Below are 72,089 nucleotides of genomic sequence, written 5' to 3' on the forward strand. Positions count from 1 at the left end.
CCATTATCTTACAATTATTTGAGGCATTTAATTTACATTTCTGATTTCCTACAGAAATTCCGTAGTGCTCAGTGAGAGCAGCAATATGCTGTATGCTGCTGTAACTCTTCTATATGTGTAAGTAGGAGTTTGTGATGGTTGAGACAGTGGTTGTGCTTGAAGAGAAGACTTCTGTCGTAGGCTCGTGGTGGTGGCTATAGGCAAAAATTCTGTTTTAACATATGTAGGAGGTGCAGAGGATAGAGGAGTCAATTTTGGATAAAGGGGCAGTAGCAGACACACGCTTGTGAAAACTTGCACATTTAGATAGGCTGCATCCTCTACTTTGAGCAGCCCACTGCATAAGCTACACCAGCTGGGTCATTATATATATATATATATATATATATATATATATATATGCCTTAAAACTGATTGTGTAGACCAAACTGTAAGGCCTAGAGAGCTGAAACTTTGAGGGAAGGTAATACCCCAGAGTACTATAGCGTCGCAAAGTTTTGGCCTGATTGGCCAGATGGTGGCGCTATAGTGAGCATGTTTAGAAAAATGCCCATAACTTTTGAACCATTTGTCACAGCATCAATTGTTTTATATCTATGGAATCCTTGGGACCAGACGACGGAAACTTATATCCGATTTCATTTCCACCTATAAAAATTTTCCGCCATCTTGGATTTTTTGTAAAACATACTTTTGCAAACTAGTCCTAAGTTTTTCATCCAATCGGGACCAAACCAGTGCTAAACGAATCAGTAGAGACTCATTATCAAAAGTTTGAACTTTGGACTTGAGGTAGTTACGGTATGCGAAAACACAGGAAGTAGGCATGGTCACTTTTATGTAAAAAGATATGGATATATAAAAATGGATATAACTCTTGAAAGAAATGAGAAATATTCACCAAATTTGGCATTCTTATGTTTGAGGACAATCTGTGGTTGCTCAGAAAAGGTGGTGCAGTTTTGTAACTTGCTGGCGCTATAATACTGAAAACACATGAAATTGGCTATAACGATGCAACCGTTGATCCGATTTACTTCAAGATACAGTGATTTGGGTCAGCTGCCATCACCCTCTATGAGCACATTCATGTATGTTGAAAAACATGGCCACCATCATCCAATCAAATTTCAGTCACTATTAGACCACGTTACCAATGGCTGATCGGAACAAAACTTGGTGGACTTATTTGACTCTTGGTCAAGAGGTTTTTTGCCAAGTTCTTAAAAAAATTGGCCAATACGTGGCGCTTTCACGATTTTTGTCAGTGTTAACGGTTGTATATAATGCAGTGTTTTGAACAAACAACTAATATATATCAAATAATAGGTATTCTCATTCTAAACATATTTGCCTCAAGAAACATTGGTGTCTGTCAAACCATTCTGTAAATATTTCAGATATTATTTTTCAAACTAGTCATAGGTTTTTCGATCAAGTGAAATAAAACTATTGCAGCACAATAGTTTTGACATCTTAAATCAATAGTAATCAAAAAAACAGTAGAAGTTTTAATTTACAAGGGAAAAAGTGGACGTGGCCACTTTTACTTAAATGGCTATAACTCTTGAAGGGAATGAGAAATTTTCACCAAACTTGGTAAACGTATGTAGGGTCCCAGTCTGAGGGAAGCTGGAAATGGTAATAAATGGAAATAAAAATATAAATGGTGTTAAAATAATTGTATATCATTCAATGTTTCAGATATGCACATATTCTTTGTATCATACATTAGATCTCCTCATTTTGAACAACTTTGCTTCTAGGACCACTGCTGTCACTCAAATCGTTCGTTAAATATTTGAGATTATTTCAGAAACCTAGTTTTGCGAAGTACTCCTAGGTTTTTTGCTCAACTGTAATAATCCTATCGTAGAATAATTCTTTGGACTACTTAGATTTTTTGATTTAACCTCGTAAAGGCACATCAAAAAGTTTGAAGTCGGTGTGGCCACTTTTACTCAAATGGCTATCACTCTTGAACAGAATGAGATATTGTCATCAAACATGGGGTACATATGTATGAGCTCCATCTGAGGACAGACGTTTAAAAAATGACTGAGTGTGACCAGTTGTTGGTCACCAACTGAACAACATATGAAATTGGCAGTAAATGTGCAGCCATTGGTCCAATAGACTTGATAAATAAATCTTGCAAGAATCGTCCTTGTCCAAAGTTCAATCAGCATATATGAGGACAATGAAAAACATGGCTGCCATTGGTCGAGCAATGTTCAGCAGCTATTAGACAAGCTTAATGAAGGCCGATATTTCTTAAAATTATCTTGGTTTTTCTTTAATTTATGTGCTTATAGGATTGCACAATGTTAATTAATATCTTTTATCATCTTTAAGGGCCCTAATCGGCTTGAACCCTGATAATTGCTGTTTGCTGCTATATTTGTTATTTAGATCTACTATGCAATGAACAGTTTATTAATATTTTTAATATAGCCACCAGTGAGGAAAAGCAAGGGTCCAAGTTTATTGTTCCACCACACGAGATCCACACAGTTGAGACATCCCAATAGTGATCTAAAAACCCAGAAATGAGGCTCCCCTATTTATACAGTTCTTCTTTCTCAGTTCCCACCCCTGGTTGTTTTTCCCAACACCAATATCCCTGCGTTTTGGGTTATTTCCAAACCCATTATGTCAACAGAAGTGTGTTTTCTTTCTCCCATTATCTCCCACTATCTCCTATTTCTGTGAATTCTGATAACCCTTATGTTTGCATTTTGGGTGGTTTCCAATCCCCTTATGTTTGCCCTATCTTTGTTTCTATTTTTCAAAAAACTGACTTCTGCTTTTCATGTCATTACTGAGCTGACTTTCACTGAGAGAGGATCTTGGCCGCACTGCTCCTTTTCTTTACCTAATCATGGGTAAGTATTATTTTAGTCTCATTCTACCTAATGTGTGTTTGTCCTGCCATTTTACTCCTGACTATGCATTCTAGGTGTGTGTGTCTGTGTGTGTGTAGATCATAGTACTGTTTTCAGGTAATCCAGTCCCTAGCTCCATTTTCTTTCTCACCCCTATGTTTGTGTGTGTGTTTGTGCTTCTTTTGTTTACTGAATCATTCACCGGACCAGTTCTTCTCTGTGTCTTTCTACAGCTGAACATCAACTCCTTTTTCCCCCGCCTTTGAGGATTTGGGCTTTGAAATAAATACTCACTATCAGCTTACACACCTCTCTGCGGATTTGGCCCTATTGGTTGAGATTCTCCGCACTCCCTCTGACCTTTCTGGCTTTCCACCTCCCGGAGATACAGGATCAGTCCAGCTAAGGTGTATGCGGATGCTTCCACTCAAACTGATCCCTGCCTTGCTATCTCACCTGACAACTCATCTGACCAATACGCTGATGACGACATGACCTATTGTGATCCTGACTCTGACCTCTCTCCTCCCTTCTCCCCTAGTAGCCCAGGCTACACTCCTCCTTACACTTCAGCACATTCTGGTTCTTCCCCTGGTCACACGCCGTATTATCAGCCCTTTTCTCCCACTGATTACTCTCCCACCAGTCCAGTTTACCCTCAATAAAATCAATTATTTTCCTCATACATTGTTTTCCTGTGTTTTATTTTTCATCTGATTTCCATACAACAAAAGGCATGCTAATGTAAGTAAAAATAAGTAAAGTAAAAGAGAAAATGATGCCAAGGCATTTTGTGTGGATGCTGTAAGAGGGTGAATTCTTCAGAGCCCAAGAGCACCTTCTTTAACCTGACAGCCCAGAAGAGCATTACCTATCCATACACACTCTGAGTGGTTGACCACTGAAAAACACACACACACACACACACACACACAATCATCATCATTCTCATCATCATCACCAAGACAATGTAAAAATATTAGTGTTAAATTTGGTAATGTGCTGGTTAGTCATTGTTTTTCATCAGAAAACTGCTTAATCAAAATGTGGAATTTTCTGAGCAGGAAAAAGTCAGTCGTGTTGTTTAATATGTTTCATTCTACAGTTCACTGACTGATTGCAGAAATGTAGAGTTTACCTTTCTGTGTGCGGATCCATGCCACTGCTTTCATGGCCAAAAACTGCCACTCAACCTGTGCATCGATCTTAAAGCCATGTAACCAAATCAGAGCCAGAAGTGTAGCCCAGACATCTGGCTTCACCTGCACACAAAACCCAACAGGAAACTTACATACATACAGTGCTGTGAAAAAGTACTAGCTCCCATCCTGATTTCTTGGGTTTTTGTGTATATCTCATACTGAATTGTTTCAGAAATTAAAACAAAATCTAAGACAAAATAACTTGAGTAAACACATAATACAGTTTTTAAATGAAAATGTTATTTATTGAAGCAAAAAAAAGTTATCCAATACCAACTGTAACTGTGTGAAAATGTATTTGCCTCCATAGTTATTAATTCCCCAAATCTATGAAACTGCATTCATAATGGGGTTCAGCTGGACTAGACACAACCAGACCTGATTACTGCAAACCCTGTTCAAACAAATCAACACTTATACAGAACTTTTTCAAGAGCATGAAGTTGGTTAAAGAAATTCCAAAAATAATGAGGATGAAGGTGATTGAAATACATCAGACTGGGAAGGGTTACAACACTATTTCAAAGGCTTTGGGACTCCAAAGAACCACAGTGAGGGACATTATCTCCAAATGGAAAAACGGCACAGCAGTGAACCTTCCCAGAAGTGGCAGACTTTAAAAAAATTCCTCCAAGAGCACAGCAACAACTCATCCAGCAAGTCACAAATTGCATCAATTAAGGATACTGTTCATGACTCCACTATCAGAAAGACACTGGGCAAAAATGGCATCCATGGAAGAGTGGCGAGGTGAAAACCACTGCTAACCCAGAAGAACTTTAAGGCTCCTCTGAATTTTGCCAAAACACACCTTAATGATCCTCAAACCTTTTGGGAGAATGTTCTGTGGACTGATGAATTGAAAGTGGAACTGTTTGAAGACAGCGGGCCCGTTACATCTGGTGTAAACCAAACACAGAATTCCACAAAAGGAACATCATACCTACGGTCAAGCATGGTGGTGGAAGTGTGATGGTGTGGGGATGCTTTGCTGCTTCAGGGTTTGGACAACTTCTAATAATTGAGGGAAACATGAATTATGCTCTCTAACAGAAAATCCTAGAGGAGAATGTCTGGTCTTCAGTCTGTAAGTTGAAACTCATGCACAACTGGATTATGCAGCAATACAATGATCCAAAGCATAGGAGTAAGTCCTAGTCCTAGAAGTAAGTTACACAGTGATCTCCAGTTATCAGAAGCGTTTGATTGCAGTTATTGCTGCTAAAGGTGGCACAATCAGATTTTAATTTGTAATTATTTTTTCACATTGTTGATAGGTGTTGCTGATTTTTCTTCAATAAAATATAATAAATAAATAAATAAGGACAGTATTGTGTGTTTACTACGGCTGGCTTTGTTTTATGTTGCATTTTGTTTGAAGATCTAAAAATAGTTAGTATAAGATACACAGAAAAACAGAAGAAATCAGGATGGGGCAAATACTTTTTCACAGCACTGCACCAATGATGGATGAACCCATGTCTATGTTCAGTGGATAGAAAATTAATAGAGTGGAGGAAGATTGGGTAATCTAAAAGTTATAGTCTTATAGTCCCTTCTGAAAGTATTGGAACAGCAAGGTCAATATTCATTTTTGCTATACACTGAAAACATTTGGGTTTAGCTCAAAAGATGAATATGAGGAGATAGATCAGAATGTCAAGTTTTATTTCTTCATATTTGCATCTAAACGTGTTAAACATGGCACCTTTGGTGGCAGACCACCCAATTTTTAGTGTGAAAAATTGTTAATGTGAAAGCTGTCATGCAGACCAGGAAGCGCACCATGGTACCAGACCTGAAACTACCTGTAGGAGGTGGTCTCAGTTCGGTTGTACTGGAACTGTGAAACTTGTACTCGGGTCCCCACTTGATCAGGACGTAACGTAACCTGCTTATGTTTTAGCCGATGATTATATCATTAGTTTCCACAACACATGTGTACCATGAGTGGCAGGGGAACATTGTGGGACACAGAAGAGGTCCACTGCTATGCACAATATCTACTGCACATAGCAGCACCAAAATAATTTTAAGAGTCATGTTAGATTTCCAATTAGATTGGATGCATTTCTCTGTAAATTGTCAGACAGAATGTTTCTGTAGACTTCTGAACTCATTCTGCTGCTACCACCACAAGTTGACTGTTGACCGATGAGCTCATATGTTTTGGATCATGAGCAGCTCCATTCGTTCTCCACACTTTGACCTTTCCTTCACTTGGGTAGAGGTTATTCTTGGTTCCAGAACTTTTGTTTCTCATGTCTGTATTTCTTTGTGAATTCCAATCTGGCTCTCTCATTCTTACTGCTGATGAGTGGTTTGCATATTGTGGTATGACATCTATATTTGTGCTCTCAAAGGTGGATTATGATACCTTCACCCCTGTCCTGTGGAGGTTGTTGGTGATGTCACTAACTGTTGTTTTTTGGTTTTTCTTCCTAGCTCTCACAAGGTTTCTGTCACCCACTGCTGCTGTTTTCCTTGGCCAAGCTGTTCGATGCTTGTGCAATGACTAAATCACTTTTCCCTTGTTTCTCAGCTTCAAAATGGCTTGTTTTTCTCTCATAGACAGCTCTCATACTGGTTTATCCTTTCTAACAACAAATGCAGTCTTCACAGTTGTTACACATTGATTGTGTAAACAATCAATCTAACAGGGCACATCTGAGCAACAAAAAAAGAAAATTATTTCTGTGTACAGCAAAAACAAAAGAATTGGCATTGCTGTTCCAATACTTTCAGAGGGGACTTTATATTGGAATCCAACTAACAAAAGTGCCAGGAGTAAGAAGAAAAGTTTGCTGTTAAAATACAAAAGAATATTTACTTGTAATCTAAAGCACCATTTCACATCCTGAAATGGGTTTTTTTTGGTTGGCGGTGGGGGGGTGTTTGGGGGGTGTAATGACTAGTAATGAATAAGGCTTTAAGGGTAAATTTCCAACAAGGCTACACGTTACACAGACATATTTAGTGTGTATTAACCTGTGCAGGAATCTGCTCGATCAGCTCTTTTTCTGTCCTCCCAAACACCTCTGCAAGTGTAGACTCCATTTCCCAGCAACCCAAAGCCTTCTGGAGGGAGATGAGCTGCAACAACGGATCCTTTGGAGACTCAAGGGTGTCTACAGAGACATCAGTATAGATATACAAACATATAGATCTTATTACGAACTAAGTACTAGTAATAAAAAAGAGAAAGGTTCATTAAAACACAAACATGCATACAGTATATGAGAGAGGTTTCAGAGTTACTGCTGAACCTTACCTGGTTTCATGTGAAAAACTCCATCACCTTAAATAAAGAAAATGTTTAACTTTACCAAAAAAACATTTAAGTATTGAATGAAACATTTAGAATATAAAGCACATCTGTTTTACAAAAGGCACCATCATCCTACCATCATGACATTATCCTGATCATGTTTGAAATCACTGTACAGTAGCACTGCAATATCCACAGAATAAGTGAGAGTATAACTTAATACTAATTTTCCACACTGTACTGTGTATCTACTTTTAATGAAAAGAACATTTAGAACAGAGTTACTGGTATAGACTACTGCAAGGAAACTGTCTATATGAAGCTAAAACAATAGAAAACAGAACACTATATCAGTTATATTATTTTATACCACAGAGCTGATGAATTCTTAACTGTCTGTAAGAGTAGCTCTGACAGTAGTTGTTGCTGTAATTAAAATGGTGGTACTCTTTCTAATTCATTAATGTTTCTACATTAACAACTCATTCACAATGGCTTATATGGTGGACGGATTGACAAGACTTAGGTTTCGGCGCTTTGTGAAGGTCAGTTTTACAACATTGGAAGTCTTCAGGACAGAGGGCTTTGTGCTTTCTGATTCATCAATAACATGACAAGCTGCATTTTTTGTTGTTGTATTAACTTGGAGGGACAGAAAAAAGAGAATTGTGAGAGAACAACTCTTTAACTGCTATAACAGAGGTAATCTGATACGATCACAGTAATATATGTATATTCAATATTACAATACAATATTAACATAACTAAATGCTAAAAACGCATATAGTTTGGCTCAATAATAAATGAAAAATTGTAATTGTTGTGGTAAATGAGGAATAAACCACTGAGGCATGTTCTTATCGGACAATAATTACTTCGGGGTGGTAATTGGCCCTACATGTTGCATTAGACCTCATCATTGTTTATTTTTGTATAACAGGACACATTGTTGTATTCCATTCCTTGCCTAATTTGAACAGTTACTTCACTGCAGTGAGAAGGTAACAGCTCATCAACTGAACTTGATTAAACATTCACACTTCCTATAATCTGCTTATTATATTCAACTTCACTAGCAAAGTCAGAGAAAAACACATTGTGTACACTTACACTCTACCACTGGATGAAATCCACCAAGACAGTGAAGATAAAATAAATAGAAGAAAAAAATAGGAAGGAAAAAAAGGTAAAACATTAGTTTCATATTCAACAATAAACTTAAAAGTTTATATTGTTGCAGCCCTACATACAGTTTCTTGTAGGGTCTATATTTTTTAAAAAAAAAATTAATAATACTCTTCTTTTTGCTTTACTTTTGTAGATCTGTATGGTGTATGAATTACAAACTATTATATTCAGTAACTTACTAGCTTGAACTGGAGCACATGCAGACATCACTGTACAGAAGCAAATAAACAAAACAAAGAAACAACAAAAAACATCAGCATTCTTCCTCATTAATCATGCACTCTGAATATAATATGTGCATCACTGATTACATTTAAATGGACAGCGATAATCTAATTATTGACCTTATTCTGAATAAGACAATATTGTGATTAAGGTGTTTACATGAGTTGCTTTTAGAATATTCCTTTCATATTCCCGTTTTACGTTATAGAACACAGATCAATTAACAGCACACATCATTACATCACCACGCCACGCCGTCCGACATTCCCTCCAGAATTTCACATATCAACATACAGTTCGTCTTTGTTATGGTACCGTATACAATTTTGTGTATTTTTATTTTTAAATTTTACGAAGCTTCAAGTGCAGTTAATTATTAGTCATGCTATACATGCAAATAGACGACTGCTTGAAGCCTTGGGATGCGTCCCAAACCGCGTACTTACCTACATGTATTTCACCTACTATATAGCAGGTAAGTACACGGTTTCAGACGCAGATGTGCTCTCTTGTTTACCGTCAAACGGTTGAGCACTGCCGTATGTGTACGTGTCCTGTCGTAATACGCGGTGAAAACTCCCACACGACGTTAATAGTGTGATTAAGGTGTGTACATGTCTGTAATGTGACTAAAACAGGAATACTCCACATGTCTTAATTTGAAATACTGTATTGTGGGCGTGTACAAACAAAATGAACTGCCGTAAAACTCTCACAATAGTGTGATTAAGGTGGGTACATATCTATAATTCACTATGATAACGTGACTAAAATAGCAATACTCCACATGTCTTAATTCGATTTGTGTTTACTTCGAGTATGACTGAGTATGAGTATGACGCATTTTAAAACTGTGCGTTCCTAATGGTTTTATACTTCACAACAAACCAAGCACGTTTTATATATTGTATAATAACACTGCTGTATTAATTAACATTAACAAACCATGAACCTCAGCATTAATAAAATCATAAGAAATGTTAAGAAATTAATTGACATTTGTTTGACATTTATTTAAATGTTAATGAAATACAAGTGCACTGGCAAATGTTTATTTAATCTATGAATAAAAATTTCATCTAAACATCACTTCTATTTTTTTAACTTCACTAAAAGTCAGAGCAAAAGATGTCTTACAGGCTTACTTATTACTACAGGATGAAATCCCAAAACTGTGAAGATAGTGGATACAGTAACACACTACTTTAAGATTTCCATAGCTAGCATTATCTACTGCATTAATTAATATTAACAATCCATGAACTTCAGCATTTACACTCACTTTCAGTAACCACTTTAATGTGGTCAGGATTGTGGTGGATTCAAAGCCTACCCTGAGAACACTGGGTGTGAGGTAGGAATACACCCTGGATTGGATGGCAGTCCATTGAACATTATTAAATCATAAATAATATTAACAAAATAGGTTAACTGCCATTTGTTTAAATGTTAATGAAATACACCTTCATTGACTCAGCTTTCTTCTATCCATGTCTCAAAATAATCCCTCATCAATTAGCAAAAGTTACATTACTGCATGTTCCTGAATGTTGCTAACATTCAGAAATCTTCTCCTCAGGTATAAATACTGGAATCTGATATTCAGCCTAAATTCTGAATTATCCCAAGAACTCCAAACAGGCTACGCATTAATGGGATAAAGATATCTGGGTTAATTCAGATATTAATTATATGGTTTAACATTTTAAATACATATAAAGAATGTATTTCATTTATGGAAATATACACTTTAAACCCCTCATGTGTATTTTATTCGTCTGGGTTAGCATAGCAACGGTCTAGGAACATCCTATCAACCACCATGAACATACTGGCAGAGTTTTGACTCCTTAAACTAGACTTTGGCCTTTTAACCTGTTCATGCTTTCAACCATTTAACATGCTTAACTGTTAAATCAATTATCATTTTTAAACCAATGACACAATACCCTGTAATATTGTTTAACCCATCAATTTTATATTGTCACATCACCCAGCCCAATGACATTTTTATTTTATTGCACACTTCTGCATATGCATCAAGCCTAAATCTTTAACTCTAATCTTCCACTGGTTACTAGATAAAAAATGTGTAATCTAAAGTAACATGAAGCTTTTGTACGCTCAAATCCAGGTCATATCATGTATATGATACAAAGCACCACATCATCTTTACCCAACTATACAAACTGTAAACACAAGTCTCAACACATTTCATGAAGGAAATACAACACAATAATAGTCTCATGTTCCATAAGTATTTACAAACTCTTGTGTTCCATTACTTATGGTTAATGCCCATTGAACATGCCGTATACACTTAACATACAAAAAACAAAAACAGGAGGTTAGATTCCTTATGTGCTCTGTATGGTGTGTTTATGCTTAAAAGCACTAAAACCATGTATGCTAATCACAATAATCCTCATATTATTAGATGACAGGTTGAGTAAAAGTGAAAAGAATACTGACTAGGGGTAGGAATTCTCCTCTTCACCAGTGGTCCTTTCACAGCTTGTCTGCTGCCCTTATGGACAGCTATGAAGGCTGTGTGAGAGCTGCTCACTCCAGACTGCTTACTCAGTTCCACCACTCTGGCCTTCAGAGCCTCTTTATCAGCTCCATCATTCTGCTCGTCCCTTTCCAGAGAGCGGATCAGAGAGCGAGCACCCAGCCTGTGGATGGCCAGTCTGCACACACACACACACACACAGCTGAGTAATAATTAAACGTTTTACTATTCTGTCTTGTTGTAATTAGTTAGGATTTACACAATAAACTTGACTACGTGTCTTCCATCATCTGAAGTGTTTCTGTTTCAGATTTATCAGTTTCCAATCGTCTACGTGAAGTTCAACAACATATTTAAGTTAATATCACAAATCCACATGTCTTAACTACATATTGCTCTTTTCATTTCCAGATAACCTTGAATGACTCAAATCCTCCTTAAACTGCTAGCTGGTTCCACTTATCGCGAAAACTGCCAGAGACTTTGTTTCTATAAGATATAGTAGCTCTGACTAATTTTGAGTGCTGTAACCAAGCTGATATGACTGTGTATGAAAGCTAAAGCCACCCAAGCTAGGGTTTATTATAAGATTACATCAGAAATGAGACAATCAAAAAGAGAAAAATGCTTCCTTTAAACATTACAGAAAACATGTAGCAGTTACCCGCTCTCCTCAGCCGGCTTCAGGGAGAAGTGGACGGTGTTCGTTACCTCTTGATCTCCTAGGCAGTACCGCACTGATATTTTCCCCTTAGTGTCTGGGTTCTGACATTCCTAGGGACAGAGAAAGAGAACGGTGATAAGTAGAGCTGGGCATTTTCTGGTAAAGAAAATGACTCACAATTTAAACAATTAGTTTTTTAAAATGTATTAAATTATGCATGAATAATGGAAACTTCATGGCCTGATGAAGATAAAAATGAAGAGAAAGCATGCAAATCAATTTCCATTCAGTATTATCAGATTCAGAATCTGAAAAAAAAAGTTTTCGTATAAAACAGTGTGATAAACGTCTCACCTCTCCTTTCAACTGGGCATAAATCAGTGCTCTTTGACCATGGAAAAGTGAATTAATCGGGGGGCTCAGACGGGTGAAAGATAAACCAGTCCAATCCTCAGTGATATCAGTCACTGCTGGTTGCAAAGCATAGCGAAGAGACTGCATTACCTAGCATTGGGAATTAACGACAAAGAATATTCATGGAAATTTCAAATTTATCTCTCAAGGACAGGTATAATTATTTGATGTACATGCTGTAAATGAACCACCAAATCATTTCAATCAAATTGTGATTACTAAAGTGAGAAAAGATTCATTAGTTGATGCCACTAGGCTAAGGTATAAATTTCTGTTATTTCTATTTGTTTCTTTGTTGCTGTTTGAGAAGAACCCGGTCTTACTTTGGCCTGCATGCGCTCTTTTCCTGAGACGAACTGGGCGTGGCCAGAGCTGTTCTCAGCCAATCCTGTGATGAGTGCAGAACTTGCACCTTCACCAATCCCAAATGAGAAGCATCTGTTTAAACAAAGAGGTGGATTATAAATCCTTTATGAGCGTTCTACATATAGAAAATTATCAGAAAAAAACTCATTATAAAACACGCTAAGTCCGGAATAAATAACAATTGGGCATACTGCCTCATCCATAAATGTTAAATAAACCTTTTATATTACAGAAAGCATCACCATAGAAACTGTTACACGGTTTACTTTGTTAAACAATTTTTTTCTCTTTTAAAATACATTTATTGTTAGGGTTGAATAATATTTGCTTCTGCTACACAAGTCCCTGTGAGTAAGTTACTCTAGAAAAGATCAACTCCACTCTCACATGCACATACATACACACATACAAGTGGGGAGAGGAAAACAGATACCAGGCACTACTAACAATCACAACACTGCATAACTGTGCTAAAATTAGGTGTTAAAAATTAACACCTTCTGAGTAATTGGAATGAAGAAATCAACAGTGTTGTGGTATGATACATTTTCCTTTTTTATATGGGAATCTGGTCCACTTTAGGGGATTATTGTTTACAATTCTGAAACTGTCATGATAATTCTCCCAAAGTAATCAACTATTTGTACCTCTCAGTTAGCTGAATGCATTAGGAATAATTTAAATGCTTTAAATATTTATACTTCTAGTTCTAGCTACTCAATTTTTCCGAAAATAAACTGTATACATCATGAATGTTTTAAGAGAATGTTTTAATGCTTTAAAGAGCACATGCCTGTGCACATCAGCATTGCTCTTCACGCAGTGAAGAACATCTTTGGTGTTTTCTACTTCACCATCTGTAAATATGAACAGCTGGAAAGAGAGAACAGAAATTGAACATCCAGGGTGAAAAAAATACTACAGATGAGCAACAGTTGTTTACTTTTTTCCTTCAATAATTCTAATCCTTACATTTTTAGCAAGATTCGTTTGTCCCAATCTGAGGGAACTCTACAACAGTGCTTCTGATACTTAATTAAGAACTCTTAATTATCCAATGAACCTTTAAATAACCCTCAAAACACCTTTTTTTTCTACAAGAATGTGAAAAAAGAGTACCCTTCAGATTTCTCACTGTGAAGCATGGGACTTTGGAGAGAGCGGTGATCTACTGGCCTTGACTAGAAATATAAATCTAAACAGGACATGTTAAACGGGTAAATATACATATTCTGCTCAACTGCAGGTTTGGATGTAGAATAATTTTACCTGTCTTGGGTGGTTGGGGATACAAGGCTGTTTGTAAATGTGCTCCAGAGGTTGCAGAATTTCCGTGCCCCCCATGTCTGCTTGCATCTCATTTACTTTCTTCACAGCCTGCTCCATAGTGTCCTGACTGTACTGCACACTTTTCCTAAAGCCAGGGAATCATACAACACAATTGAGACACAGCACATCTAACCATCCCTCGATCACTCTCACACACTCACTTTCAGTAATCACTTGATTCAGGTCAGCTATCCCAAAAATACTGGGCATGAGGTGGGAACACACCCTGGATGGAACACCAATCCTACACAGATCGACATGCACACATTCATTCACACATTCTAGGGGCTTTATTTTAGCCAATCCAGCAACTGGCATGTTTTTGGGAGGTTGGAGTAAACCAGAGAACCCAGAGAAAACCCACATGGACATGACATGAAGCTCAAAATATGGCCCTGTAAGAAGCAATGCTACTAGTTGCTACCACCCAGACCTGTATCATTTCATTTCATCCATGTTTGTGTCTGAATAATGAACTGAGTGACAGAACTACTCCATATTCACTGGTTCATGTTCGGGTTACTCACGGGAAGAAGGATTCATAGTGAGAGCCAAAGCCATAGATGTTGAAGTAACAGTCCATGGGGAGACTCTTCAGCAGCAGGAGCAGAGTGTCCTAAACACATCATTATTCACATAGTCAATATTATTATTCTTTTTAGTATTATCATTCGTTTTTTAATTCAAGCTTAATTCATATGAAAAGAAAAAAAATCTTTAAATTTTTACAAGGCAAAAAGCTGTTATGATGAAAAAAAGAAAAAAATATCTACAGAACAGTTAAGTGTTGAGTCTTACCCTGGCACACTCGATGCGTTCTTGTGCACCTTGTCCATTATGCATGGCGCAGCTCATACTGCCAGATCTGTCCATAACAAACACAAACTCGCCACACGACGACACGGAGGACATCACTGACTCAGGAAACTCTGGATAGAAACTGACCATGACCACAGGGTCTCCCAGGAGAGTCCCTAAAAAGAAAGATAAATGAACAGAAGTGTAATGAAAAGAAGGCAAGAAAAGAAATAAGACACTTCCATTTTGTTAAATTTGTGATATTCAAACTATATTACAAACATTAAATTAACACCCGCAACCAATATTAGCTTATCGTTTGTTCTTGTTTTTAATAGTAATTTTCAAAAGGTGCACAATGATTAGTTTGTTTGTTTTTTTAAATAAGTGTTTTATTTGAAAAAAAAAAAATATTTGTGACATTCTGAAAAACATGGTTTTCTTTGTTTAACTGATATTGCGTTTGAAACGCTGTATTTTGGGAAGGTTTCATTTTATTAAACAGAAATATTGTACCTGGCTGTGCTGCAGGAGATCCAGCTTCCACTATAGCAGTGAGCTGATGAGGATTCTGATAATATAGATACAGCTCGACATCTCTGTCAAACATATGACCTGTACGAAGGCTTACCTAAACACACACACACACATAATACAATGTGTTCTGATAAGAATATCCATTTAAATAGAATCCTATTAAAGATTACATGCAGGTGAGTGGCTGTGTATGGCAAAATAAATAAATACAAATTTTAATTTAAAAAATGTAAAGAAAATTCTGCTTAAAAATTCTGTTACTTTATATTTCATGGACTTAAATTGGAGAAAAAGTAAAAGTACTAAGCAAGACCCATTTGGTGTGTATGATATATATCAGTGTGTAAGACTGTGAGGGACATTTCAAAAGCCTCATCTTGCGTTTCTTGAAGGTGTTCCTGGTGGATTTAGGTCCCAAAGCCAGCCTCTTTTCAGTTTTGATTTCTTGACTGATTTGTTTCCTGATTTTGATGATATTAATTGGAATCCATTCTTCCATCTACCTGTGCAATGTTTCATGTGCAACTGGCTGGCACACAATTTTAAAGCATAATAGATCCATTCTCATGAGTAACAGTTGGCAAACTGTTCTTTCCACCAAATGCTGCTCCTTTTCTACTTTGGTGATTGTGGTGATGATTTTATGCATTGTGCTGCTGCCACATGATTGAATGATTAGATAACTGCATGAATGAGCAGATTTACAGGTGTTCCTATTAAATTAGATGGTGTGCAAGGCCAATTCTATTTTTTTCCCAAAATACATTGAAGACATTTGGGTTTGAGATCAAAAGAGGTATATGAAACAACAGATCAGAAGTTCATATTTACATCTAGACATGTTAAACAACTTAGAATATGGCAGCTGTTGTTTGAAGCCACCCATTTTGTCAAGTTATTAAAAATTTGGAACATGCAACTGACAGGTGTTTAATGCAGCCCAGGTGTGCCAAGTCAAATTGATTGCTCAAAGAATTAATAGCCCTGAATGTCTACTCTTGGTTTGACCCCTAGGTTTCATGTTCACTGGTTTTCACATAAAACCAACATGAAGACCAGAGAGTTGTCTATGGGAGAAAAGCAAGCCATTCTGAAGTACAGAAAAGAGGGAAAATTTTTGGAGCCATTGCACAAACACTGGGCATAGCCAATACAACAATTTGGAATGTCCTGAAAAAAAAAGAAACCACTGGTGTACTAACAACCAGACATAGAACAGGTCGGCCAAGGAAAACAACATCAGTTGATGATAGATTCAAAGAAGACTTTGAAAACAGAAATATAGAGGTCATACCACAAGATGAAAACCACTCATCAGCAGTAAAAATCAGAAAGCCAGATTGGAATTCGCAAAGAAATACAGAGAAAGTTCTGGAACCAAATTCAAACTCTACCAAAGTGATGGAAAGACCAAAGTGTGATGAAAGAATGGATCTGCTCATGATCTAAAACATACAAGCTCATCTGTGAAACATGGTGGAGCTAGTGTTATAGCTTGGGGTTGCACAGTTGCTTCTGGAACAGACTCACTAATCTTTATTGATGATGTAACTCATGATGGTAGCAGCAGAATTAATGCAGAAGATTATAGAAACATTCTGTCTGCTAATTTACAGAGAAATGCATACAATCTAATTGGAAGGAACTTCATCATGAAGCAAGACCATGACCCCAAACACACTGCCAACACAACAAAGGACTTAATCGGGGGGAAAAACTGGAAGGTTCTAGACTGGCAAAGTCAATCACCAGACCTTAACTCAATTGAGCAGCATCTCACCTCTTGAAGGGGAGACTGAAGGGAGTCCCCCCTCCCCCCAAAACAAACAACAACTGAAAGACCCTGTGGTACAAGCCTGCTGTTCCAATACTTTCAGAGTAGATTGTATACATATACACAGATACAACAGTAGATCCTGTAAGTTGTGAGGTGGGGCCTCCATGGGTAGACTTGTTTGTCCAGCACATCCCACAGATGCTCGACTGGATTGGGATTTGGTGAATTTGGAAGCCAAGTCACCACATCGAACACTTTGTCATGTTCCTCAAACCATTCCTGAACAATTTCTGCAGTGTGGCAGGGCACACTATCCTGCTGAAAGAGTCCACTACCATAAGGGAATACCGTTGCCATGAGTGTAATTGGTCTGCAACAATGTTTAGGTAGGTGGTACGTGTCAAAGTAACATCCACATGCCAGGACCCAAGCTTTCCCAGCAGAACATTGCCCAGAGCATCACACTGCCTCTGCCGGCTTGCCTTCTTCCCATAGTGCATCCTGGTGCCATCTGTTCCCCAGGTAAGCAATGCGCACGTACCCGGTCATCCACATGATTTATCACACCAGTTATGATTTATCACACTAGATGTTATGGCCAGATGACTGGTTTGGACCATGGGAGCACCCCGCAAGCCTTGCCAAAAATGTTTCTAAACAATTGTATGCTAGTCATGAAAAAGTGATATGATAGATGCCTGTACTTGCTTGCCTAATACACCCAATGCTAAATCACTGAATCAGTAAAGCTGAAATTGATCTGGTTCAGTTAATCATTACACCTCTAAGATGCACAGCTCCATATTACCTCATATCTCTGTCTCTCACACACTCACCTTTGCCTTTGTGTGGTCTGTGTTGAGGAACATCAGGGGCTCTAGAGGACAATTGGACTCCACTTTAGTGATGGGGTTTGGAGAGCTCACGTGTGCAGTAAATGAGAGAGAGTAAGGAATACCAGAGGAACTTGATATTATCTCTGACACTATATCACCACCTGAACCTGAAAATAAAACGGTAAACAGATTATAGGATTCATTTACCTGATGGATTATCCATTTAGCTGAGTGCATGCCTGACCAGCAGGATTACTTACATTGAGATGTAACAGTGAAGTGTGTCAGATATTTTTCAATATCTGACACACCTCACTTTAGTTTAGTATGTGACAGTATGGTGTGTGGTGGTGGATGTGTGTGTTTAGTACCGGCTGGTGTGTAGCGGGGGTTGAGCACTGCAGGCAGGCAGAATTGCAGTGAATGGTCAGCCTGTACACTCAGCTCAGTGATATAGATGAGGGTGACGGCGGCGCTCTGGCCTGACGGCAGAGAGCCTACACTCATCTTGAACACGTCCACAGACTCCTCACTCTCCTCCAGCAGAAAGGCCTGTTGACCTGAACTCACTGCATCATCATACTGCTCCCGCGCCTGACACACAGGCAAGATACATGTGTTAATGTTACATTCCCTCAGTGTGAAACATGCGGATTACCTACAATCTACAATCCATGCTGCACTGACATTCCTGTTAACTAGTCTACAGAATACTGCAGGTAAGATCATTAGTTTATCATTTTCAGGAAAGCACAGCTTCACTCACCTCCTGTTTCTCCTGCACCTCAGCCACTATCTCCTGGTCTGCAATCTTGGCGCTGAAATGGCAGAGAGCAGCTCCTGAAGGCATGGGGAAGACAAACACAGCCTCCAGCGGGTGCACTTCCTCATTTATATACTGCAGGGTGGAGGTCACCGTCGCTACATGCCCCTGAACCTGCAGATCCACCTCGATGTGCTTCAGTGGAACTGAGTCAAAAACATACAAAGATGGCAGGAGTTATGGTTTATATCATATTTGGAGTTTTTTCCTGTAAAGTTTACAATGCCTATCAACATGTATGCAGTGCACCTGCACCATCATATCATCATCAAAATACAGAAGGGTGCCCTGTATAGATGACAACGTTTTTAAATGTTTAAATGAAGACATTAACAACAACAAAAAAAATCAGCCAACAGAACAAAACTCTCTGGATAAAATCAGTGATTATTTCCCCACTGATGTTAGCATGGTCATTGAAGTGAAGGAGCAACCTGGCTCCTAAGTCAAATGTGACTTTTACCCAAGGTGATGAGACAAAGACTCATGATGATCAAGATCATCAAAATGATAATCAGCATTTCCTATTGTAAACTGACCTTTTTACAATAAATAAATAAATAAATAAATAAATAGTCAATAATGATAATGATGACATTAATGATTTCCATAAGTAGGTTATAGGCAGGGAGTCTTTACATGGCAAGTATCTACTTTTTTTTCTCCTTCTGGGGAACTTTATAATGCTAGATCGTTACTTCTGTTTGAGATTTATGCAAAAGAGACATGTAAAAGATAAATGCCTGTAGTTTTCAGAACAGAAGAACAGTAATTGTCAGTATTTGACCATGTGAAGGATTTTCCACACTAATTAAAATTTATTTGGCTTTGTGCTTGTGTCCACATGGTATCATTTTCATTTATCCAGGTTTTTAAAATGCATTTAACCACAACAGATTGTTTTGCAGCTAGAGAGCCCCAGAGCTGCCTTTACGTAGCATTTTTAAAATTTTGACCCCTATGACAAAATGAGGAAAGTGACAAGACTTAAATTTAACAACACAAAATTCACTGAAGGTGAAAGATGCACATTTGCCTCTGTTTGTGGTTACTTTCACCCAGCGTCTACTATATGCTGGTAACCTTTGACCTTTGAATTCACAGGCATCTGCCTTCCAATAATCTAATACGCAAACAAGAAGGTGCACTGTGGTCTCTGCTCTGTAAGAAAAATACAGGATGAGGTGAAATTTACGTTAACTACACAAAGAGCAGCAGAAATCTTTCATTATGTAGGCTATTGTATATTTCTCTTTCCTACTTTGGTTGGATGAGTTATTTGATGTTTTCCTTTCATGCCACTAATAACAGTGTAACGTTTGTACACTGATGCCCAGACCTATAAAGTCAGGTAACCAACAGTAAACATCTCTGTTTACTATTATGTGCGATATCTGACATGGAGTAGGACTGCAGAGTGGTCATGCACTAATATTGATTTTGTGTCTGCAATGCACTGTAAAAGTCTGCAGATTGCAGTTAAATATCAGTTCAACCAATATGTTTTATCATTTACAGACATACAGTCCTCTCCAAAAGGATTGGAAGTGCAAGGCTAATTTTTCTTTGTGCTATACATTGAATACATTTGGGTTTGAGATTAAAAGATGGATATGACTCGATAGGTTAGAATTTCAAGTATCACAAGAGGACTGTGAACCCTTCACCCCTGCCCTGTGGTGGTTGTTGATTACATCATCGATTGTGGTTTTGAGTTTATCTTTCACAGCTTGTGCAATTCTGTCATCAACTGCTGTTGTTTTCCCTTGGCCGACCAGTTTTGTTTCTGGTCAAAAAAAGGTGTCATTTTCTAAGTTGTTTAAACACGTCTAAATATCGGGAAATATTTAAACCAAATGTCTCATGGTCGCTGTACAGGAACATGTGGTTTTATGCACATAACAAATGACTAATGGCATTGGGTCTCATCCAGTAAATGAATGAGTGGAAAAGACTCCCACCGTGCTGTTTCAGTGCCTTTTTTGGTCAAACATTATCTTGACTGATTTGAAAATTAAGACAATTGAAGTCAGAGCAATAGAGAACTTGGAGCCAGACTATGAGAGCCAATATTGGTTTTAGACAATTTCCCTTCTTCATACTGATAGCAAGTACATTGAGGGTTATTTCTTGAAGTGCAAATTACAATGGCACATTAAGCTAAGTCTAAAGGAGGCCAGAAAATCTTTATGAATTATGCATTAAATAGTAAACTGTTATGAAATTTAGTTCGTGTTAGCTGCCTTGGTTTATCAACATACTGGAAACACTGCAAAGAACACCCTGCTGAGGGTCTATTACAACAATTCAGAGCTTCAGGTGCATGTTGGAAAGTGTCAGTACGTTTACATGGACAACAATAATCCGATATTAACCCGATTAAGACGATACTCTGATTAAGAAGCTACCATGTAAACAGCGATTATTGATGACCTTAATCCGATTAAAGTCATACTCGAAGTAAACAAAAATCGAATTAAGACATGGAGTATTCCTGTTCTAATCGCATTATAGAAGTACATCACAGACATGTACACACCTTAATCACACTATTAACATCGTGTGGGAGTTTTCACTGCATTTTGCGATAGGACACATACACACATGGCAGAGCTCAACCGTTTGACGGCAAACAAGAGAGCATGGCTTCAAGCAGTCGTCTATTTGCACGTATAGCATGACAAATAATGAACTGCACTTGAAGCTTTCGTAAAAACTAAAAACGAAACACCCAAAACTGATACGGTACCATAACGAAGACAAACTGTATGTCGATACGTGAAATTCTGGAGGGAATGTCGGACGATGTGGCGTGGGGACGTAATGACGTGTGACGTTAATCGATCTATGTTCTAAAACATATAAAACAGGAACATGAAAGGAATATTCTAAAAGCAACTCATATAAACAACTTAATCACAATATTGTCTTACTCAGAATAATGTCAATAATTAGATTACTGCTGTCCATGTAAACGTAGTCATTTTCAGAATTGACGACTGCTTGAAGCCATGAGCTGCGTCTGAAACCGCATACTTACCTACTATATAGTAATTGAAATACATGTATTTCGCCTACTATATAATAGGGAAGTATGCTGTTATTTATTTTAATCACAATAGAACATAGAAAACATATCAGATGTTTAAACTGAGGAAATGTACCATTTTAAGGGAAAAAATAAGGTAATTTTGAATGGAAACAACACATCTAAAAAAAATTGTTGGAACGAGACCATGTGTACCACCGTGTAGCATCCCGTCTTCTTTTAACAACAGACCGTATACGTCTGGGAAATGAGGAGACCAGTTGCTGGAGTTTTGAGAGACGAAGGTTGTCCTATTCGAGTCTGATACAGGATTCTAGTTGCTCAACACTCCTGGGTCTTCTTTGTTGTATCTTTTGTTCCATGATGCGCCAAATGTTTTCAATTGTTGAACAGTCCGGACTATCAAAACTCTAAAAGGTGTGTGTTATAGCTGACACCTAGATGAACACTTTACAGTTGGTTTTGTGACTGCAAGTCATTCTCTTCAAATGCTATTGAGCTTTAAATGATGTTTTTTTGGTGTGTACGAGTCCATTTGGTAGTGAAATATATGGAATATTTACACATTTGATAGTTTATTTTATTAAATATCAAAAATCTAAAAGGTGTGCGTCATAGCCGACACCTTCGTGAATACATTACAGTTGGTTTTGTGACTGTAAGTCAGGGGTGTCCAATCTTATCCGCAAAGGGCCTGTGTGGGTGCAGGTTTTCATTCCAACCAACAGGAGTCACACCTGATTCTACCTGTTTAATCAGTTGATCCTGGTCTTCAATAGACTCAGGCGTGGCTTCTGATTGATTGGAATGAACACCTGCACCCACACCGGTCCTTTCGGGATAAGATTGGACACGCCCGCTAAGTCATTCCCTTCAACTGCTATTGAAGTTAGAAACGTGTATACCAATGTCGGATGTAATTTTAGTCCCTTAATTTCTGCGAATATCGACTTTCCAACGTCAAGCCAACTTTACTCCAGTGTTAGGTCATCCTTCGGGGTGTTTACATGTAGCATATCCAACCAATAACATGTGCGTTAATGTGTGAAGGAGGATTTTGCAACACAAACACTTGTGTCTGCTGCAGCTGAAGGTACCAAAAGCAAGCAGGAAGTTTACAAGGAATATAAGCTTCCATATTATTAATACAGAAACCTATATTAACATTTTGCTCTGCTGAATGACGCAGTGCTTCCGGGATAGTTTCCGGATCCACCTCAGTGCTGTCGGGATAAAGCTGTTACTGAAAGTGTGTGTGAGTGAGAGTGAGAGAGAGAGAGAGAGAGAGAGATGTTTAATAAAATAAAATAAAATTAAAAAAACAACACACACCCCCCTCTAAATCCTACCTGGCTCATTCTTGTTTGTCAGCAGGCCACAGTTCATTTTGTCCTCCTTTTGTAGGTAATCCTAAAACACTGTTGATGTGAAATCCTGGAAATAAAACTGTAATTACACATTGAGTATCTGACACACATGAAGAACGGATAAACACAACTGGAATAAAGTTGATTTGGCGTTGGATGTTCGATATTCGTGTGGAATAAAGTTGGTTTGACATTCGATATTCAGATATGCGGAAATTAAGGGACCGTCTCTAAAGTTACATACGACATTGTTAAACGCGTTTCTAACTTCAATAACATTTAAAGGGAATGACTTGCAGTCATATAACCAACTGTAAAATGTTCATCTTAGTGTCAGCTATAATGCACACCTCTTAGATTTTTGATATTTAACAAAATAAACTATTAAATCATATATAAATATTGCTATGTATTTTATTACTGCATGGGCTCATACACAAATATACCATCATTTAAAGCTCAATAGCATTTGAAGGGAATGATGTACAGTCACACACCCAACTGTAAAGTGTTCATCTAGGTGTCAGGTATGATGAACACCTTTTAGATTTTTGATATTTATTAAAATAAGCTATTAAACCACATTTAAATTAGATATGAATTTCACTACAGAATGGGCCCATATGCAAAATATACCATAATTTAAAGCTCAATAGGATTTGAAGGGAATGAAGTACAGTCAGGAAACCAACTGGAAAGTGTTCCTCTAGGTGTCACCTATAATGCACACCTTTTAGATTTCTGATATTTATTAAAATAAGCTATTAAATCATATGTAAATATTGCCATGTATTTCACTACTGCATGGGGTCATACACAAAATATACCATAATTTAAAGCTCAATAGCATTTGAAGGGAATGACTTATAGTCACAAATACACACAGACACACACACACACACACGCATATATATATATATATATATATATACACACACACACACACACACACACACACACACACATATATATATATATATATATATATATATATAAGCAACCGTACACCCTGTATATATATATATATATATATATATATATATATATATATATATATATATATATATATAAGAAACCGTACACCCTGTATATATATATATATATATATATATATATATATATATATATATATATATATATATATATATATACACTCATACAGCATGTTATAAGATTGCACAATGTTAATTAATATCTTTTAACATCTTTAAGGGTCCTAAACGGCTTGAACCCTGATAATGGCTGCTTGCTGCTATATTTGTTATTTAGATCTATTATGCTATGAACAGTTTATTAATATTCTTAATGTAGCCACTAAAACAACAACAATTATTGCTTTTGTTGTTATGAACTTTTATTAAAAACTTTAATCCTTAGCAAGCAACAACTGGATTAAGCCTGTGACTCACTGACCTTGTTGGATTTTTGGGCCAAACACTACATACTACACACAATTAAATGCATGTTAAAATAAAACCTGAACTCAAGAAAAGATTTTACAAACAAATAAAATGTCACTTTTTTCTATTTTAATTTAACTCTTTGCACTTGACAACCAAATGTGTGCAAAGTTTTACTTTATCCCTACAGGATAGTCAAGTTTCCAGTATTTTATGGCCATGCAAGTAATTCCACTGACAACATCATCTTATATGTAAAGGCATGCTAATATAAGTAAAAATAAGTAAAAGAGAAATTATGCCAAGGTTTTTGTGTGGATGTTGTAAGAGGGTGAAGTCTTCAGAGCCCAAGAGCATCTTCTTTAACCTGACAGCCCAGTAGAGCATTACCTATCCGTACACACTCTGACTGGTTGACCACTGAAACACACGCACACAATCATCATCATTCTCATCATCATCACCAAGACAATGTAAAAATATTAGTGTTAAACTTGGTAATGTGCTTATTAGGCATTCTTTTAAATCAGAAAACTGCTTAATCAAGAATTTTCTGAGCAGGAAAAAGTCAGTTGTGTTGTTTAATATGTTTCATTCTAGAGTTCACTGACTGATTGCAGAAATGTAGAGTTTACCTTTCTGAGTGCGGATCCATGCCACTGCTTTCATGGCCAAAAACTGCCACTCAACCTGTACATCGATCTTAAAGCCATGTAACCAAATCAGAGCCAGAAGTGTAGCCCAGACATCTGGCTTCACCTGCACACAAAACCAAACAGGAAACTTACATACTGTACATACCAATGATGGATAAATTCAACTATATATAAGAATGATCTTAAACTATCACTCCTATACTTACTAGATGCTTTTACTTAAAGTAATTAATGCAGAATACAAGAGTATAACTAGAGCAGTTGAGGCTTTGGGGCCTTGTTCAAGGCCATATGGCAGTCCGAGGACTATATTATTATATGTGTATTTCTACATAAGTGTATTTCTACGTAAGTGTATTTCTACATAAGACTACTTATGTACATTGTCTTATGTGTATATGCCTTAAAATATACAGTAGGGTTAAAAAGAAACAAAAATATTTAACAAAAGTGCTAGGTGTATGAGTAACAGGTTGGTGTCAGACTACTGAAAAGCATTTATGGAACATCCAACCTGGACACTTCCCCTCCAGACTGCCAGAGGGCACCCTTCCCTGAATTTTTAACCGCTTCTTCAGTTACACTACTCATTTGGACTATTTAAAAATCCATCCATCCATCTTCTATACCGCTTATCCTTTTCAGGGTCACGGGGAACCTGGAGCCTATCCCAGGAAGCATCGGGCACAAGGCGGGGTACACTCTGGACAGGGTGCCAATCCATCGCAGGGCACAATCACATACACACGGTCCCTACAGACACTTTGGACATGCCAATCAGCCTACCATGCATGTCTTTGGACTGGGGGAGGAAGCCGGAATACCCAGAGAAAACCCCCGCAAAACTCGCACACGCAGGGCCACGATGGGAATTCGATGGGAATCGAACCCCCGACCCTGGAGGTGTGAGGCAAACATGCTAACCACTAATCCACCGTGCTCCCTTAAAAACCACATGAACTTGTCTATTGTTGAAGCTTTATGGTTTGTCGGTTATCTGTGTGATTACATTGAGCCATGTTTATTTTGTCTATTTGCCTTGTCTTGTTTTTGCATTTGCCTAGGCCTTTTGCCTTGATGTTTCTTCCCCCCTGATATCTGGTATTTTAACCCTCCACTCTTCTTTGACCACATTTTGGATATTGTCTTGGATTTGTTTATCTCTTGAATGATCTTTTGGTAATGACTCAGACTGATTTTCTTGTCAATAAACTTCATGCATATGGATCCTTACTCTGCCTCTGTAAGCCCCTTGTAACAAATTATTTGTTATTAAATTATTAAAGTACCATTTCTACAAGTACCATATTCTACAAGTTACATTTTGAGAGCTCTATAAGACTCTGAGTTACATTCCTAAGTATTAGATTTTTAAAAAATAGTAATAATTTAGGCTTTTTGGGTAAAATTGCATCGGGGTCACACATGTTATATAGACATATTTAGTGTGTATTAACCTGTGCAGGAATCTGCTCGAGCAGCTCTTTTTCTGTCCTCCCGAACACCTGTGCCAGCACGGACTCCATTTCCCAGCAACCCAAAGCCTTCTGGAGGGAGACGAGTTGCAACAACGGGTCCTTTGGAGACTCAGAAATTTCTACAGAGATGTAAATATAGATGTACAAACATATGTAGATCTTACTAATTAGTAATTTAGTTTAAATTTCATCAGTAACTTGTATTAAAAATGAGAAGTTCATTAAACCACAAAAAAAAAAAAAAAAAATATATATATATATATATATATATATATATATATATATATATATATAAAAATCCATTATAATGTCTGAACATTACCTGGGATAATGTCAATATCTTCATAACCTAAAGCAATGAAAATTGTTTTACCACAAGCATATGAGAATTGAGTTAAGCATTTACACTGTAGCACTTCATTAACTCCAAGTATTTTTCAAGTATCACTTAAATAATTTTCCACTACCCAAGTGGACACATTGCAGATAATATTTTTAATGAATTATTAGTTTAATGATACAGTCCTGTCTATGACATTCTGAGCAGGATACCAGAGTTTTTCCACTCCAATCTTGGCAAATTATGTTTTTATGGGCCTCGCTTTGTGCACAGGCCCCTTAGCTCCAGCGATGGGAAATCTTAATGTTGCAGCATACAAAGGCATTTTAAAGAACTGTGTGTTTCCGACTTTGTGGCTACAGTTTGGAGGAGGAATACATTTGGGTGTGATAGTCAGGTGTCCACATATTTTTGGCCATATAGTGTATATTCAATAATCAATTCAATTGGCTATAAAAATAGTATCTTGGAGAGGCAGAGTCTCTCAGAAGTGAAGATGGGCAGAAGTTCACCAATCTGCAAAACAATTTGCAAATCATTGCATTGTGTTTTTATTTACATTTTACACAGCGTCCCAACTTTTTGGGAATTGGGGTTGTATTTCCAATCTTCCTCTGTCCAGTTTCGGTGAGCCTGTGCCCACTGTAGCCTCAATTTCCTGTTCTTGGCTGACAGGAGTGGAACTTCAGCATTAATACATTTAGTTTAACCAAGTAAGTTAATTGACTCTTTTAATTAAATTATTTAAATGTTAATGAAGTATAATGTCCATTGACTAATGTTTATTCAATCCATGTCTCCAATCCACACCAATTGGTAAAAGTTACATTATTGCATGTTCCTAAATGTTGATAAATTGACATTCAAATTTAGTATTAAGCCTTGATTCTGAATTTTGGCATTAACAGGTTAATTAATGTGTTGATGTCAGCTAAGGAAAACTTAATGTAAATCATTACAGAGATACTGTATATTTACATTTATGTTGAACAAGTAATTATATATTTTTTTAAATCAATACAGTTGGAAAGTTACTGGCTCTGAGCATGTACTCTACAAAAGTAATTTAAATAAGCCTTTATCATTTGATAAGTAAACAATTCCAGGCCTCTCGATCTCGATCAAACACCATATTATATCATAAATTATTGCTTTGGTAGTCCAACATCTGAATAAAAAATACTGGAGACCTCTTTTAAAGCCCCAACAGTAGGTGCATATTACAGATGAAAGGAAGTACACAATGATTTTTAAGAAGTATTTAGTCTAGCATTCACTTACAGAAACTAGGAAGACTCATTGGTGCAGCCACCTGACTCGTCTCTATACAGAGGCAAACAAAAACAGGATGTTAAATGATTCATGTGCTTTTTATAATGTACATATACAGAAAAGCTTCATTTTTGTAATAATCTTATTTGAAGATTTGTTTGTGTAGAAATATTTTCAAGTATTTTGAAACTCGTGTTTGTATTTAGGAACTAAACAGAATCAAACAAGGAGGTAATATTCTCAATGAGCTCAGTGAAAGTACAGCAAACCAGCTACGAGCTTCATGTAGAATTTTTTTTGTTAAGTTTTTAATTTATTATGAAAAATGTACATTCTGTATTTCCAATTATAAACAAGTATTGAAACAGTACAAACATTTAACTTACACATAATGTCAGAGCACAAACAGTTATGTACACTTACCCAGGTCTGCTACATGCCGAATTCCTCCACATTTTAGACAAGGTTTTTTAAAAGAAAAAGAAAATATGTTAGTAAATATTTAGAAGAGGTACGCAGGTATGGATGGAGGAGTTTATATTCTCAATGAGCTCAGTGAAAGTACAGCAAACCAGCTACGAGCTTCCTGTAGCACTTTTTTTTATTAAGTTTTTAATTTATTATACATGTTTGCATATTTTTCATGACTAAACAATGAAAAGCATGACATATCATATCTTTTATTTTACACTGAGACATAGACAGTGGCTTTCCAACATACAAGGATATGCAATACAATTAGTCTCATAAATTTGAGGGTACAGTTTTAAAATAATGATTAATATAAGTATTAACAAACTCCTGTGTTCAGTTACTTACGGGTACACATCCTTGCAAGTGGTCTCTTGCTCGCCACTATACCTATGCAGGCAAAACAGGAGGGTAGATACTTTATTGGAGCTGTTTGCTGTTTATGAATAAAAGCTCTAAAACCATGATGATGCTTTCATAAAAGCAGTAAAACCATGAATTCTCTCTCTCTCTGTGTGTGTACAGTGTTGGTGAGATTGGAAAAAGACTACTTGACATATTTCCAATCTTCCTCTGTCCAGTTTGGGTGAGCCTGTGCCCACTGTAGCCTCAATTTCCTGTTCTTGCTGACATGAGTGGAACCTCATGTTCTGCTGTTGTAGTCCATCCATCTAAAGGTTTGACTTATGTATTTTGAGATCTGTTTATTTTAGATACAGTAGTATTCTTGTCAACTTGAACCAGTCTGGACATTCTCCCTAATCAATAAAGTATGAACTGTCACTCACAGGATGGTTTTTGTTTATCTTTGCAACATAGCAACAAAGCAGCACAACTGGCACCAACAACCATGCCACGGTCAATGTCATTGAGACACATTTTCCTCATTCTGATGTTTAGTGTGAAAAGTAACAGAAGCTCTTTAAATGCATCTGTATGATTTCATGCATTGTGCTGCTGCCACGTGATTGGCTGATTGGATAATTTGCATGAATGAGCAGATGTACAGGTGTTTGTAATAAATTGGTTAGTGAATGTATATATACAGTGAGATTGATAAATGTTTAAACATAGAAAACAGTTTTTGTTATATTAGCTGTCTACCACAGCATACAGGTGCATCTAAAAAAAAAATTTTAAAAAAATTAGAATATTGTGGAAAAGTAAAAATTTTTCCGTAATTTAATTAAAAAAAGTGGAAATTTCATATATTCTAGATTCATTACACATAAAGAGAAGCATGAAGTTCTTTAAAATCTCCTTGTAGACGTTGCATCTCGCTGCATCTCGCTGTCTCTCGACTTGAGAAAACACAGTGGACCAACACCAGCAGATGACATGGCACCGCAAATCATCACTGACTGTGGAAACTTCACACTGGACTTCAAGCAACTTGGATTCTGTGCCTCTCCACTCTTCCTCCAGACTCTGGGACCTTGATTTCCAAATGAAATGCAAAATTTACTTTTATCTTCCCCGTCATTGTGGTTGTATGTACTGGACCAGACTGAGAGATTAAAGGATCAGGAAACCTTTGCAGGTGTTTTGAGATAATGATCTGATTAGAGCTCTTCTCAGGTTGACATTTCTGTATTATAAATTCTTTATTTTAATATTTTGAGATGCTGGATTTTTGGTTTCCGTGAGCTGTAAGCCATAATAATCAACATTAAAACAAAAAAGGCTTGAAATATTTCACTTTATGTGTAATGAACCTAGAATATATAAAAGTTCCACTTTTTGAATTAAATTACGGATAAAAATGAACCTTTCCACAATATTAAACTTTTTTGAGATGCACCTGTATTAGAGTTTAAATTTAATATGAATATGAGCTCAAAGTGCAGAATTACAACTTTTAATTTATTAAAGAATGACACATTGCACATTTGAATGGTTTATAGTTAGATTTTACATTGTGGCACATCCAAGAGACAAGTTAGTTCCTGCCATTTTACCAAGAAATGAGAGGTTGAGAGTGCTTACAACAGACTCCTTCCATAAGTGTTAAATAAATGTCTGATAACTAATCTCCACCACATCAAGGATTATAATTTTATTAAACAACCTGTTTTTGAATCCATTTATTCTTAGTCTTAGACTATGTGGAGCATCCACTGTACAAGTCCCAGCACAAAAGCTGTTACTATAGTAACAATTACTATTCAAACCAGTCCATTAAAATATAAACCTATCGTTCATGTTATAGCCAGAACTACCCGTGCTTTTATATAAAAGTAATGCACATGTTCTAACCAATCACATTTGAGCATTCAGCAGTGCTGTGGCATAAAATATATACATACTGTATTTCCAATTAGAAACAAATATTGAAACATTACAAACATTTAACTTACACATAATGTCAGAGCACAAACAGTTATGTACACTTACCCTTGTTTGCTACATGCCGAATTCCACCACATTTTAGAGAAAGTTTTTTTTTAAAAGAAACAAGAAAATATGTTAATAAATATTTAGAAAAGGTACACAGGTATGGATGGAGGAGGTTATATTCTCAATGAGCTCAGTGAAAGTACAGCAAACCAGCTATGAGCTTCCTGTAGCACTTTTTTTTAATTAAGTTTTTAATTTATTATACATGATTGCATATTTTTCATGACTAAACAATGAAAAGAATGACATATCATTTATTTTATTTTACTCTGAGACCTAGACAGTGGCTTTCCAACATACAAGGATATGCAATACAATTAGTCTCATGACTAATTGTCATTCATGAAACTAGCTGTATTGCATATCCTTGTATGTTTTAAATTTGAGGGTACAGTTTTACAATGATGAATAATATAAGTACTAACAAACTCCTGTGTTCAGTTACTTACGGATACATGTCTTTATACGTGCAATCTTGCTCATCCCTATACAGGCAAAAACAGGAGGTTAGATACTTTATCGGCGTTGTATGCTGTTTATGCATAAAACACTAAAAGCAAGATGATGTTATTCATCACTCACTCACTCACTCACTGTGTGTGTACAGTTATGGTGAGATTGGAAAAAAGACCAGGTGACATATGAGATGTGTTGCAGTTATCAAAATTAAAATTACCTTATTTTTTCCTTAAGACGGTACATTTGCTCAGTTTAAACATTTGCTATGTTTTCCATGTTCTATTGTAAATAACATATGAGTTTATGAGATTGGCAAATCATTGCATTCGTTTTTTTATTTACATTTTACACAGCTTCCCAACTTTTTTGGAATTGGGGTTGTATTTCCAATCTTCCTCTGTCCAGTTTTGGTGAGCCTGTGCCCACTGTAGCCTCAATTTCCTGTTCTTGGCTGACAGGAGTGGAACCTCATTTGGTCGTCTACTACTGTAGTCCATCCATCTAAAGGTTTGACTTGTTACGTATTTTGAGATGCTTTTCTGTGCACCATGGTGGTAACAAGTGTTTATTTTAGATACAGTAGTATTCTTATCAACTTGAACCAGTCTGGACATTCTCCCTAATCAACAAAGTATGAACCGTCACTCACAGGATGGGGTTTTTTGTTTGTTTTTCGCAACATTCTGTGTAAATTTAAAATACTGTTTTGTGTGAAAATCTCAGGAGAACAGCAGATTCTGAAATACTCAAAGCAGCACAACTGGCACCAACAGCCATGCCACGGTCAAAGTCACTGAGACACATTTTTGTCATTCTGATGCTTAGTGTGAAAATCAACAGGAGCCCTGACCAAGTATTGAGTGCATAAATTAACATAATTTTCATCAGGTCCACATTTCTGTATTATAAATTCTTTATTCTAATATTTTGAGATACTGGATTTTTGATTTCCATGAGCTGTAAGCTGTAGTCTTCAAGATTAAAACAAAGAAAGGCTTGAAATATTTCACTTTATGTGTAATGAACCTAGAATGTATGAAAGTTCCACTTGTTGAATTAAATTACGGATTAAAATGAACCTTTCCACGGTATTAAACTTTTTTGAGATGCATCTGTATTAGAGTTTAAATTTAATATGAATATGAGCTCAAAGTGCAGACTTACAACATTTAATTTATTAAAGAATGACACATTGCACATTTGAATGGTTTATAGTTAGATTTTACATTGTGGCACATCCAAGAGACAAGTTAGTTCCTGCCATTTTACCAAGAAATGAGAGACTGAGAGTGCTTACAACAGACACCTTCCATAAATGTTAAATAAATGTCTCATAACAAAAATCTCCATCACATCAAGGATTATAATTTTGTTAAACAACCTGTTTTTAAATCCATTTATTATTAGTCTTAGATTATGTGGAGCATCCGCTGTACAAGTCCCAGCATAAAAGCTGTTACTATAGTAACAATTACTATTAGAACCAGTGCATTAAACCTATCGCTCATGTTATAGCTAGAACTACCCGTGCTGTTATAGAAAAATAATGCACACCTTCTAACCAATCAGATTTGAGCATTGTGGTATAAAAAAAATGATATACTGTATTTCCAATTATAAACAAGTATTGAAACAGTACAAACATTTAACTTACACATAATGTCAGAGCATAATCAGTTATGTACACTTACCCTTGCTTACTACATGCCGAATTCCACCACATTTTAGACAAAGTTTTTGAAAAGAAAAAGAAAATATGTTAGTAAATATTTAGAACAGGTATGCAGATATGGATAAAACATTAAAGTTCCCTTAACTAACATTAATTACTACATTAGTTAATATTATTGCAATGGTTAATACTGAGAAATTATAAACTTCAGCATTAATACATTTAGTTTAACCAAGTAAGTTAATTGACTTTTTAATTAAAATTATTTAAATGTTAATGAAGTACATGTCCATTAATTAATGTTTATTCAATCCATGTCTCCAATCCACACCAATTAGCAAAAGTTACATTAGTGCATGTTCCTAAATGTTGATAAATTGAAGTTAAAATTTAGTATTAAGCCTTGATTCTGAATTTTGGCACTTAATAACTTAAAAATGAAGATGTTGGTTCATATTTGTCATATGGGATTCATTTTTCTCATTGGTGGTTTGAAGAACAGTTAATTAGTGATATTGACACAAAGCTGCTTTGTGACAATGTCCATTGTTAAAAGTGCTATACAAGTATAATTTTATTTAATTGAATTAATGTAGGTGTTGACTGTTTGGCTTATTTGATTTATTATTTTAGACAAATCAATCCATAAGTTATTTTGTTAATGATTGTTGTGGTGTAAGGCTAAAGATTAGTGTTTCTCAGGTTAATTAATGTGTTTATGTCAGCTCATGAAAACTTAATGTAAATTATTACAGAGATACTGTATGTTTACATTTATGTTGAAATTATGTATTATTTTTCTTTAAATTAATAAATAGTTGGAATGTTACTGACTTCTTTTAAAGCCCCAACAGTAGGTGCATATTACAGATGAAAGGAAGTACACAATGATTTTTAAGAAGTATTTAGTCTAGCATTCACTTACAGAAACTAGAAAGACTCGTTGGTGCAGCCACCTGACTCTTCTCTATACAGAGGTAAACAAAAACAGGATGTTAAATGATTCATTTGCTTTTTATAATGTACATATACAGAAAAGCTTCATTTTTGTAATAATCTTATTTGAAGATTTGTTTGTGTAGAAATATTTTCAAGTATTTTGAAACTCATGTTTGTATTTAGGAACTAAACAGAATCAAACAAGGAGGTTATATTCTCAATGAGCTCAGTGAAAGTACAGCAAACCAGCTACGAGCTTCATGTAGAATTTTTTTTGTTAAGTTTTTAATTTATTATAAAAATGTACATTCTGTATTTCCAATTATAAACAAGTATTGAAACAGTACAAACATTTAACTTACACATAATGTCAGAGCACAAACAGTTATGTACACTTACCCAGGTCTGCTACATGCCGAATTCCACCACATTTTAGGCAAGGGTTTTTAAAAGAAAAAAGAAAATATGTTAGTAAATATTTAGAAGAGGTATGCAGGTATGGATGGAGGAGGTTAGATTCTCAATGAGCTCAGTGGAAGTACAGCAAACCAGCTTCAGCTTCCTGTAGCACTTTTTTTAAAAAAATTATTATACATGTTTACATATTTTTCATGACTAAACAATGAAAAGAATGACATGACATATATATTTTATTTTACTCTGAGACATAGACAGTGGCTTTCCAACATACAAGGATATGCAATACAATTAGTGTCATGAATTTGAGGAAGCAGTTTTAAAATAATGATTAATATAAGTATTAACAAACTCCAGTGTTTATTTACTTACGGATACATGTCCTTACAGATGGTCCCCCACTGGCCGCTATACCTATACAGACAAAAACAGGAGGTTAGATACTTTATTGGTGCTGTATGCCATTTATGCATAAAAGCACTAAAACCATGAATTCTCATTCTCTCTCTCTGTGTGTGTGTGTACAGTGTTGGTGAGATTGGAAAAAGACCAGGTGACATATTTCCAATCGTTCTCTCTCCAGTTTTAGTGAGCCTGTGCCCACTGTAGCCTCAATTTCCTGTTCTTGCTGACAGGAGTGAAACTTTGTGTGGTCTTCTGCTGTTGTAGTCCATCCATCTAAAGGTTTGACATGTATTTTGAGATAGTTTTCTGTGCACCATGGTTGTAACAAGTATTTATTTTAGATACAGTAGTATTCTTATCAACTTGAACCAGTCTGGACATTCTCCCTAATCACCAAAGTATGAACTGTCACTCACAGGATGGGTTTTTTTTTTGCTTTTCGCAACATTCTGTGTAAATTTAAAATACTGTTTTGTGTGAAAATCTCAGGAGGTCAGCAGTTCCTGAAATACTCAAAGCAGCACAACTGGCACCAACAACCACGCCACGGTCAAAGTCATTGAGACACATTTTCCTCATTCTGACGTTTAGTGTGAAAATCAACAGAAGCTTTTTAAATGCAGCTGTATGATTTCATGTATTGTGCTGCTGCCACATGATTGGCAGACAAAAACACCATGTTAGATGATGTGTTTTTTGAATAATGTATACATACAGAAAACTTCAGTAATTGTAATAATCTTATTTGAAGATTTGTTTGTAAAAGCATGTTCAAGTATTGTATTATGGAACTCGAATTTGCAGATTGCATTTAGGAACTAAATCAAAGTGTCAGTGGCATAGGCGCAGCCATTATGCCTGAACAGAATCAAACAAGGAAGTTAGATTATTTTATACTGCAAACCAGCTTTGAGCTTCCTGTAGAAATTCTTTTTTTGAAATTTTAATTTCAATTTATTGTACATTACTGCATATGTACAATGACCATATCAACAGTATGAATGACAGGCTGCATGCTCATGTCATAGTTATCATTTTACTTTGAGACATAGACAGTTTCTACATGGTTACATCTGTTTGTATTGAGCAGTGATAAGTGTAACTGTATAATAACAGCTATTTTTTCTCGAGTTATAAACAGAGGATAATAGCAAAACATTAAAACTGACAATAACATTTATTACTGTAATTAATTTAATGAACCATTTATATTATTAATCATTGTCAAATTGTACCCTCAAATTCCCAACTTATTAATGAAGGAAATATAATATAATATTAGTGTCATGGTCCCATAAGTATTTACAAACTCCTGTGTTCAGTGACTTACGGTTACAGCGCCGTGAACGTGCCATCATCACTAAACATATATAAACAAAAACAGGAGGTTAGATTACTTATGTGCTCTATATGGTGTGTTTATGCTTAAATGTACTAAAACCATGAATGTTAATCACAATAATCCTCATAAAATTAGTTGAACGTTTGAGTAAAAAGGACTCAGTGAAAAGAATACTGACTAGGTGTAGGAATTCTCCTCTTCACCAGTGGTCCTTTCACAGCTTGTCTACTGCCCTTATGGACAGCTATGAAGGCTGTGTGAGAGCTGCTCACTCCAGACTGCTTACTCAGTTCCACCACTCTGGCCTTCAGAGCCTCTTTATCAGCTCCATCATCCTGCTCGTCCCTTTCCAGAGAGCGGATCAGAGAGCGAGCGCCCAGCCTGTGGATGGCCAGTCTGCACAAACACACCCAAAGCTGAATGAGTAACAATTAAGCAGATTACTCTAACTGCTATTCTGTCATATTGAAATTAATTATTTGCGCTATACTATAATCTTGACCACGTGTCTTCCATCATTTGAGATGCTTCTGTTTTCATAGTTCTCAGTTATCTTGGAGTAGTTCAGCAAGATCTAACAAGTTAAGACCACACGTCCACATGTCTCGAGTAAATATAATATTTCATTTTGAAATAACCTGAATGACCCCATGAACCAAATCCTTCATAAATTTCTAGCTGCTTAAGCTTATCCCACTAAACTGTCAGGGACTTTGGTACAATCCATGGATACTATCAGATATAGTAGCTTTTACTAATATTTGAATACTGTAAGCTGAGTAAGCTAGTATGACCCCTAAAGCCACCCAGCCAGGGGTTATTACCTGATTACACACACATCATAAGTCACATCTTAATAAGATGAGATACTGGTTGCTTGTACTATTTGTGGCAGTTACCCGCTATTCTCAGCAGGCTTCAGGGAGAAGTGGACAATGTTTGAGACCTCTTGGTCTCCTAGGTGGTACTGTACTGATATTTTCCCCTTAGCATCTGGTTTCTGACATTCCTAGGGACAGAGAAAGAGGCTATGTGATTATGAGTAGGTCCAGTCATTTCCTTGTACGGGACTTGCAATTTAAATAAATGTTTGAGCTGAATTTTCTCTCACTCATGTTGTACTTTTTCCATTATGAAATGTGCATAAATAATTGGACTAAAATATAGAAATAAGGGAATGCATGCAAAAGTGTTTCCAAACAGTACATTCAGATTCAGAATCTGGAAGAAAAAAAGTTTCCTGTAAAACAGTGTGAAAAAGCTCTCACCGCTCCTTTCAACTGGGCATAAATCAGTGCTCTTTGACCATGGAAAAGTGAATTAATCGGGGGGCTCAGACGGGTGAAAGACAAACCAGTCCAATCCTCAGTGATATCAGTCACTGCTGGTTGCAAAGCATAGCGAAGAGACTGCATTACCTAGCATTGGGAATTAAAGACAACGAATGTTCAATAATAAGTGTGAAAATGTAGAAATATTTCTCAATAAATCCGACTTCTGTTTGTCAGTGGAAAAGTGAGAGACAGAAAACAGGCATAATTATCTGTACATACACTCTAAAAAAAAAAAATGCTTGGTTGTTTTTTTCTACCCAAACACTGGGTTGAGCCTTTTGGGTCATTTAATTGGGTTATTTTCTCAGTCTTGTGTAGTTTTTGGGTAGTGTTGTGTAACCCAACTGCTGGGTTAACTGCTGGGTCATTTTCACTGACAGTTGAATCAACGCACCCCTCCCCGACCCTGACGCCTCAGCCCAGCTCCTTGGGTCAAATTAACTCTGTTTGAATTCGCCTCAGGTGGAGGTAGCAGTTTTCACACAGACAGACTGTTAGATTTATTTGGAGAAACAAGATTCGTATCAAGATATTTATCCATGAAACCATTACTGTACACTAGAAAAAGCAAAAATGTATTGATACCTGTCCAGTTTACATGACACTAAATGCACCGCTATCTTCATTAGCTTTGGATTACTTGTTTGTAATGCTCACTGGATTGTAAGTTAGTTACTCAGTTTTTGGGAGGTTTGAAACGTCTCCTTTGATCAAAATCTGAAGTTTTCATCTTAAATATATGATTCATTTGAGTCATTTACTTCAGACTATATATAAACACCACTTTAACAGCTCTAGCATCACATTTCTGAACACCTTCTTGTATATAAATAAAGGAGATACCATGTTGGCATATTCATTTATAATGTGGTAGATTTTACATCTTCAAAAGGTAAAAATAACCCTGAAAATATTAACTCATTTTTGAAATAAATTTAACCCAGCGTTTTTGTAAAAATGAAAAACAACCCATTCACTGGGTTAAAATGAGTTAGTTAGTTAGTTTAGTTTAGCACAAAATGTGTTCTATCCTATATTTACCAAGACGTTGGGCTAAAAATAACCCAATCTGGGTTGTTTTTAAGCCAGTGTTTTGATTTTTTTAGAGTGTACTGTAAATGACCATAAATTACAAACATCGAATAATTAAAATTAAATTGTGACTACTAAAGTGAGAAGTGATTAATTATTTGACACCATTAGATTGTAGTACAAGTTCCTATTAGTTCTATTTGTTTCTTTGTTGCTGTTTGAAGAACCCGGTCTTACTTTGGCCTGCATGCGTTCATTTCCTGTGATGAACTGGGCGTGGCCAGAGCTGTTCTCAGCCAATCCTGTTATGAGTGCCGAACTTGCACCTTCACCAATCCCAAAAGAGAAGCATCTGTTTAAACAAAGGAAAGGATTATAAATCCTTTATGAGCCTTCTAGATATAGAAATTTATCAGAAGAAAACTGAAACACACTAAGTAATAAGTAAACAGCGTGAGGCATGCTCTTAAATAAGTAATGATTTTTAAAAATAAATAATTTTCCTATAATCTTCTTTCTCTCTCTTAAATTTAATAATAAAAAAGCAACACAGTGGAAAACTACAAGCTAAAGCTTTACCTCTGACTGTTACATCGCACTACCAGACTCTCCTGTCATAAATGTTAAACTTTCTGCTTACAAAAAGATTTACCATAGCAATTGTTACACTATTTATTTGTAAATTAACAAACCGTTTCACTTTTAAAATACATTTATTGTTAGGCTTGAATAAAGAGTGTCTGCCGTACAAGTCCCTGTAAGCCGTTATTGTAGAAAATAAACAGTTAAAAATATTTATCCTTTTAGTTACTTAGTTTTACTCAATAATTAAATTATGTACATCATGAATGTTTAAGCTTTAAATACCACATGCCTGTGGAAATTAGCATTGCCCTTCACACTGTGAAGAACATCTCTGGTGTTTCCTACTTCACCATCTGTAAATATGAACAGCTGAAAAGAGAGAGAAGACATTGGAAAACATCCAGGGGAAAAAATATCCACAAAGATGAAAAAAGTATTTTGCAACATGTACTTTTACAACTCTCCCCAGAATTGTGTGTTGACACTGTATGATACTTCATTGTCTAGTCAAGCTGGCCTGTGTCAAAGCCAAACCTCTAGCATTTTCTATAGATTCTGTAGTCAGTTATGAACCCTACACAGGGCGCATCAAAGGTGGAGTGTCCATGGCAGCCGTTTATATGATCTTTCCAAAACTAAAGTGAAAAAGATTTGATTTGATTTTGTGTTGAATGAAATTATGACAACAATAACAGGGCAGCTTAAATATAGGTCCAATATTTTAGAAACCTTCTGTTTAATGGTGTATGGAAGTGGGGGTATGCATGCTCCAGCACCAGTTTATGAATGGAGGCGAGGGTCGGAGAAGGTGAGTGGTAAGGAATGCACACCTGTGGAGAATTCAATTAATGAATGTTCAGTGTTGCAGTGAGTGGTGGCGATGATAAAAGAGGAGAGAAAGCAGAGAGAGAGAGAGAGAGAGAGAGAGAGAGCGCTGGAAAGAAGAGGGCTCTGTGTGGGCCTGTGTGTGTTCACGACATACAATTAAACTGCACCACTGATAAACAAGTAATAGAAAGTGAAAGTAAATAAATGAAAGCTGCTTCCTGTGTCCTCGTTTCCCCAGGTAGGGATCTTTAACATAGTGTTAAAATGTAAAATGTAGTGTTAGTAGGGTCAGCAAATGAGCTCTTTGATGCAAATTTCATGGTTTTATGGCTACTTCAGGTTTAAAAAGAGTCAGGAACTCTTTGTTTCTTTGTCCATTTACATTCATTACTAAATTGCAATAGTTGTTGTGGTTTAAATCATCAGTGATGGTATGGCGATAAAATACTGTGAAGGGTGGGACTTTGAGAGAGATAATATGGCGTACTGGTGAGCTACTGGCCTTGACTAGCAATATAAATCAGGAAATGCTAAACAGGTCAATTAAAAAAAAGTTCCATTTGTCACTGATAAATCAGTGCAGGTTTGGATGTAGAATAATGTTACCTGTCTTGGGTGGTTGGGGATACAAGGCTGTTTATATATGTTTTTCAGAGGTCGCAGAATCTCCGTGCCCCCCATGTCTGCTTGTATCTCCTTTACCTTCTTCACGGCCTGCTCCATAGTGTCCTGACTGTACTGCACACTTTTCCTAAAGCCAGGGAAACACACAGCAAACAAAAAAACTGACACAGCACATCTAACCATCTCTGCATCACTCTCACTCATTCGCTTTCAGTAACCACTTTATCCTGGTCAGGGCCACAAGCCTATCCCGGGAATAGTGGCTATGAGGCAGGGACACACCCTGGATGGGACACTAGTGCAGTGTAGATCAACATATACCTAGGCAATTTATCTTAGCCAATTTATTTGGGAGGTCGAAAGAAACCAGACATCCCAAAGGAAACCCAAGCTGACACGAGGAGAACATGCACAGAAAAGCCACACAGACAGTAACCCGAGTTCAAAATCTGGACCTGTGAAGCAGCAATGCTAGTTGCTGCTTCCACCCAGACCTGTATCGTTTCATCTCATTTCATCCATGCTTGTGTCTGATTAATGAACTGAGTGACAGCAATACTCCATATTTACTGGTTCATGTGAGGGTTACTCACGGGAAAAAAGATTCATAGTGAGAGCCAAATCCATAGATGTTGAAGTAACAGTCCATGGGGAGACTCTTCAGCAGCAGGAGCAGAGTGTCCTAAACACATCATTATTCACATAGTCAGTATATATATGTATGTATGTATGTGTGTATATATGTATGTATGTGTATATTATATATATATTTTTGTTATGATGAAAAGAGAAAAAATATCTACAGAACAGTTAAGTGTTTAGTCTTACCCTGGCACACTCGATGCGTTTTTGTGCACCTCGTCCATTATGCATGCTGCAACTCATACTGCCAGATCTGTCCATAACAAACACAAACTCACCACACGACGACATGGAGGACATCACTGACTCAGGAAACTCTGGATAGAAACTGACCATGACCACAGGGTCTCCCAGGAGAGTCCCTAACAGGATAAAAAAAATAAACAGAAAGGTAATGAAAGGAAAGCAAGAAAAGAAGACATGACCAACCAAAATTAGCTTAGCTTTTGTTTTTGTTTTATTAATAGTAATTTTCCAAAGGTTCTCAAACTTCTCTGAAAACCATAAATAGTATGCAGTTCAGGGTTTTTTCCCTTTCTTTTACCATAATTTAGTAAAGAGATTTGTGAAATTGTACCTGGCTGTGCTGAGGAAGATCCAGCCTCCACTATAGCAGTGAGCTGATGGGGATTCTGATAATATAGATACAGCTCGACATCTCGATCAAACATATGACCTGCACAAAGACTTACCTAAACACACACACACACACACAGTATACTCAGTATTCATAGAAAAAATATCTCTGCTTACGTAGAATCCTATTAAAAGTTATATGCAGATAAGAGGCTGTGTTTACTGCCAGTGTTAAATGTTGCCATAACAACAAGAAGGATGTGAGTCCTGAAATAAGTATTTGGACAATTTTGAATGTTATTTAAAATATAGTACTTCCAGTGCATATATCCACTTCACATTTCAAAAACACTGAAACACTTATATCCACTTCACGCTCATGAAAACTGCCCCTTGTGTCATTATAAATTACTTTGCCATTTTTTAGTCAGATTTCAATAAGTATCACTCATGGTAAAGGTAAAGGAGCTTCCTAATGTTCTCAGGGACAAAATTATTAAGCAAGACCTTGAACATTATTTAATTTGTTCAATAATGTGCAGGTGAAAGTTCAAGGAACAACAAATCATCCGAAGACAACCTGAACCCAAATACAAATATATTATTCATAATGAATAGATGCATCCTAAATGAATACAGATCCCAAAATTGAGCAGAGAGAACATTTTTGAGAGAACAGAAGGGTTTTGTTGTTGTTTTGCTTTTTCAGAAAGCTTGCTGATTAAATGATATAGCCAGTTTCTTGATCTGGGAAAGACGTCACTGCTTTGAAACAGTTGGCTTGCTTACGCAGTCACATTAGATAAAAAATGTAAAATAGCCAGAAAGTTCCCAGAGTAAATTGTGTAGATTAATGGGTGAACTGTACTTTTACACCCATTAATCTATACACAATAGTCCATAATGACAAAGCAAAAACACGATTTTTAAATTCGGAAAAACTGAATTCTCTCATTTAGTTAAGTATTCAGGTGTTCAGTACTTTGCAAAAACACAGTGGGCAGCAATTATAGTTTTGAATTTTTGGATTTGGACAGTTTCTGCCATTCTTTTTGGGTAATCCTCTCAAGCTCAATCAGATTAGATGGGGAGCCCCTCTGAACTGCCATCTTCAGGTCTCTCTGCAGACGCTCATCCTTCCCTCAATTCTCCCCATAACTACTGCTGAGATGTACCCCCATAACTTGATTCTGACACCATCATATTTAACCATAGGAATGGTATTAGCCAGCTTATGAGCCGGAACTGTCCCCCCCCCGGATATAGGGCTTGTAGCTCAATTTTCATCTCATCAGGACAGAATGTTTTTCTCATGCTCCCTTTTGTCCTTTACTCCTTTTGTCTTTTACTCAGGAGTGACTTCCATGTAGCCACTCTACCATAAAGGCCTGATTGATGGAGCATTTCTGAGAGGTTCTCCAATCTCTATGGAGGACTTCTGAGGCTCTGTTAGAGTGCCTAATGGGTTCTTGATCACCTCTCTGACCAAAACCCTTCTAACCCAGTTATTTCATGTCTGTTTTATATACAACATGAGTTTGGATACTCAGCCAGCTCTGGGAAAAGTCATGGTGGCATCAAGATTCTCTTGATGTTATAAAGGTGAAGCATGCATGACCAAGCCAGTTTAGCCGTGTGATGTGAAAAGAATAGTTGGTTGTGCAGGACTACCCCAAGGTTGTGTGCAGTGACAGATGGAAAGATCTGAGATTTGTCCAGGGAGATCACAAGATCTTGATATGGGAATGCATCTTCAGGGATGTACAGCAGCTTGGACTTGCTGGGATGCTGGAGTCCATGCAGAAACATGAATGTTTGAGTGAGGAAAGGAGAGGATGAGTTGAGTGTCATCAGCATAGCAGTGGTATGAAAACCCATGTGAGGATATGGCCTCATTGAGAGTGTGGGTATAAAAGAGGGAAAAGATCGGAACCCAGCACTAAGCCATGTGGGGTACCTGTGGAAAGTCTGCATGGAGCATATGTGAATCTCTTCAATATCACCTCATACGACAAAGCATCACTATGCTGTGCAACAGATTCCAAGACTTATGAAGATGCACAAAAGAGTTTTGTGATTTTAGGAGGATGAGGACTAATAACAGTTTGATAGCATGAAACTTCGCAGTAATAGCCAAAAGAGCAGTGTCTGTGGAGTGTCCCACTTTGAAGCAAGAATGGTTAGAATGGAGGTCATTCTGGGTTCTCTAGAGTGGATTCTTCAGCATGGGAATAATCCTTGCTTTCTTGAATGCAGATGTTATGGAGTCGTTAATGATGGAAGTATTAATGATGAAGGGAGGATATCTTGGGTACGATTGCTGGATATAATAATCCGAGTGATATCTAGAAAGTGGATAAAATGGGTTAAAGGAAAAGGAGAGGAAGACTGAACACGTAGTGTAGGAATCGGGGTAGGGGGAAAAGACTGTCAGATTTTACCGATCTTCTAATAAAGATGGTGGCAAAGTCATCAGCAGACAGGGAAGGAGGGTGAATGAGGAGGTGTAGGATTGAGTGAGGGAAAGATGTTGGGAAGCGTGAATAGATCAGATGCCTCCAGCTTGCCCTTATATCTCCAACTGCTGCATAACACATCTGACATCCAAGGAGCAGAGCGGGAAGACTTCCTTGGTTTGGAAGATAGACGGCAAAGGAGGTCAAAGGTGGGTCAGTGTGAAGGATACAAAGCAATGATCTGAAATGTGGAGTGATAAATGCCTGGATTGATTTAAATGATCCAATTTTGAATCCGCAAAAATTCATGAATTCATCAATCTGATGCAGTTAATCGTTACACACCTACTGGCAAGTTACATAAACTTCACAGCTCTAGATAAGTCACATTCACAACCCCCCACACACACACCTTTGCCTTTGTGTGGTCTGTGTTGAGGAACATCAGGGGCTCTAGAGGACATTTGGACTCCACTTTAGTGATGGGGTTTGGAGAACTCACGTGTGCAATAAAAGAGAGAGAGTAGGGAATACCAGAGGAACTTGATGTTATCTCTGACACTATACCACCACCTGAACCTGAAAATAAAATGGAACACAGATTATAGGATTCATTTACCAATAAGATTACCCATTAAGCTAAGTGTATGTTTGATCAGAGTAATTCCTTAAATTGAAATGAGTATGTGACAGTAAAGTGACACGTCTAATAATGTATGTTTAGTATGTGACAGTAAGGTGTGTGGTGGTGGATGTGTGTGTTTAGTACCGGCTGGTGTGTAACGGGGGTTGAGCACTGCAGGCAGGCAGAATTGCAGTGAATGGTCAGCCTGTACACTCAGCTCAGTGATATAGATGAAGGTGACGGCAGCGCTCTGGCCTGGTGGCAGAGAGCCTACACTCATCTTGAACACGTCCACGGACTCCTCACTCTCCTCCAGCAGAAAGGCCTGTTGACCTGAACTCACTGCATCATCGTACTGCTCCCGCGCCTGACACACAGACAAAATACATGTGTTAATGATACATTCCCTCTCAGTGTGAGACATGTGGATTACCTACAATCTACATTCCATGCTGCACTGACATTTCTGTTAACTAGTCTACAGAATACTGCAGGTAAGATCATTAGTTTATCATTTTCACCTCCTGTTTCTCCTGCACCTCAGCCACTATCTCCTGGTCTGCAATCTTGGTGCTGAAATGGCAGAGAGCAGCTCCTGAAGGCATGGGGAAGACAAACACAGCCTCCAGCGGGTGCGCTTCCTCATTTATATACTGCAGGATGGAGGTCACCGTCGCTACATGCCCCTGAACCTGCAGATCCACCTCGATGTGCTTCAGTGGAACTGAGCAGGAAACATACAGAAGCCATAACATGCTGAGAAGAGTGTGTAGAGAACACAAATATTGCAGGAATTAAACTTTACATCTCATTTGATGCTTTTCCTAAAAGATTTTTCACAGCATGTGTTAATATGAAAAAGGGGCACACAGTAATTGTTGCCTTGGATCCTTAAATATCCTTAAAATAGATTACAATAGATTTTAAAAATAAAAGGTCTTAAAATATTATGTCTTTAAAATGACTAGAGATGCAACGATGTATCAGCCGATAAAGGCAATTTTTCTACGCTATCGGCCGATAGTTTAAAAACATTCATGATCAGGGCTGATTATATCCTGTCTATCAAAAGAGGGCGGGAAAACACATCGATTTCGTGCTTTGTGTAAAGAAGATGTCTCTTGTGTGGAATGTCGATAAAACTGCAGTTTGTAATCTCTGTAATCTCTGCACTGATAAAATTTTACACCGGACGTGAGCAGCAGTGAAGCGGGAGTTTCAGCGTTGAGTCTATTTTTTTTTTTTTGCCGCGCTGCCCGAGCTGCTTTAAAGCATGATGAGTTGACAAAAAAATACATAAAATTCACAGAAAAATATATTTGTAGAGTAGTATATGTCATATCCAATTAATGTTAATATATAAAAAAGTTGAAATTATATATTACAAGTTTGATGTTCAGTGATGAAGTAGAAATGCCTTTGTTTGTGGTGAGTGAATGTGAGACTAACAGGAGGTTTTTAAAATTCAGTCAATGTTAATATGAATTAATAACACTCAATAAATTAAGAAATCTTACTTTAATCTTCAGAATTTAGTTCATGTGTTAATGTTAATTAGAATAATGTGTTTTCTGTTTATGAGACCAGTTACTGTGAAACAACTTGGAGAGAATAAAGTTTTTATTTGCATTTCTTTCAGAATTGTGGAATTAATTATTATTCATTTAAAAGAAGGCTTAAAAGGCAGAACTATCGGTTATCGGTATCGGCCAATATCACTCTGAATAATCGGTCATCGGTATCGGCTGAGAAATTTAGTATCAGTGCATCGTCATGTATCAGGAAACTCTGGACTCCAGTTCCCATCAGCCACTGCACTGCACTGCACTACAAGTCACATGACCACCGGCACCTGATTCACGTTTCTGTTAATGAGCACTCTTGTGTGTATATGTAGCCATTGTCTGCACTGTTTCTCTGTCTTTCGTTGTCTTAGACTGATGTCTTCTATGTCACAGTGTTTTGTTTCATGCCACGGTGTTATGCCAAGTTGTCTTCGTGTCTTTGTTTTGTTGTACGTTTGTAAAATAAACTGTTATTATATCTGCGATTGCTTCTGCCTCAACCTCGATACGTGACAGAACGAAAGACCTACAATCAGAAGCAGCAGATTGCCCGGATGGACAACTGGGGCATCAGGATGCCACACCAACAAGAGGGGGAGTTTGTGTTCGGGGCTAATACCATCTCCCACCCTCCCTCCCCTATTATGGATCTCGTTCAGCCTACCCGCTCATCTGAGGACATTGCTCCATCTCCTGCCGGACTCAAGAATTCCCCTCTGTTCAACAACCTCGCGCTCAATGCCGCTCTGCCTTCCTGTTCAGCTGAGGACGTCGCTCTGCCTTCCTGTTCAGCTGAGGACGTCGTTCTGTTTTCCTGCACCGCCGAGGATGTCGCTCTGCCTTCCTGCTCGGCTGTGGACGTCGCTCTGCCCTCCGGCTCGGCTGAGGTCATCACTCTGCCTTCCTGCTTGGCTGATGTCGTCTCTCTGCCATCCTGCTTCCCTGAGGATGTCGCTCTGCCTCCATGTCCCACTGAAGACGTTGTTCCTCTTCCTGGCTGCGTGCAGAATGTCACTCCCCCTACCTGCTCCTAGGACATCGTTCCCCCCTCATGCTCCGCAGAGAGCATCGTTCCTCCCTTGGGCCTCACGGAGAACCTTGCTCCTCTCCCTGGCCTCGCAGAGATCCTCGCTCCCCTCTATGGCCTTGCGGAGAACATTGCTTCCCTCTCCTGTCCTGCGGAGGAAGTTGTCCCACTCTTCTGCCACGCAGACGTCGCTCCGCTTACCTGCTCCTCCGAGGACATCGCTCCACTTTCGTGATCCGCCAAGGACGTCCCTCTGCCTCCCTGCTCCATTGTGGAAGCCGCTCAGCCTCCTGGTTTTGCTGGGGACATTTTGCGCAGGGGGCCAGGACCACCAGGGGGAGGGCGTGTAATTTTGGACGCTCCGGGAGTAGCGCCCTTGGGGGGATTCTGTCATGTATCAGAAAACTCTGGACTCCAGTTCCCATCACCCACTGCACTGCACTACATGTCACATGACCACCTGCACCTGATTCACGTTTCTGTTAATGAGCACTCTTGTGTGTGTATATATAGCCATTGTCTGTAATGTTTCTCTGTCTTTCGTTGTCTTAGACTTATGTCTTCTATGTCACGGTGTTTTCTTTCATGACACGGTGTTATGCCAAGTTGTCTTCGTGTCTTTGTTTTGTTGTACGTTTGTAAAATAAACTGTTATTATATCTGCGATTGCTTCTGCCTCAACCTCGATACATGACATGCATCTCTAATAATGACCTTTTTTTGATATCTTTGAGAAATTAGAAATTTTACTGATTTTTACTTATTTTACTTTATTTTTTATTTATTTATTGCTGCAGAATCATCTGTTCATTCTTAGCTTTTATGTGTTTATTTCCTGTTTGCTAATGACACTTTACCATCATCTTTTTTTTTTCCAATAAAGTTATATTGAGAAGAAAAACAAACCGACTGACACACAGCAACGATCATTCACAGTTTTTTCTTTTTATACTAACAAAGGAAAACAAAATTAAAAAGTACAAACATCGAAAAACAATATATGCAATAAAGGGTTGCCATTTATTAAAAAAAATACTTGTCAGTACAACCCCTCATTGTATACCTTATTTTCTCGAGTTTTTTTTTTTAAAAAATCACATCCTTTAGCCACTGGGAGATGGATGGATATTTAGCAGACTTCCAGTGCAACAGTAGGGAACGTCTTGCTATAAGGGATGTGAAAGCGATAACATCCTTTTGTATTGTGCTCAATGGAACTGAGGCATCAGGAATCCCAAATACAGCAATCAATGGGCAAGGTTTTAAATCTACCCTGAGAATAGTGGACATGACAGTAAAGAAACCAGTCCAAAAACCATGGAGATCAGGGCAGAAGAAAAACATATGGCCAAGATGACAGGGAGAGCCATGGCATTCATCACACCTGTCCTCTACGTCCGGATATATTACAGAAAGTCTCGACTTGGACAGATGGACTCTGTGTAAAACTTTGAACTGGATAAGTCCAAGACGAGCACAAGAAGTGTACTTGTGCACCCTCCCTATATGACTGTAGAGGACTGTACCCTCCCTATAGCATGTTCCCAACACTCTTCACTTATCTGTACTCCTAACTCCGTTTCCCATGCATTCTTAATTTTGGTGCTCGCCTCACCACCTAGCGCCAGAATAAAATCATAAATCCTAGAAATCATTCCTCTCTGATGTGGATTGTTTGAAAACAAGCTTTCCCAAGCCTGTTCAGGAGGCGCAGAGGGGAAATTAGGAAAACATCTAGAAACGAAATTCGGAATTTGAAAATAACGAAAGAGATGCGTCACAGGGAGGTCGTAAGTAGATGACAGATTGGCAAAGCTATCAAAGACACCATCGGCATACAGATTTCTAACTTGTTTAATGCCCTTGTCATACCACACTGAAAATGTAGAGTCCAAACACAATGGAGGAAATAGGTGGTTGTTGTCACTTATTTTACTTTAAATGAAAACTAACTTACCCAGTGCTGGATCACATACCTTTTGTTAAAAAAAAAAACTCAGTGAGTCTGCCTAAAGCCATCTAAAACCTTGATAACTAAGTATGACTTGCTTGTGATTTGATCAGGCTTTTGCATAGTTATACACTGTGGCGAAATAGAATTAATTCAGAGAAGAGAGAGAAGAGTGCTTATACACTCTGTAGAGACAACAAATTTTAAAATGTCCAAATGGCCATATAAAAGAGATTAACAAAAGTGATTTAGCCAACAGAGAAGAACTGTTTGAATGAATCAGTGATGAGGTGAAAGGGACTTTTATCTCAGGTGATGAGACAAAGACTCATGTGTATGATGCTGATAATCAAAATGATTGTAAACTCATCATTCTTTCAAATTAATACAGAATTGTCATTAATACTGCAAATAGTGCAAAAGAGAAACATTTGTTCCTGAAAGACTGTCGTTTTCATGTGTACCTCATACAGTCAAAAAGTTATTGAATTTTAATTTTTTCTTTTTTAAACAAAAAACCCTTGATTATTTTCAAAATAGTTGTCTTTAATAAGAAAAGTATAATGTAGTGTGAATCATAAAATCTGAGTTTCCCATGCTTTCAAGTTTCATGAACTCCCGTATGCCTAAACAGTAACAAATAATCTCCACTGGAGTACTGCCATTAAAATGAACAACTTTTTTGTTTTGGTGAATAATTTAATTTGGGTGTAACTGTTTTGTTTACTGCCTTTTTGTGTGTACAATGGTTCCCTTATAAACTGTTGATTATTTCCTTATTGTTTTGCATATTGGTGAATTGTTCTGTTTATCAGATTATTCTTTTCCATGATATGAGCTGTGGGAACTCTTCTATTTTGGTTGTACTATTTAATTTGGAGTGAGTAAAAGAGATCTGTATTTTCTTATGGTTATTGCATGAACAGAAATAATAATCTTCCTTTCTGAGAATTTTGTTTGTTTGTTTGGCTGAGTGAGGTCAAACTGATGTGGCGGTTATTTAGGCTGAACTAACAAACACCTGAGGTGACCATGCTACAGAGTTCCGGGCAGATAGAAAGACAGAAATTTTACTTTGAATTCATGCTCCAGACATATAATATTTTCACCATCATATAGTAAATGTGTAGCTTCCTCTTATTGTAACTAGAATAACAATCCTAGAAACAGAGATTTTGTGTTTCCATGCAGGACCTTGTGATTATTTTAGTTTGCAATCTTGTTGTACAGCAGCTCAAGGTATCAAAAGCAAGACATGTACAGTACAGCTTTCTTTCTTTTCTTCTTTTCTCTATACACAAAATCTTACCTGGAGCATTCTGGTTTGTCAACAGGCCACAGTTCACCATTTTGCTCTCCTTTTGTGGTAATCTTTGTGAAATCCTGAAAAGAAAACACTGTTTATCAGTGCGAGGTTAAATTTAAAAACACACTGAGAATATCACACACACACACACAAAACACGGACAAACAGAAAGTGAAAGAGGGGAAAGCCCCTCATACAGTTTCCAGCCTGCAGCAGGGATCAGTTAAAACTTGCCATGCACTACACATGAATTTTATTTGTCACAATCTTGAAATGTTTGTCTCAGACTAATCATCCCTGTACAGCTGCTGATGAGGAAAGCGTAAAATCTAATGTAATGTAAACTGTAATGTAAAAGCAAAACCGTTATTACCATAGATAAAGGTTTGTCATTACACTGTCGTGGTGCTGTATATGTCCTGAAAAATACTCTAACTCTCTAAAATGCATGATTATTTTTTTTCTACCCAAACGCCAGGTTGAACACATTGCTTTATTTTATATTTGCACAGTGTTGGACAGTTGTGTGTAACTTGAAGCATTGCAGATGCGGCAGACTTTTGGGCTTATAACATGTGGAATACCACTAACTAACACTGCAAGTGTTCTAACCTTTCAGCTTGTGCTTGTGTTATCATGTTAAATTTGTCTATATGTATTTCTCCATGTTTTTTTTTTTCCTGGAGGAAACCTCTGTGAACCTTGGTGCTCTACTGCCACCTACTGGTGTGGCTTAGTGCTTAAACAACCTACAGGGATGCAAACTAATTAAAAAGTTCAAATTATTTTAGAATAATATTCTGAACAATGACCTTTTGGGACAAATTTAAACAATTCTTCGTTAGCACAAATACAACCCAAATAGTTGTATTTATAGGACAGTATAGAAAATGCAAAAAAACAAACAAAAAGTCATTTGAAAATTAATTTCACCCTGTATTATACTGAAAACATTATTAACACATTATTTGATGTTTTACTTGGTGAATTAATTTTTTTTTTTTTTAAATATACACTCATTTCAAATCTGATGACTGCAACACACCAGACACCAGTGAAGACACCAGTTGGTTAAGTTTAGCAAGTGGAATTTTCCCCCATTCATCCATTATGCATTCCTTCAGCTGCGTAAATATACAGGGCCTTCATTGCTTTATTTTGGCAGCAGAGCTAGCACCCGCACTCTCTGCTTACGCAACCATGCGCTTGTAATGTGGGCAGAATGTGGTTTGGCGTTGTCCTGCTCTGGATGGCAGCATATGTTGCTCCATTATGTGTACATATCTTTCTGCATTAATGCTGCCCTCACAGATGTTACCTATGCCATGGGCACTGACACACCCCCATACCATGACAGATGCTGGCTTTTAGACCTGACTCTTATAACAGCTTGGATGGTCCTGTTCCTCTTTGGCCCGGAGAACATGACGGCTGTTTTGTTCAAGAACTAATTAAAATGTCGACTCGTCGGACCACAAAACACAATTCCACTGTGCTACTGTCCATCTCAGATGAGACCGAGTCCAGAGAAGTGGGCGGAGCTTCTGGACAGTGTTGATGTATGACTTCTGCTTTGCATAGTAAAGCCTTAACTTACATCTGTGGATGCAGCGGCGAATGGTTTCGACTGACAAAGGTTTATCAAAGTATTCCCGAGCCCATGTCAGGATATCCATTATATACTCATGACGGTTTTTAAGACAGTGACGTCTGAGGGATCAGAGACCACGCGCATTCAGAAGTGGTTTTCGGACTCGCCCTTTATGCACTGAGATTTAACCAGATTCCTTGAAACTTTTAATTATATTGTGCACTGTAGAAGGTGAAATGCCCAAAATCCTGCCGGTTTGTCTTTGGGGAATGTTGTTCTCAAAGTGTTGGATTATTCGCTGACGCATCTGTTGGCAGATTGGCGAGCCTCAACCCATCCTTGCTACTGAAAGTCTACACCTTTTTTGGAGGCTCCTTATATACTATGATTAGACGATTGTCTCACCTGTTTCACATCACCTTCTTATATCAACTTGTCACATCGCTATTAGCCCAAACGATGCAGTGTATTAAGTAAAACATCAAATACCTTGTCTTTATACGTTTTTTGTTTAAATACAAGTCAAAGTACATTTACACATCACTCCTCTTTGTTTTTATTAGCATTTTCCATACTGTCCCAACTTTTTCAGAATTGGGGTTGTACATTGGATTTTTAAACAGTTTAAAGCATTTAAGAGAAAGCAAGAAGTACATTTGCTGGCAAAATCAACACCAGATGGAAACAAAGGCTGATAATTTCATTGTTTTTAAGATTTCAATCAGAAGGTGCTATTTGGAATGGAAAAGTCAGTTACCTTTTTGGGGGCTGAAACACGAATATAATGATTGATTTAGCATGTTAAAAGCGGATCACACAAATCACAACATATATTATGATTGGCAGTATATATATATATATATATATATATATATATATATATATATATATATATATATATAATGTGTGTGTGTGTGTGTGTGTGTGTGTATATATATATATATGTGTGTGTGTGTGTGTGTGTGTATATATATATATATATATATATATATATATATATACTCACCGTCCACTTTATTAGGAACCTGAAAAAGTTTCAATTCTTGCTGCTGTGCAAAGCTGTTAACTTACTGTTCCCATTTGATCTATTCAGTAATCTTTTGCTAAGTTGACATTGTCTTTGTTTGTTTTCGCTAGTCATTGTTTTGTATTACACTGGATTTACAATGCACTGTGATTTATATATATTTCAATTATTTGACTGTTTCATTTCCAGTTCATGCAGTGAACAGATACAATATGTACAGCAATGCAACATTTGTATTTTTTGGAACAAAGATTTAGAAATGCAAACTTTTCTAGAATATCACACAAACACTGTTTTTAAATGAAATGTGAATGGGCCTATATAATCAAGCGTAAAGATTTTGCTCAACTTTTATCATATTTTTAGCAGATCTTAATAATCAGTCTAATAATCTTTTTCAGATATTACAGTAAGATGACCAGATTTTATGTTATATATTATATTATACAGTATGACCTTATATAAAAGTATAGACCATATATAAAATACTGGCCTAAATAATTGTAAAATTAGGTTCGATCAGTGTGATACACAACAGGAGGTCAATCATCAATGTGGACAGGTTAATTTCCCCCTATTGTGCATGTCTACTGACTTCAATACATATTAATGAACAAATAAAAATTTTTTAAAAAACAGCAATCAGGAGCACCTTAAGAACTTGAAAATAGAGATTTTCCAAACCTGATTAGGGGTCCTGGCTTCAACCAGAAAATAGTGAGTGTCAGGTCATGCAAATCAGCAACTCCATTTCCCAGAATGCACCACAAACTACAAACATGGCTGATGACTACAACTTCCAGTGGAACGCACAGAGGGCTAATCACACACACCTGTTGTCAATCACACCACACTACTTAAGAGACTCTCACACACAGCCATTGTGAAGTATTATGCTCAGTTGATCTTTTCTCTGGTGGTTACCAAGCCTTTACCTTGTGTCGGTTTTTGATTTTGTTATTCCTTCGACTTTGATTCTCTGCTTTGCCTAGTTTGGATTGATTGCATGATCGTTTGGCCCTAGCCTGTCTATGGTTATTAGTTTCTGCCTATCCATGTGGATTTGTCTTCTCATTAAACTGCTTTACCTGCACTTTCTCCCGTCTCAGCCTCCGATGCATGACAGAATACTTTGCTTCAACATGGATGCAGCAGCAGAGCAAGGAGATCATCTGGCCAGCGTACATAGGGATGTCTGGCCACCATTCATGTCAGTCCAGTTTCCCCAGTGGACTGACAGACCTTCCGGATCTGAATTTTGGATTGTGCAACTACCCAACGCAGTTATTGTTCCACTGCCAAATGTACTTTCCAAGCCTGGCGAACCCCAAGCAAGAGGCAGTGGCTCGAGTTCATTGTGTCCTGGCTTTATAGCCTGGCCTACCAATGGGTAGAACACCTGGCCAGTACAGGGTCCAGTGCCCTCAAATATGTAACTCAATTTGCGGCACTATTTCTAAAGGTGTTTGAGAATCTAGGGCAGAACTGCAACCTGGATGAACTTTTTAGGGGACTCAGTGTGACGCGCAAGCCTGATCTGCCGTTCCATACTTTTTAATGAGTGTATCAACAGGCGGCCTCCACCGCTCAGCTCCAGGTTAACAGGGTGGCGGTAGGGGTGACGCAGGCATACAAGACCAAGGGCCGTTGTAAAGAATCCACCCTACAGCATCCAACATGCAGTAAACTCGGGGAAACCATGAATCATATTTCTGCTCCCAGGAATGTTTCAAAGGCAGCTGGCACACCCATAAACGGCTCCAGAAGAGAGCAAGAGCTGAGCTCCAGCTTGAGACCAACAAGGTGGCCTCACCTGCCGAATTCCAGATGGAGGTCAACATGGCAACCTCATCTCCAGAGCTCCAACCTGAGACCCACGAGGTGGTTGCACCTGTTGCACTCCAGCCGGAGGTCAACATGGTGACCTCATCTCCAGAACTCCAACCTGAGAACCACTAGGTGGTCTCACCTGCCGAGCTCCAGCGGGAGGTCAACATGGCGACCTCCCAAGTCCTGTTCCTGCTTCAGGTCATAGAGGTGAACCTGATTAGGGGTCCTGGCTTCAACCAGAAAATAGTGAGTGTCATGTCACGGCAAACCACGAACCAAGAATGCACCATGAACTACAAACATGGCTGACAACTACAACTCCTAATGGAACACACACCTCACCTTCTCCTCAGGCCTAATCACACACACCTGTTCTCAATCACACCTCACTACTTAAGAGACTCGCACAGCCATTTAACTGCCTTACCTGCACAACAATAATCCACTCTTAACCCGATTAAGATCATACATTGATTAAGAAATTACCATGTAAACAGCAATTTTTACTTAACTTAATCTAATTAAGGTCATACTCGAATTAAGCTCTAATCGAATTAAGACAGGTGGAGTACTCCTGTTTTAGTCGCATTATGGAAGTGTATTACAGACATGTAAACACCTTAATCACATTATGAACGCCGTGTGATAGTTTTCACCGCATTTTGCGACATGACACGATCACACACAGCAGTTCTCAACATTTTACGGCGAACAAGAGAGTTCGGCTGCGTCCCAAACCGCATACTTACTTACTATAGGCCTGTAGTGGGGAAAAATACATGCATCTCGGCTACTATATACACGGTAAGTACGCGGTTTGAGACGCAGCCCACGGCTTCAAGCAGTTGTCTATTAGCACGTATAGCATGACAAATAATTAACTGCACTTAAAGCGTTCGTTAAAAATAAATAAATAAAAACACCCAAAACTGTATACGGTACTATAATGAAGACGAACTGTATGTTGATACGTGAAATTCTGGAGGGACGTCGGACGGCATGGCGCGGTGACGTAATGACGTGGGCTGTCCATGTAAACGTAGTCATTGAGTTTCATACACTTTCACTCCTGTATTATGGTGGCTTTTTTGTAGGACTATACATATCACAAAATAAAGAGAATTACATATAATAATAACATAAGATGAGCGCAAAATTTTTTAAAAATCTTTAAAAACTCAAATTTAAAAACTCAAAATATTCATTTTTATCAAATGGCAGCTTTAGGGGTTTGTAGTAGCTATGAGAAATGATACATACATACACCCACCTCTGCGATTATTCCTGCACCACATCTGCATGGTCAGTGATGAACTTCACGGGAGATGAGGTGATGGAGCTCCAGGAGGAAGAGTCTCAGCCCAGATGGAGCGGACTGTACGACCCCTGGAACTATGAGTTACCGAGTTCTCGTTTTCAGTTAAGGAACAAATGTTTTAAACACCCCGTTATTACAATAAAGTGTCACATTCACACTAAACAAGCAGAGACGCAATGAGGAATATCATTAACAGCGTTAAGAAGGTTTTGGTAAAAGCGGTGTGTTCTTTATTGTTCGGCTAATCATTTTACATCCATAATAATTAGCTTAAAGTTAGCGGGTTTGTCAGAAAAGTTGGATAAAGTGAAATAGTTACGCTGTGGAGGAATATTAGCGAAACTAAGATTAGCTAGCTGCTTCAGGGTTTTTGTGTGATTTTTTTTTTTTTTATCGGGCTGTAAACAGTGAATAGAGATTCGGGAAGGTAACAACCATGTTAAAACAGGTATAAATACTCACAGTAACATGAAGTGTGTCCTGACGTATTCTCTAGTTCATCTTTGTGTGCAACTGCTGTACAACTAATAGGAAAGAAAACTATGTTAAAATGGACAGGAATTAAATTATAAAGTGTTACAGTAGACGAAAGCTCATTTAACATGAAATTCAACTTTTGTTTCTTTTCTGTCCACTCTTGTGGATTACCAGAAGGATTCCCAATCATGTTCTTTTCGAGGGCAAGAATTTCTTTCTCAAGCCACTCAAAATCAATCACCATTCTGTTGTCTTAGGATAAATATCTTTAACAAATTGAAAGTGTCTCTATCATACCCTCTGTTGGGTGCATAGATATTGACAAACACAAAAAGACCATTAATCTCAGCTCTAACTGCGACTAGTCTCCCTGGTTCAAGTTCCATTTGAGATAAATTTTTTTTACTTTAGGGGAAAAGAACTGCAACTCCTGCACTCAGGTTAGTCCCATGACTGAGAACACACTCGCTCCACCACCATTGACAGTCAACCTCATTCTTAACATCACTGTAGGTTTCTTGCAAAAAAAAATCACATCTAGATTTTTTTTACCCTGTAACATGCTAGAATTGTGTGCGCCTTCCTCTTATCCCTCATCCCATTAACTTTGAGGGAACCCACCCATAAGGTTTCCATAAGGAAAAGAGAGATTAGAAAGAAACAAGTCAGGAAGAAAAACAGCATGTTAGTCATAGTGTTTACTTACCCACTCCCATCTTTTGCCACTCTTTTCCAGTTTTATGTCTCTGCCGAATTGCAGTTATCTGATTCTTTAATCGAAAACATTTCTGCTGTGATAGCTCCTAATAACTGCTAATTTTCCTTGCTTGCACTACAGATGAAACGAACTTGTCTAGGTCTGGAAAAAAAAAAAAACATTTACTTCAACACTTTTACCCTTAGTTTCACCAAGAAATTCATTAATTTGAGCCACAGTTTAAAAGTTTTCATTTTGACACCTCTGACCATTGTTCATCATCTCTCATTCTGTCATCAGTACACTGAGATAGTCCATCCAGCTCATCTCCTGAATCTTCCTCCACTGCCTGTGCATTTATCTGAACCTCTGTCTCACTATTGTCCACTTTCTCAACTTTATCAGGAACATCACTTGAGTGCATAACAACAGCAGAGCTGCATCCAGCTTGCTCACTGCTCTCCACATTAACATTGCTTTTACTCTTGCCCCTTTGCCTCCTCTGAAGGTCTTTCTACTTGCCTCGTCGTCGCTTTTGTTTGCTGTGTTGCTGTAACTTCCGTGGTATCGGTGCTATTGTTAGACAAGCCGTTTTCAGCTGCGTCAACAGGCAACTGTTGTTCATTGTCTACATTTTTATGTGGACAGACGGACCGTTTGTGTCCTAAATCGCCACATTCGTCTTTAATTTATTTATTCATTTACATGTGATTCATATTCAAGTGATACATTTTCATGTGATTCATTTACGTATGATTCATTTACATGTGATTCATTTTCATGAGATTCATTTTCATGTGATTCATTTACAAATTTGCTTCTCTTTAAATCCAGTTTTAGACTGTGATATTACAAAGGTCTTTCCAGATTATTACTTGCTACACTGTATGAGATAACCCCAGTAAAATTGCCTGAATTCTATAATATAATTTGTTCACCATGTTAGGTTTAAATCCTCTAAAAACAGATTCGCAATTAAATAACATTACATCCTTCAAAGCATTGGCATGTTCTGCTTACTCTCACAATCCTCCAAACTCCCACACCCAAAGTCTCCATAAACAAATGAGACAGCAGTGTATCCTACAGAAACCCAACGTTGTCCACAATGTGAAAACAGCTCGGAGAGTAAGCTGAACTAACTAACAAAATTACCAAGACTGATAAACAGTCTGCACACAATAATAAATATAATGTCGTTACCTTTTGAAGACTTGTAACAAATAATATAACAGTGTAGCATGTAAAACTGAGGAGATAACACTAATAAAATTAAATAAACAGAAACTCTAACCCGGTCAGTGCATCAAAACAGAGAAGCACATTAATACAGAAGTAGATTTAAGAGGAGTGAGTCCACAAAATCTAGGTGGAGTAATGCAACGACAATATCTTCAATAAGAATCCGAATTCTGTAGAGCTGGAAGGCCGAGTGCAAAAAATAAAAATAAAAGAAGAGCGAAAAAGACTCCGCTGTGTAGATGATGCAGTTCACCCCGATATCAAGAGTTTAACATAGTCTCCTGCTTCCTCCGCTGAAATAAAGTCCTTCTGAACACCATTATATGTAATGTGAAGCCGAGCCGGGTGAAGTATTCCATAGCGAGCGCCCTCAATGCCACGAACTTGACACCGAACCTCGTTAAACGCGGCCCAGGCCCAGGCTGTCTTGGCTGTGTAGTCAGGAAAAACGGAGATGGTCAAATCCCTCGCTTTAATCCGCTGGAGCTCTCTCGCACGGCGTAAAATGTCAACACAGTCACTGTGATAGTGGAATCTGCAGACAATAGCTCGTGGTCGTTCACCAGGCTTAGGTTTCGGCTGAAGGGTCCGGTGGGACCGGTCCAAAACCGGCTCCTTCTCCAGACCAAACGCCTCCTTTAACAAGGCCGCTACAGCAGCAGTTGTACAGGTGTCAGCGCCCTCTGGAACTCCGACTATCCTAACGTTATTGCGCCGTGACCTCGACTCCAAATCCTCACATTTATTCTCTAATTGAGTCACGGTCACAGTGAGAGACTCGATAGTAGTCTTCATATTAACTATGTCATCGGTGCAACCGGAGAGCGTGTGCTCCATTTCCCCAACAGTACCTTTCAGTGTCGATATGGTAGCCTCGGTAGAAACTTTATCACTAGCCAGCTGTGTTTTCACGGCCTGCAGGTCAAGCTGGATAGTAGACAGCACACCCCCGAGAGTCTCCTGGAGCTTCTGGAGCTCCTTTTTTAAAATATCGGCGATGTCCTTCCTCAGTAAAGCCAGCAACTCAAGCCTGAGTGCGGCGAAGTCAGGGTCGCTAGCGACGCGGATACAGGGGGAGAAGGGGACTCGCTCACGGCACGCACACTTGGCCTCAGTCGTGTCTGAATGCTACCACGGGTTTTCGTGTTCTTTCCAGACATTTTAAAGTACCACAAAGTTAAAACTGCAAACAAGGAAACAGAGTAGAATAAGTCAAAATATATTGTATGACCGAAAAGCGCAAATTAATTACAATTTTAATCGAAAGCAGCAGGAGCCTCCAACTTCGCGTCCTACTCCATCGAATTCCGAATCCTAAATTGCCACATTCAAAACACTAAGTTATTGGTGTTTGCATACAGCACATAGGAGCTCTCTCCGTGACTGACTGGGAGAGATCTCTAACATGCACTCAGATGAAGTCAAAAACATGAATACCTGCAGTCTAAATGAGAGAACGTGTTTTTAGTGCTGTATTTTTACATCCTAGTGGAATCATTCTGATGGAACTTGTGATTTTCCCCTATTGTGCCAATTCTTTAAGAATGACTTTTTAAATGAATTGCGGTACTTTGAAATGATTTTACAAAAAAGTGATTTTTGTTCCTGGAGTCGCTAAAGGAGTCACGGTCACATAACTTCCTCTAACCCATATTCCATTCTCGGTCAATTGATTAACAAGCTGTTCTGTTTTCAAAAACGATTGCTTTATTCATTCGCCATGCTGAGAGGATATTATCAAAACCGACTATCTCTCCTACCACCACCAGCAGGTGGAGGCTTGGGGGCCCTCCTGGACGGCGAAGAGAACGTAAGGTAGGAGAAGGTAGGTCCAAATTTCTCCCTTCTTCGTCTACCACCCGCCGTAGCATCTGCTTCAAGGATTGGTTGAACCTCTCAACGAGCCTGTCAGTCTGTGGGTGGTAGACGGACACCTTCAGGTGTTTAACCTGCAACAGCTGACACAGATCAGACGTTAATTTGGAGATGAAAGGCGTACCTTGGTCTATCAAGATGTCCTTCGGTATCCCCACGTGGCTGAACAGGAGCACCAGTTCTCTCGCGATGTTACGGGAGGTGGCTTTGCGTAGCGGCACCGCCTCGGGGTATCAGGTAGCGTAGGCCAGGATGACGAGTATGTACTCGTGGCCCCAGGGAGATTTGGGGAGCAGCCCCATGAGGTCCATGCCGACCCTCTCGATGGGGACGCTTATGATGGGAAGAGGGATAAGGGGAGCTGGCGGGGGCCTCTGTGGGGCAGTGCACTGGCATTGGGGGCACTGTTGGCAGAAGCCCCGGACCTCTGCATCCATCCCTGGCCAGACAAAGTGGTCCTTATAGCTTTTCCAGGGTGTTTCGTGCCCCCAGGTGGCCCCTGAGCAGGTGGGCATTGGCCAGGTGCATCAGCATCTGCATCTTGGTCTTGGGGACTACGAGGAGGTCCACGATTTCCCCTCTGCAGCTGGCCTGTTGATATGAGGCCTCCCCTAATGAGGAAGTAGGAGGAGGAGAGTCTCTGGTTCGGACTCTGGTCCACCCCTTCTATCTGATGCACCTGGGCCCAGCAATATTTCAGGCGGTCGTCCTCATTCTGCTCCCGCCCGAAGTTCCCCTGCCGGTTCACCTGTTGGAACACAGACATGATCGGGTTAGCATGTGTGTGACTCAGCTTCTGCTGTGGCTTCCCCCTCATCTTGCGCCAAGCAGGCCTGCCGGGCTCGTGTCGCCTTCGCTCACTGGGGCACCCTCCTGGATTTGGGAGCTGGGCTGGCCGGGAACCCTGGCCAGTCTCTTCCCAGAAGCAGAGGCACAGGGAGGTCGGGGATGACACCAACTAGGAGTGGCCAGGTGGCTGTTTTACCCTGTATTTGGACCTCAGTAGTGGGGACTTCCCAGGCATCTCCATTGAAATTTACATTTATTCATTTAGCGGACGCTTTTATCCAAAGCGACTTACAAATGAGAAAATACAAGCAAAGCAATATATCAAGCAGAGAACAATACAAGTAGTGCTACTATACAAGATCCATTAATTGAATTCCAGAAGAAGCAAAGTGCACAGAGTAGAGGTGTAAGTGCCAGAGTATTTTTTAAACATTTTTTTTATGGATTGGTTAGGTGTTTGTGGAAGACGCAAGTTACGGTGATGGTCCATTCCTGCTGATTTTTTTTGGCACGTCCCTGGGCGTCCCGTAGATGGGCTGGCTTCGGTGGTTCCTCCCCCCGGGGGAGGAATCTATTTATTTATTTATTACCATCTATTTATTTAAGCATTCAGGTATTTAGAAATGCTATTTATTTGATGTAAGAATGACAGCTACAGCATGAATGGTTAAAATAAAATAAAAAAATTAAAAGTCTCTTTCTCTCCCATGCTCTGTCTCTCTCTCGCTTGTGTGTGCGCATGCTCGAGTGTAGTGGAGTGAGTGAAGCATGTTGGTGAGAGTGTGTGTAAAAGACTGTTTTTTTCAGTTGTGGTGACAGGCCGGCGGCCAGCGCACAAGAAACGCTCCTCACACAACTGCCGCTATGTTGTTGAACGGACAGCTCCGCTTCAGCACCGCGAATGTTTTGGACACCCAGAGAGCATGTGGCTGCGAGTACATGCCACATGCATGTACTAACCCAATATAGTCTGTGTTACAACAGGTGAAACAACAGGGGAACTTCGGGAAGGAGTAGAAGGAGGGCAACTGTCTGAAACATTGTTGGGCACAGGTGCATCAGATCGAAGGGGTCGACCAGAATCTGGACCAGGTACTCTCTGCAACCTACTTCCTGGTCAGGGGACGCCTTCTGTATCACAGGACCAACTGCAGAGGGGAAGTTGTTGACCTCCTGGTGGTCCCCAAGACAAAGACCCCAATACTGATGCACCTGGCCCATGTCCATCCACTCAGGGGCCACCTTGGGGCATGAAACACCCTGGAAAAACTGAAGGACCACTTTATCTGGGTGGGAATGGATGCAGAGGTCTGGGGCTTCTGCCAGCTGTGCCCCCAGTGCCAACGGAAGCCCCCACCAGCGCACATCATCCCTCTCCCCATCATAGGCGTCCCCTGTGAGAGGATTGGCATGGACCTCGTGGGGCCACTCCCGAAGTCTGCCTGAGGTCATGAGTATATCCTGGTCATCATGGACTATGCACCAGGCACCCCGAGGCGGTGTCACTACGCAAAGCCATCGCCCGCAACATTGCTAAAGAACTGGTGCTCCTGTTCATCCGTGTGGGGATCCCAAAGGACGTATTAACAGACAAAGGTACGCCCTTTGTATCAAAACTAATGTCTGATCTGTGTCGGCTCTTGCAGGTAAAACACCTGAAGGCGTCCATCTACCACCCACAGATTGATGGACTTGTCGAATCGTTTAACCAAACTCTGAAGCAGATGCTGCGCCGGGTGGTAGATGAGGAAGAGAGGAACTGGGACCTCCTCCTGCCCTACGTCCTCTTCGCCATCTGGGAGTGCCCACAAGCATCCACGGGCTTCACACCCTTCGAGCTCCTCTTCAGACGATGACCTTGAGCCCTTTCTATATATATTTCTATATTTGAGCCCTTTCCAACAGCGGCTATATGATGTCGAGATCCATCTTTTCACAGTGAGGACAACTGAGGGACTCGTACACAACTATTACATAAGGTGCAAATATTCACTGATGCTCAAGAAGGTAATACATTAAGAGCCAGGGGGATGTAAACTTCTAAACAGGATTTGAGTACGAGTGTGCCATTTTGAGAAAAAAGAAACGCTTTCAGTAGCTGTGTAATTGTGTAAGCAATTGTTAACAAAAAAAAAATTCTCACCAGTTTTTGCTTGTAATCTGGGCTCTGTTGCATCCTTTACTCCAGACTATGCAGTTGAGGAAGGTCTTGCAGTAAACCTTCCTCAATATCCAAAGGTGGTACCTGGACTTCCCTGTAGTTGAAGCAATCTCACTGGTTTGTTGGTTCAGCACCATCTCTAATTTAGTCAACACCTCCCTTAGCATGGCTATGATAAAGAAGTTAACAATATTTAAAAATGATACACACTACAAAACTATACAACTTCATCCTTAGTCTTATTCCTAACTTACACAAATTACAGTAAGGTGGCTGAGTGGAAATCACGGTTGGCCCTACCTGGTACTGATAATTGCTGGGGGTCCCTCGTAAAGTCTGACAGCGCTACAAGAGAACACTGTGTTAAGGGAAGTGAGGAAAAATATTCTACAAAATTAATACCTACAAAAGAAAGTCAATCAGAAAGCAGAAGAATACACTCACATGGCATATCATCCATCGACTGCCAGTTCTGCTGGTAAAGTGGTGGTGGGAACAGGGGTGAAAGTGGTGTTTGGGGTAACTGTGGGGACGTTAACAGTGGGGGCAGGTAGAAGAATTTTTTGGGTGGTGTCGCACACATCCTCTGAGTCAAACAGACAATGCTCCTGACCTCCTGGTCAATCCAGACACAAGTTTGATCAAAACTAAATGTACACTTATAAAATATTGACTATATTGCCAAATTCTTCAGTGTTTCATGGAAAATACAACTTCAAATACGGCCTCAAAGCATCAAAGAATAGTAATAGTGATGTGCTGGACAAATATCTGTATGTTTTACACCTTGGTGGTCTTTGTTCAGACACCTCCGTGTCTGACTGGAGGTCCTGCGCTCTTTGGCTTTCTTTCTGTCCTCTTTATAGCTGCTGTAAAATACAGTTGCATTTAAACATTATTGAATCCCTTCAGGATCACTCAATGAGACAAAAATAATTGTATGTTGCTAGACTAAGGCTAAGAATTGCACAAACGCCATAAGAAATACAGTGTTGAGCCGAACAACGGGTCTGTTATCATGCCAAGTGAACAATATGATCTAATAATGGGACCACATCATGCTGCAAGCTATGTGGGTTTTCTGGCAGAACACCTTAAATTAGCATTAGCGCCATGTTCCAGAAAGTTCTAACCAAACATTTAGGGAAGAAAAGTCAATGGGAACAAAAAGTAAAATAAAAAGTAGTAAAAGAGGAAAGAGAAGGAATAAACCAAGAGACTGTGCCTTTGTTGTAGAGCAATGAAAATAAACTTAATAAAAAAGTGTCGAGCTGTGCGAATCTGCATTTGTCACGATGATGCCAAACGTTCAGTGTCTCCTGACTGCTGCTATCGCGAAGAAAAACTGAGAGATCAAGGCCCCCCCATCCCTGTTCATCATTACTGCCCGAGGATTAGCGCGTTAGCAATCCTGAGGTAGCTATTCAAATAATTAAAAACATAAAATTAAAATAAAAAACCATTAGGATCTACTGCATGAATGAATACACAATTTGGGCACTTTGTCATGTCCTCCTGACTCTTATACACATCATTAACGTTAGCTAAATTAGCTATCCGTTAGTTAGCTGCTAGTAAACCATCTGATGTTATGTTCTCGTCGCCATTACTCATACCATAATAAAGAAATAAACATTTTCTTCCTCTCATTTTAAACATCAAACAATATTGTAGACTGAAATTACTCAATTAAATTACTTAACTTCTTCAGCTGAAATGATTCCTCTTGAAGACGAAGAATGACTTCAGCCTCGAGGATCCTAACTGATTTAACCGTCAATTTTTTTTTTTTCCAGGCAGCTGAGCTCCTTAATTCTAGCTGTGACCCAACTGTGACTTAACGAACTCAGGCCGAAAGTAGATACACACAGCTACACCGAGTATGGACCTGCCGCAAGTACACCAGCTTTCAGCCGAGATTGGCCCACATAGCAAAACCCGTCTGTCAGCCAGAAGTGGTCTGAACAGTCAGCAAGGCTCTGGGCAATTAGCTTTTCACTGACACCAGCATTGAGCCGACAGTGACGCATTTCTACCGGAATCGGCACAAATGTGCTTGCTATCTGGGATACAGTATAGAGTTACAGTATAGGGCTGCATGAGTGCTGCTGGCACTGGGGAGCTACAGTTCATTGAGGGAACCATGAATGCCAACATGTACTGTGACATACTGAAGCAGAGAATGATCCCCTCCCTTCGGAGACTGGGCCGCAGGGCAGTATTCCAGCGTGATAACTAACCCAAACACACCTCCAAGACGACCACTGCCTTGCTAAAGAAGCTGAGGGTGAAGGTGATGGATTAAACCCTATTGAGCATCTGTGGGGCATCCTCAAACAGAAGATGAAGGAGCACAAGGTCTCTAACATCCACCAGCTCCGTGATGTCATCATGGAGGAGTGGAAGAGGACGCCAGTGGCAACCTGTGAAGCTCGGGTGAACTCCATGACCAAGAGATTTAAGGCAGTGCTGGAAAATAATGATGGCCACACAAAATATTGACACTTTGGGCCCAATGTGGACATTTTCACTTAGGGGTGTACTCACTTTTCTCCCCAGCGGTTTAGACATTAATGGTTGTGTGTTGAGTTATTTTGAGGGGAAAGCAAATTTACACTGTTATACAAGCTGTACACTCACTACTTTACATTGTAGCAAAGTGTCATTTCTTCAGTGTTGTCACATGAAAAGATATAATCAAATATTTACAAAAATGTGAGGGGTATACTCACTTTTGTGAGATACTGTATTTAGGACCAAAAATAAACCAGCTCTCTATTAGTATTTGACCCAACCTCCACATCCATACTCCCAGTGTATTAAACTCTGCTACTAGTCTGTCACATCGTAAGAAAAGGGGGTCTAATGTTTCCTCTCCATCACAAAATGGGCATGTTGTAGCTATGGTAGAGTCGATATGCGCCATGTGTCTGTTTTTGGCTACGGCCCCATGCACAACCCTTCACTGTAGATCAGCTGTATGCTTCTCTATGGGGGGCTTGTACAGGGACCTCCAGCAGCCTTGTGGGGAAGAGCTTGGCACCAGTAGGTCCGATCACCTCGACTCCTTCACTCCAGCCGGAGAGTTGGATGAATTTCACACTGACAGCATACAAGGTCTTTCTGGAAGCGTTTTCAATGTCCGTCAGCTGTGGTGTGCTAAAAGAGAGTAGTTTTCCGTGTTCTCCCTCCTGCTGTTCAACTGCGGCAGAAATGGAGAGGGAGGGGAAGCATTGCCAGTCTCCTGTGTGATGGACTTTTAACAATTTGGGCACACAACACAGCATCACTTTTACACCAGTTAACTTTGGCTGATGATGCCTTTTCATAACAATCTAGAGCATGTTTTACCACTTCAATATCACCATTGCCTCTGATTAAAACTCTAATATCATAGTAGTCATCTCTAAGAACAGGCCAGAAAGCCTTATATAATTTGGAAGACAGTCCATTTATTCCAGGTGCATGGCCTACAAAGAGTCCCATTACCACAGCCGTGACTTCTTCATAGGAAGAAGTGCAGTCTTTGAGAAGATTGTTTGCTTCGAGGTTAAAACAGGAAGGTTATAGAGCAGTTCATTACTACATTGCTCATCTGATTTTTCAGAAGCGTATAGACTGGAGTAAAATCCACAGTGATTTTGCACATCTACATTTGATCAGAAGTGTCTTGACCATTACAGTCATTTAAACAATACATCAATTTTTCCTTGTCCTTTTTTATGTTCTAGATTTAAAAAAGAAGTAGGAGCGTCCATGTCTCTTACTGTTAAAAACTCTGTTTTGGACTGCACAGAGGAGAGCGGGAATGCTGGGCAGTGAGGGGACTGCACAGAGGAGACTGGGGCAGTGAGGGGACAGTACATAGTAGGGTGGTGCAGATGGGCAGTGATGGGACTGAAGAGGAGAGTGGGGCAGTGAGGGGACAGCACAGTGGAGAGTGGGGCAGTGAGGGGACTGCACAAAAGAGAGAGGGTATGCTGGGCATTGAGTGGAATGCACTGCAGAGGAGCGAGGGGTAGGAACCGGACTGAACAGAAAAGAATGGGGCTGATGGGCAGTGAGGGGACTGCAGAAGAGAGGTGGGCAATGAAGGGACTGTACAGAAGAGAGTGGGGTAATTTGGGTACTGTACAGAGGAAAGTGGGTCTGCTGGGCAGTGAGGGGACTACACAGAAGAGAGTGGGGTTGCTGCACAGGGAGGGTACTACACAGAGAAGAGTGGGGCAGTGAGAGGACTGTACAGAGGATAATGGAGCAGTGAAGGGACTGCACAGAGGAGCGTGGGGCTGATGGGCACTGAGGAGCCTGCAGAGGAGAGTGGGGCAGTGAGCGGCTGCACAAAGGAGAGTGGGCCAGTGAGGAGGATGCACAGAGGAGAATGGGGAAGTAAGGGGACTGCACAGGAGAGTGGGGCTGATGAGCAGTGAGGGGACTGCAGAGTAGAGTGGGGCAGGGCCTGAACATAGGAGGGTGGGGTTGATGGCAGTGAAGGGACTGCAGAGGAGAGTGGGGCAGTGAAGGGACTGCAGAGGAGAGTGGGGCAGTGAGGGTCCTGCACAGAGGAGAGTGGGGCTGATGGGCACTGAGAAGCCTGCAGAGGAGAGTGGGGCAGTGAGGGGCTGCGCAAAGGAGAGTGGGCCAGTGAGGAGGATGTACAGAGGAGAGTGGGGAAGTAAGGGGACTGCACAGGAGCATGGGGCTGATGAGAAGTGAGGGGACTGCAGAGTAGAGTGGGGCAGTGAGGGGCCTGAACATAGGAGGGTGAGGTTGATGGCAGTGAAGGGACTGCGTAGAGGAGAGTGGGGCAGTGAGGGGACAGTACATAGTAGGGTGGTGCAGATGGGCAGTGATGGGACTGAAGAGGAGAGTGGGGCAGTGAGGGGACTGCACAAAAGAGAGAGGGTATGCTGGGCATTGAGTGGAATGCACTGCAGAGGAGCGAGGGGTAGGGACGGGACTGAACAGAAAAGAATGGGGCTGATGGGCAGTGAGGGGACTGCAGAAGAGAGGTGGGCAATGAAGGGACTGTACAGAGGAGAGTGGGGCAATTTGGGTACTGTACAGAGGAAAGTGGGTCTGCTGCGCAGTGAGGGTACTACACAGAGAAGAGTGGGGCAGTGAGAGGACTGTACAGAGGATAATGGAACAGTGAAGGGACTGCACAAAGAAGGGTGGGGCAGTGAAGGGACTGCAGAGGAGAGTGGGGCACTGAGGGGACTGCACAGAGGAGAGTGGGGCACTGAGGGGACTGCGCAGAGGAGAGTGGGGCTGATGGGCACTGACGGGCCTGCAGAGGAGAGTGGGGCAGTGAGGGGCTGCGCAAAGGAGAGTGGGCCAGTAAGGAGGATGCACAAAGGAGAGTGGGGAAGTAAGGGGACTGCACAGGAGCGTGAGGCTGATGAGCAGTGAGGGGACTGCAGAGTAGAGTGGGGCAGTGAGGGGCCTGAACATAGGAGGGTGGAGTTGATGGCAGTGAAGGGACTGCAGAGGACAGTGAGGCACTGAGGGGACTGCGCAGAGGAGAGTGGGGCACTGAGGGGACTGCGCAGAGGAGAGTGGGGCAGTGAGGGGCCTGCACAGAGGCGAGTGGGGCTGATGGGCAGTGAGGGGACCAAATCGGAGAGTGCGGCAGAGAGGGGACAGCACAGTGGAGAGTGGGGCAGTGAGGGGACTGCACAAAAGAGAGAGGGTATGCTGGGCATTGAGTGGAATGCACTGCAGAGGAGCGAGGGGTAGGGACGGGACTGAAAAGAAAAGAATGGGGCTGATGGGCAGTGAGGGGACTGCAGAAGAGAGGTGGGCAATGAAGGGACTGTACAGAGGAAAGTGGGGCAATTTGGGTACTGTACAGAGGAAAGTGGGTCTGCTGGGCAGTGAGGGGACTACACAGAAGAGAGTGGGGTTGCTGCACAGGGAGGGTACTACACAGAGAAGAGTGGGGCAGTGAGAGGACTGTACAGAGGATAATGGAGCAGTGAAGGGACTGCACAGAGGAGCGTGGGGCTGATGGGCACTGAGGAGCCTGCAGAGGAGAGTGGGGCAGTGAGCGGCTGCACAAAGGAGAGTGGGCCAGTGAGGAGGATGCACAGAGGAGAATGGGGAAGTAAGGGGACTGCACAGGAGAGTGGGGCTGATGAGCAGTGAGGGGACTGCAGAGTAGAGTGGGGCAGGGCCTGAACATAGGAGGGTGGGGTTGATGGCAGTGAAGGGACTGCAGAGGAGAGTGGGGCAGTGAAGGGACTGCAGAGGAGAGTGGGGCAGTGAGGGTCCTGCACAGAGGAGAGTGGGGCTGATGGGCACTGAGAAGCCTGCAGAGGAGAGTGGGGCAGTGAGGGGCTGCGCAAAGGAGAGTGGGCCAGTGAGGAGGATGTACAGAGGAGAGTGGGGAAGTAAGGGGACTGCACAGGAGCATGGGGCTGATGAGAAGTGAGGGGACTGCAGAGTAGAGTGGGGCAGTGAGGGGCCTGAACATAGGAGGGTGAGGTTGATGGCAGTGAAGGGACTGCGTAGAGGAGAGTGGGGCAGTGAGGGGACAGTACATAGTAGGGTGGTGCAGATGGGCAGTGATGGGACTGAAGAGGAGAGTGGGGCAGTGAGGGGACTGCACAAAAGAGAGAGGGTATGCTGGGCATTGAGTGGAATGCACTGCAGAGGAGCGAGGGGTAGGGACGGGACTGAACAGAAAAGAATGGGGCTGATGGGCAGTGAGGGGACTGCAGAAGAGAGGTGGGCAATGAAGGGACTGTACAGAGGAGAGTGGGGCAATTTGGGTACTGTACAGAGGAAAGTGGGTCTGCTGCGCAGTGAGGGTACTACACAGAGAAGAGTGGGGCAGTGAGAGGACTGTACAGAGGATAATGGAACAGTGAAGGGACTGCACAAAGAAGGGTGGGGCAGTGAAGGGACTGCAGAGGAGAGTGGGGCACTGAGGGGACTGCACAGAGGAGAGTGGGGCACTGAGGGGACTGCGCAGAGGAGAGTGGGGCTGATGGGCACTGACGGGCCTGCAGAGGAGAGTGGGGCAGTGAGGGGCTGCGCAAAGGAGAGTGGGCCAGTAAGGAGGATGCACAAAGGAGAGTGGGGAAGTAAGGGGACTGCACAGGAGCGTGAGGCTGATGAGCAGTGAGGGGACTGCAGAGTAGAGTGGGGCAGTGAGGGGCCTGAACATAGGAGGGTGGAGTTGATGGCAGTGAAGGGACTGCAGAGGACAGTGAGGCACTGAGGGGACTGCGCAGAGGAGAGTGGGGCACTGAGGGGACTGCGCAGAGGAGAGTGGGGCAGTGAGGGGCCTGCACAGAGGCGAGTGGGGCTGATGGGCAGTGAGGGGACCAAATCGGAGAGTGCGGCAGAGAGGGGACAGCACAGTGGAGAGTGGGGCAGTGAGGGGACTGCACAAAAGAGAGAGGGTATGCTGGGCATTGAGTGGAATGCACTGCAGAGGAGCGAGGGGTAGGGACGGGACTGAAAAGAAAAGAATGGGGCTGATGGGCAGTGAGGGGACTGCAGAAGAGAGGTGGGCAATGAAGGGACTGTACAGAGGAAAGTGGGGCAATTTGGGTACTGTACAGAGGAAAGTGGGTCTGCTGGGCAGTGAGGGGACTACACAGAAGAGAGTGGGGTTGCTGCGCACTGAGGGTACTACACAGAGAAGAGTGGGGCAGTGAGAGGACTGTACAGAGGATAATGGAGCAGTGAAGGGACTGCACAAAGAAGGGTGGGGCAGTGAAGGGACTCCAGAGGAGAGTGGGGCACTGAGCGGACTGCACAGAGGAGAGTGGGGCTGATGGGCACTAAGGAGCCTGCAGAGGAGAGTGGGGCAGTAAGGGGCTGTGCAAAGGACAGTGGGCCAGTGAGGAGGATGCACAGAGGAGAGTGGGGAAGTAAGGGGACTGCACAGGAGCATGGGGCTGATGAGCAGTGAGGGGACTGCAGAGTAGAGTGGGGCAGTGAGGGGCCTGAACATAGGAGGGTGGGGTTGATTGCAGTGAAGGGACTGCGCAGAGGAGAGTGGGGCCCTGAGGGGACTGCACAGAGGAGAGT

General features: G+C 39.7%; 3 protein-coding genes across 8 annotated transcripts; all 3 read right to left on the bottom strand.

The window, feature by feature from the left end:
• Positions 1–3,570: 3,570 nt before the first annotated feature.
• Positions 3,571–24,150, bottom strand: LOC128618440 (von Willebrand factor A domain-containing protein 5A). 5 transcript variants are annotated; one of them, XM_053642037.1, is made up of 20 exons: positions 23,223–24,148; positions 23,039–23,116; positions 18,768–18,970; positions 18,373–18,595; positions 18,002–18,168; positions 15,368–15,482; positions 14,852–15,027; positions 14,581–14,669; positions 13,994–14,138; positions 13,518–13,597; positions 12,682–12,796; positions 12,299–12,448; positions 11,945–12,054; positions 11,241–11,458; positions 8,721–8,752; positions 8,466–8,487; positions 7,359–7,385; positions 7,076–7,215; positions 4,024–4,147; positions 3,571–3,786 (listed from the first exon to the last, which is right to left on the bottom strand). In XM_053642037.1, exons 3-20 carry the CDS (start codon positions 18,849–18,851, stop codon positions 3,707–3,709), a joined length of 2,097 nt encoding a protein of 698 aa, XP_053498012.1. In that variant the 5' UTR covers positions 18,852–18,970; positions 23,039–23,116; positions 23,223–24,148; the 3' UTR covers positions 3,571–3,706. The 5 variants fall into 5 exon arrangements, 4 of the variants coding, with proteins under 4 accessions (XP_053498012.1, XP_053498010.1, XP_053498008.1 ...); XM_053642035.1 differs by lacking the exon at positions 23,039–23,116 and having other exon boundaries at positions 8,466–8,474; positions 8,723–8,752; XM_053642033.1 differs by lacking the exon at positions 23,039–23,116.
• A 284-nt stretch (positions 24,151–24,434) lies between these two features.
• Positions 24,435–31,825, bottom strand: LOC128618233 (von Willebrand factor A domain-containing protein 5A-like). Its single transcript, XM_053641759.1, has 8 exons — positions 31,252–31,825; positions 29,206–29,247; positions 28,810–28,833; positions 28,396–28,437; positions 27,097–27,123; positions 26,754–26,893; positions 25,276–25,399; positions 24,435–25,060 (listed from the first exon to the last, which is right to left on the bottom strand). The coding sequence occupies exons 2-8, from the start codon at positions 29,213–29,215 to the stop codon at positions 24,981–24,983; spliced, it is 447 nt and encodes a 148-aa protein (XP_053497734.1). The 5' UTR covers positions 29,216–29,247; positions 31,252–31,825; the 3' UTR covers positions 24,435–24,980.
• Positions 31,826–31,881: 56 nt separating this feature from the next.
• On the bottom strand, positions 31,882–51,622 carry LOC128618232 (von Willebrand factor A domain-containing protein 5A-like). 2 transcript variants are annotated; one of them, XM_053641757.1, is made up of 15 exons: positions 51,043–51,622; positions 45,712–45,914; positions 45,335–45,557; positions 44,978–45,144; positions 42,111–42,225; positions 41,720–41,895; positions 41,485–41,573; positions 40,874–41,018; positions 39,729–39,808; positions 39,092–39,206; positions 37,757–37,906; positions 37,388–37,497; positions 36,667–36,884; positions 36,477–36,506; positions 31,882–35,419 (listed from the first exon to the last, which is right to left on the bottom strand). In XM_053641757.1, the coding sequence occupies exons 1-15, from the start codon at positions 51,080–51,082 to the stop codon at positions 35,238–35,240; spliced, it is 2,043 nt and encodes a 680-aa protein (XP_053497732.1). In that variant the 5' UTR covers positions 51,083–51,622; the 3' UTR covers positions 31,882–35,237. The 2 variants fall into 2 exon arrangements, with proteins under 2 accessions (XP_053497732.1, XP_053497733.1); XM_053641758.1 differs by having other exon boundaries at positions 31,883–35,155; positions 51,043–51,619.
• Between the last annotated feature and the right edge of the window lie 20,467 nt (positions 51,623–72,089).

This window comes from Ictalurus furcatus, chromosome 14 (assembly GCF_023375685.1).
Source record: "Ictalurus furcatus strain D&B chromosome 14, Billie_1.0, whole genome shotgun sequence".
Lineage (NCBI taxonomy): Eukaryota > Metazoa > Chordata > Actinopteri > Siluriformes > Ictaluridae > Ictalurus > Ictalurus furcatus.

Excerpts from the sequence above, each read along its gene's own strand:
- LOC128618232 (XM_053641757.1), bottom strand. The coding sequence starts at position 51,082 with ATGGTGAACTGTGGCCTGTTGACAAACCAGAATGCTCCAG. Across the intron at positions 41,896-42,110 it reads ATCTTCCTCAGCACAGCCAG|GGACTCTCCTGGGAGACCCT; the intron begins GTACAATTTCAC and ends TTATCCTGTTAG. Across the intron at positions 36,885-37,387 it reads AAGCCTGCTGAGAATAGCGG|ACTGGCCATCCACAGGCTGG; the intron begins GTAACTGCCACA and ends GTGTTTGTGCAG.
- LOC128618440 (XM_053642033.1), bottom strand. The coding sequence starts at position 23,259 with ATGAACTGTGGCCTGCTGACAAACAAGAATGAGCCAG. Across the intron at positions 8,753-11,240 it reads GAGGAGAATTCCTACCCCTA|TGATGTCTGCATGTGCTCCA; the intron begins GTCAGTATTCTT and ends GCTTCTGTACAG. Across the intron at positions 7,386-8,465 it reads ATTTCATCCAGTGGTAGAGT|GTGATGGAGTTTTTCACATG; the intron begins GTAAGTGTACAC and ends TCTTTATTTAAG.
- LOC128618233 (XM_053641759.1), bottom strand. Across the intron at positions 25,400-26,753 it reads TCGAGCAGATTCCTGCACAG|GTGAAGCCAGATGTCTGGGC; the intron begins GTTAATACACAC and ends TTTTGTGTGCAG. Across the intron at positions 25,061-25,275 it reads ATGGATCCGCACTCAGAAAG|TGGTCAACCAGTCAGAGTGT; the intron begins GTAAACTCTACA and ends CGTGTGTTTCAG.